The following is a 68,288-nucleotide window of genomic DNA, read 5'->3' as shown; positions in this document are numbered from 1 at the left end:
GACCTGGTCCCTATTTCTGGTGTGGAGTAGCCCTGCACAGGATTTACTAGGGGGGCGATTTTTAGGCTAGAAGTTTGTCCCAGGTGCTCAGGAATGTCCCAGGAGCAGCAGGCAGTGTCTGCCCTGTCCCTGCCCTGTCCTGCCTTGCCTTGTCCCTGCCTTCTCCCCTTTCCAGCCTCAGCTTTTGCAGCCGGGACTTTCCACGCTGCAAACCCTCACCCACGGGCAGGTTTCACTTCGGGGACAGAAGCTGTTGCCCACAGTCGCCTCCCACCACGTCCCATCGCGGGGCACTGAAATCTCCCCTTGCCTTCAGCGGGAATTTTGTCTCAGGGTGGGATTCCTCTCTGGGTGTAGAGCCCCACAAAACCCATGCAGCGCAGGAGCCCTGTCTGCACTAAAGCAGGGCTTTTAGCTTTGCTCACAGGGAGGAAAAAAGCTTCTTCATGTTTTTCTGGAGTATTTTTGTATCTGTTTTTCTGTCCTTAGGGAGAAGGCATCGTGAGTCACAAGTGGATATTTTTGATTTATTGTTACTTCAGTTTTAATTGTCCTGTTTTGAGTTTCTTCCTGCTAGCAGCCAGGGTTTGTGGTGTGGTGGCTGTTTTTCTGGGGACTGGAGGTGGACCGTTCACCTTAAATATTCTTTCCTTCTTTTTTTTTTTCAAAGCCAAACCAAGTCTCTTTTTATCCAACTCACGGCGTGCCTGCCGGGTGCGTGGCACCTCCACCTCGGGGCCCCTCACCCTGGCAGGAACAAGGCAGTCGGTCCCCCAAAAACTCACAGGTGGATTTACTCCCCAGGCTGGGGCAGAGCAGAGCGGGGCACTGGTCGCACCATCCTGGCCCAGCTCAGCCCCAGCGGCAGAGCCCACCGAGATGCTCCCTGGTTTGGGCTCTGGTGTCAATCGTGGTGCCTGCAGAGAGACTGGCCCCAAGGACATGCGCGGGGGGAACCCTTCCGGCCTTCATACGCTTCAAATGCGAAAGGAGAGCATGCACGAAGAAATGCAAAAGCAAGGAGCCTTTTTGAGCAGATGGTCAGTCCTCCACAGGGCACGGAGGACCAGCCTGCGCAGCGCTTACGGCAGAAGGGATGGGCTTGAGCTGTCTCTCATATAAGCAACACTTTCCCTAATTAATTTGCTATTAGTGTTGTTTGGATAACCTAGCCTATGGTGGCTATTAGCAGAGCTGCAGCTGCAATTACAACACTGTTGTGACTCACTTGCTTTCCTTCAGGATTATAACTTAGATCCAGACAGGTTTGCAGAAAGCAGTACAGAAGTAAAACACACACACAAAAAATTATAACCACACTGCTGCCGAACGCTGACCGGGAATTTTGCCATCGTTTTTCTTTCTAGGAAAGTCTGTGAGATAAAGAAGCATCTGAAGAGGCTCAGCAACTGCATCAGCGCCTGCAGCGTGGAGGCAATGGAGTGCCAGGACTGCCTGCAGAGCGTAGGTGCCCGCGCGGGGTCCTGCCCGGGGGTGCAGCTTCACAGCATCTCCCCGCTTCCAGATAATGCTGCTGCTCCCCTCTCCCAGCACCCACCGTGTGCATGAGCGTGTGTCTTAAGTAGGGAAACCCTGGAGCATTTTTAAACAACTTGCTGCAGTTCTTTGGGGGTGATCCCCAAGTTGGTTTCCCCCACTGTGTGAGCAAGGAATGGGTAAAACTTTGGCAGCGGCACCCCTGGTCTGGAGGACTGCCTGGCACATGGGAATCTGTACCCAATAAACAGGAATTGCAGTGGTAGAAAAATGATGCTTCACCTCCAGCTTTCACAATGGACTACCTGCCAAGCTGCGGCACAGCCATCCAGTAGATGCCCTAGTCCTTTGGTTATTTTATTTCGTTTGAACTGGCGAACTGGATGTGCTGTGTGACTATGTAGGCATCATTTCCCCAAAGTGTTTTGTCCTGGGGTGGGCACACCGCACTCGCAGGGCTGCAGGGAGAAAGAGCCCAGGCACTGCAGCACCGGGGATCAGACCACCGCCAACAGCCCCGCTGCCTGCCCGGGGCTGCCAAGTCTCTCCATCTCTGCAGGCTCTGGACAGGTTTCTCCAGACGGAGAAACGGAGTTTGGCCCCGGTTCCTCCCGCGCCTTCACCCTTCCATCTGAGCCAGGCACGCCAGGAGATGGCTTTTCGGTGAGTCTTTTGGAAGAGGGTTTTGCGGACAGCCCAGCTCCCCCGGGAAGAAGCGGGACCTCCCGCTGCGCATCCTCTGCACCAGCAACCGGGCGAGTGTTGGGGCGAGGGCTCGGCGTCTGCAGGGCTGGGACAGTCTGCGTTAAAAGCCCTTCACCGCCGCGCACACCGCGGCCCTGCCAGGTGCCATCCCCGCTCGGCGACCCGTGGGTCATCATCCCTGCTGGCTCAGCCAGCCCTTCTGCTGAGCAGCACGGGGGTAAGGGGCTGGTTGTGTCCCCGGCAGGATGCAGGAGCTCCTGGAGCAGATGAGGTCAGTAACTTGTGATCTCCAGTTCAACAACAGCATCATCGAGCGGTGAGTAAGAGCGACCGGAGAGGCTGCTCCGAGCAGCGATTCCTGCCCCTAACACCAGGACGTGGCCCCTGGGAAGGGGCGGTGGGTCTGGGTGGGCTCCCTGGGAGTCTGCGAATGAGCTCCGGCGTGGGGAGCCGTGCCCGGTGCCGAGCACAACCACAGCTACTCATGGGGTGGTTCACATGGGGGTTTCAATGGCACCAAGTTTACATCGTGATCTGGCAGCAGAAGAGAGTTTCTCTCTCTTGGAAGTTTAAGCATGATCTTCTGCAAATGCTGTGTCATGTCTACACCCTCTTTCCAGCCTTTTTTCCTGGGCTGCTCAGCAGTGTCAGCTGCTGACTGCGATGGAGAAGTGGATGCTTTCTGTTTCTGAATGAAACTCTGTGCAAAACCCAGCATCCTACTGCTGACAACCCTCCCTGGGATTTTTCCTCGGCAACCTTTTTTTGAGGATCTAAATGCAAATCAACAATATGGATATGCATATCAAAATGTCAAAGGGTTTCAGATCAGATTTTAAAAGAAAAAAAGAAATCGGTGATTCACCCCAGCCCTGTTTTTATAGGACCAACTGTGTTGTTGCAGCATGTCCACTGTGAATAAGGGGATAAGCAAGGTCTGGTATGCTTTTGATATGAAGAGCTTACCCCAAGAGACACAGGAACGAGCCCAAAGACTAGTGCCTAGCCCAAATTCTAGTTTGGGACTGCATGAGCCCAGGCGATTCCTCTCTAGCCTAAAGCCTTTGGTTTTGTTCCTGCAGGTTAAGTGGGGCTGCCCCCACTCCTGGTATTTGAGAGATGTGGTGAATTTGCAGCTCCTGAAGCAAACCGCTTTCCACAGCAGGGAACACTTACAGCACTTTGGGTCCAGAGCATTGGAGACATTTGACATTCGTGTTTGAGGAGCTCTCTGTGTCCTACCTCTCCGCTCCAGCACTTTTGCACAGTTCACCAGCATTAGCTTTGAGTGGCTTGCAAACCTTGAGCCTCTGAAAATTTTACCAGAAAATTGTTGGGTTTTTTTTTTCCTTTTAAAAAGTGCTTGAAGGACTTCACGTATTTCTAGCTTCCCTGCATCACCATGTCAGATGATGAAGAGGAAGAGGCTAGACAGATAAATTATCTTTTGCCATCTTACTCGTTCAGGGACTACTCCCACTTTTAACGTATTTCTGCTCCCTGGGCCTTCATGGAGCAGGGCAGGAGCCCAAGGCAGGAGGGATGCTGTACCTGATGGACGAGAGAGCAGATCCAGCCCAGGACGGCTCCAGTGCTCTGCCCAGGAGGCAAGAAGAGCACGGGGAAGGTGGAACCCGCAGACGTCTGCCCGCAGTCTCCCCTCCTGCTTCAGGGCTTCACCTCCAGCCCAGCCCTGTGTTTGGGCTGCTGAGGGGCATGGGAGTGGGAGGCCGAGGGAGGATTCTCTTTTTTTGGTACTTTTCTATAAATGTAACTGTGTTCTGTGTTTATGCACGTGGGGGTGTGTGCCTTCTCCAAACAACCCTGTACTGAAACTGTGGCTCCAGCCACTGAACCTGGGGGTGCTACTGAATGCCAAGGCAAAATCTCAGACAAAAGGGCTCCCGCAAACCCTCTCCAGACACATCTCCACAAGAGAAAGCAAGGATATTTCTTTTTCTTTTAGGTGAAAGATGAAAAGAAATCCTAAGCCACCACCCCTGCTGTTAACACGCAGGGTGAAAGGATGCATTCATCTGTGGAGGTGACAGCAGCCGGGATGGCAGAGCTGGGACGGGGACAGGGGGGGCCCGAGCAGGTTCTCTGTGGGGCTGGCTGTGAGCGTTTGGAGCTGCCCCGGGAAGGGCATGCACAACACTTCGCTCCTGTTACGCTCCAGAGAAATAGGATGGAGGGGAAACACGTTACCCCCCACCTCATTGCCCCCCAGGAAGCACACAGAGAGCTGCAGAAGGACCCCAATGCTCCACGCCGGGGCTGCACCCAGCCCTTTGTGAGGGGTAGTTATTATGCTCTGATTTTCCTACTGTTTTTTTGACCTTGGGTTTTACAAGGAGCCGTAATCCTCTGGTTATCGGCTGAGTCAGCTGCTCACCAGCAGCAGCGTGCGGAGCAGCGATACGGGAAGCCTGGGGTCTCGGGAGCGTGAGCGTTAGATGGTATCAAGGAGCTCTTTGTGGGAAGAGTCAGACACGCCGCCCCTCCGTCCACCTCTTCCCGCCTGTCCCCAGCGTGATTTATGGGTTGTCACCCTGATCCCACAACCCACATTCCGTAGTGCAGCAGAGGGGACCAACATCCCCAGGCTGCAGCCAAAGCCGGGCAGGGTGACAAATCCCATCCAGCCGGGCTCAGACATGAGTATTTACACCTGGGAGGCTCCTGGCAGACCGATGGGCAGAATTGCCTCGGCTCTTCCCGCTGCTCCCTGGCACACACGAGTGCAAAAACATATAAATCTCTGCCCTGCCCTCCGAACCCTCCCCAGGGAAGGGGACCGCGCTACTGAGGCTCACGGTGGCAGCAAAATGCTGGTGGGAAGCGCTGGTCCCCCACGGTCCTGCAGGGTGGGAGGCTGCCTTGGTAGGAGAAATTAATGCTTGGATTCGTTCCTGTTCCCTGCACAAAGCCCTTCCCTCTGTGTTTGCCCGGTTCCTACCAGTGTGTAAACTGTGACTGGCTGCTGGGGTTAAAGGACAGCACTGGCACCAGCAAAGTCCAAGGGTGAGGGACTTGCTGCACCTCCCAGGGACTGATTGTGCATCTGGAAGGAGAGGTTGAGCCATCATCTGGGCAAGCAAACGCGTCTGACTCAACAGCAGCAGGGATGCTCAGAGTGCTTGCCTGGACCCGTCCCTCCATAGAAAACAAACCACCCGACTCTGCCCTTCACCTTTCCCTCAGTTTCCTCTCCAGCCTCTTTTCTGGAGGGGACACACGTTAGCTAAACCAAAAGCCTTCAGCCAAGTCTGGGCCTGCCGTGGCTGTTGTGGCTGCCCGGAGGCCATCCCCAGCCCCTGAGAGCCGGGACTCTCATTACCTGATGGTGCTCAGCAGCAGAGCTGCAGCAAGGATAGAGCAAGGGGTGGCCGGCCACGGATGCTCCTTGGATTGACCGTAGCAGCAGATATTTCTAACCTCTGCTGGGAGACGTATGGGGACGTAAGGCAAAATAGTGCATCCCTGGAGCTGAACATCTTGCTGCAGCGCTGCCCCGAGTCTCAGCAAGGGAGCAAAATGAGGAAGGAGTGGCAGCTCTGGGGCTGTGCCCGGCTTTGCTTTCTTGTAAGAACAGGCAAAGCGCGCCCAGGAGCTCCCCCCGCCAGGAAAACTTCCTGAGTGGAATTTGGCATCAAACTTTGCCATTCATTTTAATTGTAAAAACCAACATCCTGACTGTCAAACCCAACTACTTACCGTAGAAGAGCTGGAACTAAGCAATCACTTAAAAGCTTTTCTCCCACAAATTATTTTCTAGGATTCTCCTAGTTTTATAATGAACATTATTTCTAATCCAGCTCAAATTCACTGACATCCCCTGTAGGAGCAGGGCAGGGAGCCCAGGCAGAGTCTCCTGCCGCACTTCCTCGGATTCAGTGGAGCTGCACTGATTCGTACCAGCTGAGCGTTTGACCTGGAACATGTTTGGCTTCAACAAAAAGGGATTTATTTCTTGGCAAAAAGAAAAAAGAGTTTTTGCTAATAGCCCTTGTCATGCTTAAACTGCCATAACACAGCAGCTGCAAAGGGGACTCCCGGAATCCAAATGAAACAGGAATTTTCCTGCCAATGTTAATTAGGGTTTTTTTCCCCAAATATTTTAACCCTTGGCCTAAAAGAGCTTCCTAGGCTGTCAGACCTGAATACCTGCAGAGACAGCTGAGAAGGGTAACAACTCTGCCACATCTCTCATGCAGGTATGAGCCAAAGCTTCCTATGTCGACAGAAAATACTACATTATTTGTTCTAGGAGCTGGGGTCTGCAGCTTCCCCGGCCAGCCCTGGCACAGCCACGTCAGCTGCCAGCAAGAAGGGGCCAATGCCTGCGACCCGTGGGCAGAGGGTCCTCTGGCATCGGGGAGGACATTCCCCGAGGATGTCAGCCTCCGCTGGAGCAGCTCCTGCGGGAAGTTGGCTGCAAGCTGCAGTCAGGCTGTGCATGCACTCCCGCTGCGGCCGCTCGGCTCCCAGGCACCGGGGATTTCCTCGGGGGCAAGGGAAACCAAAGTCCTTCACCATCAGCTGGGGATCCCCTCCTGCCTCCTCCACCCTGACGCCGCAAAACTGAGACTGAAATTGTGCCTCAGGATGGCACTGGAAAAGCAAACATCCAGAATGGTTTTAACAGGTTCCCAGCCAGGTGCCAGGTAGATCTTTACCCTCAGAAAGGTCATCTGCTTTCTTGCAGGTGATTCCTTATACTATCAATGGTCTGGGAAGAACACAGGATAAAACACCAAGTTTGGGGGAAACAATTTACCCAGGGATAAATCTGCTGCTGTTCTCAAGCAGAAGCAGAGGACTCATGAAAGTGAATCAGGATCCTGAATAGGGAAGAAAAAGACCTTCCAAAAATTAATCTTGCTACTTAGCACAGAACAAAACTAGAATTTTTCAAGCTGCATTATTGCTCCATTAGTTTGAAGCTCTTATTAGTGACTGCTTATGGCACTAGTCTTTTGTAACTCAGAGCCAGTGTTTTAATCCATCCTTCAAATTAAAATCCTTGAAAAGGATTTAGATATCCTTGGCTTATCCTGTCCTCAAGAATTCATGAGACATCAAATTCAGCTCCCCGCGAGCGCAGAAGCCAGGATTCACACAGCCCAGCACCGTACTCACTGCAGCTGCCTCTTTACCTGGCTGCTCTCACGCAAACCAAAGAAGTTCAGGGGCAATTCTCTCCGAGATTTCAAACCAGTACGACCATGGGGGAAAAGAGCAGCAGCTCCTGCCTCTTCCAGCCAGTGGGGAAGACATTACGGTGACAGGGGACCTTCGCATCGTGTGCGGTATCCAGCCCTTGTGTTCAAAGGAGGAGAGAGTCACTTAGCAATCAGGCTGGCGGAGGGGCAGAGGACCATGCCGTACCTGGTCCAGCCACCCCCATTCGTGCACCCCCAAAACCTCCTTGGCCCAGGGGAGGGATTTGCAAGCTAGCTAGGCAGGCACGGGCGTCCTCGGAGCTGGAGCCTGCTTGGAGCCACTTCAAAATTTGGCCATAATATTTTCCTTTTCGCATTTCCCACAACCACAAGAGCCTCATCTGGGAGAGATAATTACTTCGGCTCACCGCCCTGAGAGTCGCTCCGGAGCCCTGCTGTCATTGCAGTGGGGAAAGGTAAATTTCTTCCAGCTGTCCTCACAGCCTGGTCCACGCACCCACCTTGTGCCAGGGGAAGGTTTGAAGGTTTGAAGGTTTGCACCAGCCTGTTTCAGTTTCATCCGACAGCTCCCGGGGGGGCAAAGCCCCGGCCACGGGGTGAGATGCGGCTGCGCTCAAGGAGAAAGCCCCCGGCTCCGCTTTGTGCTGCATCCCCCCCCCCGCGGGACCCGGACCTTGGAGGGGGGTGTACGAGCTCCCCCAGGCAGCCCAGGTCCCGTGGAGGGGGGAGGCGGGGTGGGGGAATTCCCACGGGGGACATCCCACGGGGAGCAGAGTTTCCACGAGGAAGGAACGCCCGGGGTACGGGGGGGGGGGCGGACACCCAGGGGTCGGTCCTCCGGGGAGTGTCCACGGGAGGGGTCCCCCGTAGGGCCGGTCCCGGTCCCCCCCCCCCGCGACCGTGTCTCCTCCCACCCACGCCCCCCCCCGGCCGGGTCCAAGGCGCCTGCGCTGCCCCACACCCGCCCGGCTCCCGCAGCCCATGGCGTCGCCGGTGTTGGGGCCGTGCCCCCCCCGCCCGCTGCCACCCTCCGTGCCCGCTTCCATGCGGCGCCGCCGACCACCGCCCGGTCCCCCCGTTCCCCCCGAAGCGACGACCGGTCGTTCCCCGCAGAGCCCCGGCGGGGTCAGGGCGGTGAAGCTGCTGCTGCGGCGGCGGCGGCGCGGCGGAACCCCGCGGCTGCTGCCCGACGTGCGGAGCATCTTCACGGTACCGGGAGAAACGGCGGGGGGCGGCCGCGGTCACCGCTTCGTCCTCCGTCCCCCGCCCCGCGGCTGGTGCGACCTGTGCGGTGAAGCGGTGCGGGAGCGGGCCCTGCGCTGCGACTGTGAGTCCTGCCAGCACCCTACCCGCACCCTGCCAGCACCCTGCCAGCACCCTGCCTGCACCCTGCCTGCGCCCTGCCTGCGCCCTGCCTGCGCCCTACCAGCGCCCTGCCTGCGCCCTGCCAGCGCCCTGCCTGCGCCCTGCCAGCACCCTGCCTGCGCCCTGCCTGCCCCCTGCCTGCCCATCGCTGCCCCGCAGCCCTCCCCGCATCGCTGCCCGGCCGCTTCATCCCGCACTGCAGCCCCGCCTGCCGCTCTGCCCGACCCTACCGGCCCGCAGCCTGCGCCTTTGCCCGGGTTCTTCTCCCCCCCCCCGGCCCCTCTCCCTCCCTTTCGCCCCCTGTCACCCCCCCCCGGGGATACCGCGGGGACCTGTCGGGCTTCCCTGGGGCGGAGGGGGGGTCCCCGGTGCCCCGCGGTGCTGCGCTCCGGGAGTTGGATGGAGGAAGGGACCTGGATTTGGGAAATGAAGCTTTTCCGGGAAAGAGGAGGTGATCAGCTAATCGGCGGGGTTGTGAAGGGGTTGGTATCAGCGCTGAGCAGCAGCTCTCAGTGAGCAGGAAGGATTCGTGTTTGTAAAGCTTTACGGTGAGGTGTAAATTCCTCTAGAAAAAGTACATTTGTCAGACACGCCTTGCTTTGCCTAAACTCGGGTAAGAGGGCTCATGCCGGTGAGATTCCCTGAGATGCGTATTCCTCACGTCAGACACGTGCTGTATCCATGCTTGTGTTCTGCAGGAGAGATTAACCTTTCCATCGTGTGGGAGGGGACACAGAGGGGCCAAACGAGGTGACTCCGCTGGGGCCACGCAGCGGCACATGTGTCCCATGTCCCTGGGGTGCTGCTCTGGGGCCACGGGGTCTTTGTGTGGTCCTCGGAAAGACGTGACCCGTATTGGTTGTGGTGACTGTGGTGGTGCGGGTGGGGAAATGAGGCGGCTGTGGGGTGCCAGGGCAGAGGAGGTTTGAGCGAACCAGTGTCACAGGTAACTTGGTACTGGGTGCTGTGCTTGCTGCTGGCAGCGAAACTGCTCCTTTCCAGCTGGGTCCACCAGCACATCTCCTGCTGCAGGCTTCCAGGGTGGAAACTTGTCTTTTCCGATGCAGCTGAAGTGCTGCACTCGGGCTTGAACGACTCGAAGATTTGCTAGTCAGGGTCAGTTGAGCCTATTGATTTTTGGCCGAAGCGGTTAATGCCAACGCCATTCACCCCAGGCTTGTGCCCACAAGACCGCCCGGACCCTCAGTGTCGGTGTGGAGGGCAGGGAGTTGGTGCTGGTTGTTATTTGGGGCAAGGGAATGAGCTGCATCCCACCCTGGGCTCTGGGCCGGCTGCCCAGCTGGCGGCTCTGGAGGAGGCTTCGTTGCTCGTTTGCTGGTTCGTTTGGGGGGTTATGCCAGACACGTGCTGTAACGCCAGCCTCGCTGGGGCAATTAGTCCCTCGCTCAGCCCGTTCTGGTTCTTACGCTTGGCTTTCCTTAGATTATGAATCAATTAAATGTTTCTAGCAGTGATTTGCATAGCACGGTGTGAGCAGGACTCTTACACATGCCTCCTGGTGCCGTTTGGAAATGAAGGGCGATTGGGAGAGACAGTCGCACCATATGGCCCTGCTGCATCGCATTAAGGTTTTAGCACTGACTGCTGTTAATTAAATGTAACCCAGCCATCACCACGCAACCAGCGCAACGTGACACAGGAATATGCCGGGGCTGGTGAACTTGCTGCATGGTGTGTTGTCTGAAAGATGGTGATGTAAATATGTTTTCTGGGGTGTACCTTTGCTTTTTGCCTGCTCTTCCTGGTTAAGTCCCTCCAAACCTGGTAAGGGCCAGTGTATTCCCTGGGGCTGGCAGCTCTGCTGTGCCTGGCACACCAGACCAAATGTGTGAATGAACGTGCTTAAAGAAATAGTGTGGGTTTCTTTGAAGCACAACAAACTTCGTTGGGGCTCTTGTCTTTCACCAGACACGCTGCAAAGCTGTCACAAGGCTCATGCGCGAGGTGAGGTACTGGGCTGTGTGTTTCGAAATCCTCATCTAAAGTCATAATTCACAGAATTTTGTGGTGTTGCAAATACTATAAATAGTTGTTTTGAGGGACTTCTCCTCTGGCAGGATTTTTTCCAGAGTTATATTGAAACAAATCTTAAATAACTCTATTTCCCTTTTCATTTCAGAGGAGAATTATTCAGACCGTGGGAGTAGTTCTGCCTCTAAAATTCCCCAACCAACCAGGCTGGGGGGGGGTGGGGAGTGGAAATTACAGTGGAGATGCTCATAATATCATCTGCATTCCCTGTCATCCCAATAGTGTATCCTTTTAAAAATGCCCAACAGCTGCAGACGGGGTGTGCTATCCTCCCTTGGTGAATATTTCGTTTTCTTCTGATGCAGAGTCGCTGCTTGTTTGCTTTTGACTTGCAGCCTGAGGATATTCGGGTTTTTGTTTGTGTACTTCTGGCCTATTTTTATTTACATCAAATGTGGTTGTCTTTAGTAAAACAGGAAAGTGGTATTTCTTCCTCCGCCCTCCCCAAACGGTCTGTGTCCCTTCCTGTCCACGCCGTGGGCACAGTGTCCCGGGTGGCTGCAGGTGGGACGGTGCCTGGCTCTAGCAAGAGGGGAAACAGGGAAAAGGGAAGGGGCAGCGGGAGCCAGCCCCGCTGCTGAGCGAGGAGGGGGTTTTGGCCGCGTGGTTTTTGTGCCAACCAGCGATGCACCGAAATCCCCTCGGGTCTGTTTCCCCTTTCTCGAGTGGCGTGGAGCCGTCTTTCCAAGACTAACGTGGGATGCTTGCTCTGTGGTTCCTCTTCCAGCCGGGGTCTGGGTGGAAGGGGTAGGGGCAGAGACCTGGCAGGTCCCAGAGTCAGGACGATGATCCCCTTGGGTGGCTTTCCTTGGGCATCTGGTGGGTTTAGGCTGTCCTGGATCAGTTTTGTGGCTCTGGAGGTGGCGGACAGGCTCTTACTGAGGTTTTAGCTCAAGTCCTACCCACGGGTGCTGCATCTGGGGCTGATGCAGATGTTGTCTGAGACATGGGGAGCCTTCTCACTGCCTTTATTGGGAGCCTCTAGGTCGGTCCTGTGTGTGACAGACATCAAGCACGCTGCTCCCATTGGCATCAAGGTGAAGGGAGGGGGAGGTGGGAGCTTGGGAGCGACTGACTCCAGGTTGTCCTGCTGGCGTTAGTTAAAAATACTTCTTTTCAGTCTCCAAGTGAATGCAATTGGGCAGGAGGAGTAGCTGTGGCATTATATGCTGTGTCTTGAATATCTCCTATCTAACGTATGTGGCTTTGTGCTGCTGGCACCTTTCAAAGCCTGAATGAATATTAAAAAAAAATAATCTCCCTGTAGGAGTGTAAATGTGTCCTGCTGCCAGCAGCTTTTCCCGACACAAGAGGCTGCTGTAGCTGGGGAGAAGGGGGCTGGACGGGCAGGTTGCAGAGGTGCGTCTTTGCTGTGGGGTTTTTTGGTGTTTGTTCTGGTGGGGTGCAGTGCAGTCATTTGAATGCAGTGGTGACTAATGCAGCTTCAAAGCCTTCAGCGTGTTTTATTTTGCTCTTTGCAGGTTTTTTTTTTCCTGGCAGCATCACACTGGTGACTCAGGGTCCCTCTGCACTGCGTGGGGTGGGCTGGTCACTGGCAACTGGGCATCTTGTAGCTTAAGGCAGAAAAATTATGTGAGAGCCTGACCTGTGCATGGGTCGGCTGCTTTGCTCCCTTTCCATCCTGGTTCACCCTGAGATGGACTGGTTCTTCCCAGGGGACTTTCTCATACTTGCTCTACCCGTGATGCAGGTGCTGATAGGAAATTCCTGTTTCTGGTACTGCAGCCGATAGCAAAACCGGCAGCAAGACCCGTCCCAGCGATTGCTCAGCAGTGCACCCGCTCCTTCGCCTTGCTCCATCCTCTGGTTTGGCCGGGGTGCTTACCCCAGGCGTGTGCCAGCCCCGTGTCTGTGCTGGCAGGGCTCCCTCGTGGCCGTGGCCTCTCTTGTCCTGGCAGCTGGGGACGTGATTTACCGCCCACGTATTTCCTGGGTCATGTTGATGGAGTGCTGTGGAGTTGTTTCTTTGGCCCAGGTGAATTAAGCCGGATGCATCTATTGCACGTGGAGTGGCCATAAACAGTTCGTGTTTGGTCGGCGGCGGGAGCTGTGGTCTCCCTGGCAGAGCCGCTGGCAGCTGGAATTGGACGCCCGCCCCGATGGGCCACGGTCTGATGGCCACGGTGTGACCAGACGGGGACTTTGTTGGCTGACGTGCTACTTTGCCAGAAAATCACTCCCAGCTCTCTGTGCTTCCCTGCCGGGAAGGTGATTGTGAGGCACTGCCTTGGGAAAACCTCGGAGCAGGTCCGGCGCCTGAGGATCTCGGTGGCAAATGCAGTTGTACCTGAAGTCAGGTTTTGATCTGTAGGTCTTGCGACATGGACCTGGTTCAGTAAAGCGCTTCAGAGCGCGTCTGGGTTTATGCCTCTGGTCTGAAGCCACCCTTATCTCTCAGAGCAGTTAATTCTGTGGTCAGGTACTGTGCTGAATCAGGACCTATTTCCTTAAGGAGTAAGTTGGTTAAACGCACACCACTTCTCTTTCTAGTTTATAGAGCAAACTACAGTTCTAATATTACCGGTTCTCAAGTAGACGTTTGCTTAAGATAATGAATTCTTTAGCAGGTGTGGAGGCTCTTAAAAGGCACAGCCCAGCCTCGCCGGGATGAGGCTCTGCTCGCACCACCATCACTCTCCGTGACGTGGTGGTTTTTTACGTTCTCTTCTTCCAAGACGCTCTGTCGCGTCTCCGGTCTTGCCGCTGTAAAGCATAATTGCTAACAGTTCGTAGGACGCGCGGTGCTTTGCTTTTCTGTCCTATTAGCTGGGTCAGACAGGCTCCCGAGGCTTCTCCTGCGCCCGGGTGACTCGGGCGGGTTGGGATGGCTCTTGCCGGGCGGGCGCTGCTGAGGTCGGACGAGGACGGGGTGGGGTGCTGGGCTGCATCCTGCCCGCTGAGGCTCCCCGAGGCAGGGCGTTCGCTTACCCCGGGGGAGATGGAGGTGTGGGGAGGGACGGTGACCTGCCCAGAGCTGTGTGGCAGGCTGCCGGGGCTCCGGGAGCAGCTCAGGTCTTCAGGGACATGTTTCTTGCTGCAATCCGGTCCGGTGCCTTGGGAAGGATTTATGGAGAGCAATACCAGACAAGGCTCCAGGTCTTACTTTGCAGGTTGGTTTTTGGGCTGTCCCTTTTCTTTTCTCTCTTTGTCCCTGGTCCTGTAAGTTTAGTTGAGTTTGCTGGCCACGGTGTGGGAAGTGGGGATATGTGTCGCTGAAGCGATGCTGTCTAGGTGTCGGGGCAGCGGGGGGTGAATAAGAAAGTCCCTTGTTTTGTTTAACTCCTTATGCTGCTTGGTGTGATTTTTAAGATTAGTTCAATTTCATCTTTGTTACTCCCTGTATAAAAGCAAGAATGTGTTGTGCAGGGTGCTGGAAACCTGGTCTGTTTGTGAGAGGAGCCCTGAGCAGAGAGGGGCCAGTCCTGATGTAGAGGGTACAAAGTGGCAGATTTCAAGCATGCTGTTAAACTGATGTTTATGTCCCACCCCATCATTCGACACCTGGTATAGTTGTAACTGATAGGTGCTGTGAAAGGACTGTAGTATTGATCTAAAAACCTAGCTAACTATGTGCAGCTTTTAAATCAATATTATAAATATAGTTAATCTCAGTGTATTCCTTTAATTTAACCTTTGATTAAACATTGGGGACTTTTTTTTCCTTAAACTGTAGATGACCGTAGGGGAAAAGCAACAAAGTGAAGAGGGGATATTGGAAAGAGCCCTTCCAGCGTATGGCTGGGTCCTGTGCTTTCTCTCTCTAATCTCTTCCGTTGGGTTGTTTTATCTTATCAAGCAAAAAGCCCCAGAAATAGAAAGTTTTCCATGGCGAACAGGACAAGCCCAGAGATGCACAAGCTCTGAGCTGCGTGTTGCCTCATTGCTAAAACAAACAAAAAAAAAAAAAAAAAAATCCATCAAATGGCAGCAGATTGTAAATGGACAATGTCAACGTTTTATCTCCGTGGGAGGAAAAGCCTCTCGTGGAAGCAGACGTAACTTGCACCGGTGCATGCTGCATCTCGGCAGCGTTCGGCGTTGAAGAGCTGCCCGCTTGGCTCCTCGTGCCCGGGAAGCTATTGATCTCCTCTCTCAAGGATGACAGACGGGAAAGCAGGGGCAGCTGCATGCTTTGGGCTTGTAACAAAGAGAATTCGCAAAATATTCAGGCATTTTCCCAAGTCAAAGACTTGGTCTGAGGGACTCCGGCTGCTGAGGACACCGAGCAGGGAGGTCTCGCTGGTTAGAGGTAGGTGGTGGTGTAAATCGGTGCGTTTGGACGTGTTTGCTGGCGGCCGCTGCGCGCAGGCTTTCTGCTGCTAATTAGGCGTTGGGGGATTCCTGCGGTGCTGCCCTGCCTGCGCTGCAGAGCACGGTGGGCGATGGAGGGCCGGGTGGGATCCTGCCTGGCAGGTAGCGGGGCTGGCACGGGGCTGGCACGCTGTCCTGCCACCGTGCCGGCGACGCTGGCCGGCTTCAACTTCTGCTCCGGCTCCTTCTGCAGCCCCGTTCTCGCGGGAGCGCGGCAGCAGAGCGTGGCTCGGGGCATCGGTGCTGCCCCACTTGCCACTCAAAAATTTGCCTTTTAGTATAAGTAATGGCTCTAGAGCATCTGCCTGGCAGCTGGGATTACATCCCGGACCCCGCAATGGTGCAGGTACCTCTCAGAGGGGTTGTTGTCACCAGGGGGGGTCTTGTTTGCTCTGAACAAACAGAAAGCCACCCTTGGGTTTCATCTATGCTTGCAAAGGAAACCCAAACCATCTGGTTTAGACCTAAAACTGCTGAGAGCTCCAGTGATGGAGCTGCAGACTTGAGGCAGAGACGGGGCTGGATCATTGCCATGGGGGATGTCGGAAAGCGCTTCGCAGGAGAACTTAAGACCCTTCCCCACATTTGCCGTGTGAATGCTGGAGCTGGTGGCGATGCTGCAGGTCCTGCCCTGTCCCCTCCCGGCAGCCGGAGACTCCTGCCAGCTCTTGCGATGTCGCAGGGCCACATCCTGAGGTTATCCCGAGTGACGTCAGGCATCTCCTCTGAGTGAGGGCAGAGGCACCCAGCCCTCAATCTTAAGCAGCACAGCTTGCAAAATCAAACCTCAGCCTGAATTTAGAGGTGTGTGAGAGCTGGCTGAAGGATTCCAGAGTTGGAAGGCGAAGGGAAGAAATCGCCGGTCTTCAACATCGTCCACTTCAGTGCTCAAACACCTGCGGAGTCTCAGACCGCTTTCAAAATTCATGGAGTTTCATTTTTCTTTCTTTGGTGGCTCTGAGCCTTCCCATGGCAGCTGGGTCATGCTTCAAAGGTTTTCCTTAACTTTGCTAATATTGGGAGAGTTTCTGATTTGCGTTTTTTTTTGTTTGTTTGTTTTTGAAATGAATGGCAGGATCCTTAACAATCCAGGAACTGGAGCCTTAACGTAACTCCCGCAATTTCATGATTCATTTTTAACACCACGCAAGAGTTTTTTCTGTAGCTTGTTTGAAGCGTGCCCTCTCAACAACCCTGTGCTACAGTCCTGTGTGTGCCGGGGCTGGCAGCCCTGCCATGGGGGGGCAGCCAGGGGGGACACATTTTCACCAGGGCAGAGCAGTTGCCCAGCACTGCTGCAGGAACCGCAAACTTTGGCCAGAAATCGGAGTTTAAGAGCATCCCAGAGGAGGTGTTGGGACACTTCAGACCCTTTCCATTCTAATTTTGGGGGCAATCATATCTGGTCTCCAATGCGGTGTTGCTTTGGGGTTGCAGGAGGTTTTTCTGTAGGTGAAAGCCTGGCTGGGGTCAGGTTCTTGGAGCTTCTGTCACCGCTGGGGCCAGGATCTGGCCGCTCTGCCACAGACCCGCGCCTTCTCCTTTGTCTCCCTAACCTACGGATCTGGGCCTCGCACGTGGGCTGGATCGAAAGATGCCTCGTAGCATCTGCGGTATTTGGGAGGTGGGAGTGGGAGGATGGGGGCGGGCAGGATGACTGCAGTCCTATATTTAGGCATCTGGATGGGCATCTGTATTGGACTGTTCTACTCTATCCAGCTTTATCCCCCTGAGAACTTTATCTATGGAGAAAGGGAAATTCCCTTCAGCCACCAAAGTTTTTCACAGTGTCATGATCTGACTCATTATTTTATTTTTTTAAAGAAACTACATTTCCAAGTGTTGCTTTGACTTGAATGGAAATTATCTTCAAGCCTAAGTGGAGGCATCCTGCTCCTCTTGGCAAACCTGTCACGTGGCTGCTTCCTAAAGCTGTGCTGCGTTTCTAAAATTAGTGTTCCCTGCCGGATACGGAGCGATTAGGTCTGTTAATAGGTGACGGTGACTAAGGAGGTGTCATACTTTAATCCTGTAAAGAAATGCCTGGCCGTACTGGGCCTGATCCGGAGGTGTGCTTGAAAGCTGTAATTTCTGTGGTCCGTGTTATGTATTTCAGACCTCTTACTATGTGCCTCCTTCAGTCCAAGGGAGCAGGAGGCAGCTGCCCAAATCTGAAAATTCTGGACCAAATAGGCAGAAGGGACTTTCTGCTGGCGCCAGATGCTCAGGTGAACCTGCAGCCAGAGCATCCTCATATTGGCACCTCCAGCAAAGACTTGGCAAATGTCCCCCATTAAAAGGCTGTTCCAGTTGCTCAAAAGGTCATGCATTAAATTACCATGTAACTGTGCAGCTTATCTCTAATTAAAAAAAAAAAAAAAAGTGCAAGTCTCCTTGCTTTCCCCCAGGCTTACTTGAGACAACTGACTTGGAATAGGAGAATGATAGACAGCTCATGCCAGATGAATGTTAAATGATAAATGATTTCCCTGTTTCCCCTGGAGATTGATGTTTTCCCCCCTCAGGCACCAGCTCCCAGCAGTGGTTCAGCTCCTCTCATTCATTCTCAGGCATTCCCCCATGTGAGCATTCAGCAGAGCTGAGCAGAAATCGCTGTTTCCAGAGCAAACATGGGATATTCCTTTGCTTTCCTGCAAGCCTGAGATATTCAAAACCAATGACCCAAATGCTAAAGAAAAAAAGGAACAGAAAAAAAGAAAAGAAAAAAGAAGGGTATTTAAAATACAAGCTCGCCAGCTTGGAGTGGGGTGGCAGGGCTGGTGCAGGGACGGGCACTCAGTCCTGTTTCCTTCTGTGGAGTGAACTCTCTTGCCTTGGTTTTAGGATATTATTTTTTTCAGGTTGGTGACCGCTGTGGAATTTTGGGTAGTGTAAAAAGTAAATTTAATGCTGTTTGTACGACAGTTAAAAATTAAAAGGATCAGAAGGGCCATTAAAGTGGAAGGAGGTTGTTAGCTGCAGTCAGGAGGGTACGGAGAAGTCGAGGCTTTGAGGGAAAGGGCTGGGGGGGGCAAGAGCCACGAATATATGATAACTGTTGTGTCTGGTAGATGGAGTTGGCTGTCCCGAATGCTGCCTTTCAGCAGCCGTGGGCTGTGGGCGAGCGGGACCCTGTGCCTAAAGAGGTTAAACTTGGGCTCCGCAGAGTTGTCTGTGCAATTCCTACCTTGAACTAGTTAATGACTTACAGGATGGGTCAGCATCCAAAGAAAACACGCTATGTAAATGCCTTACTGTACCTGGGCAGCGTGTGTGTGCTGGGGACGGGAGGTCACAGCCTTTGCGGGAGCCCGGGATGTGTCCCTACCCTCCCCAGGGGTGGCTTTTTGGCAGTTTGATGGTAGATCCATGCCTCGGTCACTGTAACTGTTCCTATTTAGTGACCTTAAATAGTTTGACTTCTGTCTAACACAAAAATGTTTCTTCCCTCCTGATGTTGGAAGATGAAGTATCCTTTCCTCGTGAAGTGGCCAACCTTGTGCTGCAGGCACCGTGCAGGTGACATCTCCGAGGAGCATAGCCGGGGAGCGGTGCGCTCCGTGGTTTTGGTGGGACTTGAGCATATTCTTTACTTTGTATATTAGCGTGCCAGTAGGTCAGGGGAAAGGCAGCAACTCTGCCCATGCCGCAGCACTGCAGCAAGAAACACAGGTTTCCCTGGGGAGAAGGCAAAGGAGCAATTTTTTCTCTGGACGAGGTATTCTGGTACCTCTCCCCATCTGCAGAAATGTACCCGAATGGGGACGTGTCCCTGGCTGGCAGTTCTGACCGTGCCCGTGCCCACGAGCATCGGTCTGCCCTCCGGCAGGAGTCCGGTCCCTTCCCGGGGTTCCCGGCAGGCTGTGGGTCTCGGGTGCCTGACTTTCTCGTTTCTCCCCCCGTGCAGATTGCAGATACACGTGCCACCAGGAATGCCGCAGCCTTATCCAGCTGGACTGCCGCCGGCCGGGCCAGTGCCAGAGCCAGCTCTCGCCCGAGAGCACCCTCCTGCCGCCCTGCACCCAGGTACGCCGGGGAGGGGGCTCCGCGGGGGGATCGACAGCCTCATGGTGACCGACCGCATCTCCTTCAGAGACCTGATTTCTTGCTCCCGAAGGGTTTTACATGAGGAAGGGCTCGGCAGAGAGGCCAGCCCATCGGTCCTGCAGACCCAGGCAGGGCTCAATAATGAGTTGCCTGCGTAGTGGGTACGGCTTGCCTGGGTGGGTGCGATCTGGCGCGATGGAGGTTGCACCCGTGGGCATCCCCCTTGCCGTAAATGCACGTGTGGAGCTGTGTCGTGTTTAAAACACTGCCGTGGGCCAGGCTGCCTGGAGCAGAGGGGGAGAGAGGAGCCGTGCCCTGCGGGGACGCTGCCGTGCCCGGTGGGGACGTTGGCCCCAGTGCTGCAGCCCGGCCGCGTCCAGGCGCCTGCGAGGGAGGGTCAGCACCGGCGTTAAATTGTGTCCCAGCACCGGGTGTAAAGTGCTTGAAAAGAAGCAGCAAAGGTGCATTTCTCCTGCATCTTGGCAGAGTTTGCAAGGAGCTCTGGCTTAATAACCTTGTTTTAAGAGTTTCAGTAGTCCTGGGGGATTGAGACTCTTCAATCTGTATTAGGGATGTGCAGTAATCCCCAGGGCTGCTCCGGAAGGCTTAGCTGTTCGCTTAATCCCCCCGAGGGTCCCGTGGTGTCTGTGATGCCAGCAGTGGCTTGCGAGCCGGTGTGGGTGGGTGTCTGCTGGAACAGGCTGCCGCACGTGTGACAGGGTGCAGTGAGACCGTACGATGCCACGCAAGCTGAGATGTAAGATACTTAATGCTGAAAGCTTAAAACATTGCTTAGAAACCTGCCTAAAGTGGATTTGACTTGCACAGAGCCTTTTCAATCTCTATATGCTTTTTTAAAACTGTATTCTCTCCTTTGTTATAACCGTGCATTTATATTCCTCTTTTCGGAGGACCTTGATGCACTTGTGCAAAACTAGAAATGGAAATGTGCACTTTTGCAAAGAAGATGTGGGGTTTCTCTTGGGCGTGTGAGGAGCCAGCGGTGAAGTTTGCTTGTCGTCTGCGCTTTGCTGTGAGAGGTTTGCAGAGCTTTGCCTTGTCGGCATGTGGCTGGGCGATTGCTGCTCAGAAGAAAATGGTCAGGAGGGAACTTGGAGTTAGATGAGTTTTATCTTATGCGTTACAAAGGGACTCTGAGTGGATTCTCCACTGAGCCTTGAGGTATCTTTGTAAGGGCGTGAAACGAGATTTGTGTGTGTTTACATCTCCTTTGGATGTCATTGGGCTTCCCTCAGCAGCATGAGAAAAGCTTGATTTTTAGAAAAACTAGAAAGGCTTGTTTCTTTTTCAGGGTGATAACACCAGCCAAGGGTTATTGATGGTCCTAATAATAAACACGGAGCCTGCGCTTCGTGGCAATTCATCACTCTGACGTGTCTCTGGTGCAATCCCGGGAAGGGAGGAGGCATTTTGTGCCAAGGAAACAAAAGTCTCTCCAATTACAGCAACAAACACAAATCCATAAACCCATCCCGAGGTCCTGGTCTGGGATTGCACCTCTGAACCCTCTGTGCAGCAAAGTGCTGTCTGCAGTCTTGTTACCTGTGCTGGGAAAGGCTGGGGGGGCTGGGAGGTGTGCGGACTGGTGTGAGGGTGACTGAGGGTAAATCACTGCAATAAAGCTCTGTTCTCGTTTGTGGATAATGGATAATCAGGGAAAAATCACCTTCAAGTTTACTTGATCTGAGCCCATAAAGCTGAGTACACAGCCATGTTCCTGGTGTTTCTGTTGGCCAGGCAGGTTTTGCTGCTCGAAAGAAGGAGGATGGAGGGAAAACAGTGTCAGTATTCCAGAAAGAGCCAAGGGGGTGCCTGAATACACTGGGGGTGAGGGGAAGGGGTTTGCACGCTGAAAACACAAGAAACTTTACTTAATAGCTGGCATAGTTGGAAGTCATTAAATAGTATTATCAACTGTAAGCAAACTAGAAGCATCATAGAAATAACTACTTTAATATCACATAGTTAAGTACTGTTACCATGTAATACCAGGTATTAATAATTTGGGCTTTGATCCAGCAAAGTACTTAAGAGTGCATTACATTTGGGTCCCAGATTAGCCTCCCTGGGTGAAATCCGCTGAAGCTGATGAAAGCCTTGGCTAGTCTCAACAGCACCAGGAGTTTGGCCCCTGGTTTTGGCAGAGCTGGTCATGCGCTTCCCACCTGCGAGCTGGTGCAGGTCATTGCTGGGTGGGTTTTCTGGGGGCTGTTGTGTGGGTAAGCTATTAACTGGAGCCGCTGCTGAACCAACAGGTCAAAATTTCTTGGGTTTTTTTTGCTTGGTTGTTTTTTTATGGAGCTGATCTCCCAAGCAGGTGGACCACAATGGAAAAGCAAGGGCTCCTTGGAGAAGCCCATGGAGCAAACCAGTGGGAGCGCATGCAGCTTTGCATGGGGCACTGCAAAGCTGGCTGCACCCTGTTCCCACTGTGAAACACCCAGGGCTGAGGCTTCCATGAAGGTCAGACGCCTGTGCCATTCATCGGCCCAACGCTCACTTTCTGCTCATGTTATACATGCTCAATTTAAGCCTCTTTCTCTTCTAAATATAGCCTTGTGAAGCTGAGGAGGTTTGTGCCACTGCAGAAGTACGCGTGCTGCTAAGAGGATAGCTTATTTATCTGCAGTGTTACAAGTTGCTTTGTAAATATGCCGTTTGGATTCTTGCCCTCCCCTTTGAGATGCAGATGTTGCGTCCTCCCGCTAGGCTTTACATTGACATCCTGGTTTGTATTCACGGGATGCTGCTGGCTGTGGGGTACAGAGCTATCAAAGGCTTGTAGCAATTTAAGTCCTTCAGCTGACAGATACAGATGGAAGGGTATGAAACACCATCTGCAACCTATCAAGAGGGGAAGAGGGGTTTGTGCATGGATGGTGGCTTGTGCGAAGACCTTGGAGCCCTTTTGGACCAGTCAAAGGGGCCCTGTGAGCTGAAGGAGCGAGTGATAACTCCAGTCTTCGGGAGGGCTTTGCTGATGGTCCTACTGCAGATAGAACCAAGGCTGCTGCCTGCCAGCTCCCCCCGCTCGCTGGCCTGGCGTAAAAATAGCACTTAGCGACGGTGAGAGTTGTGCCTGGAAAAGGACACGAAGGAATTAATGTAAGAACAGCCATCTGGGCACAGCGGTGTCTTCTCTCTGCTCGGCTGGTGGATGTTGAAGGAGAGACTCTGAAGGTGTGCTGCCGCTGTGGCCGCCCTGCGAGCAGTCTCGTGGGCTTCCCTCGGGGTTGCGTCTGGACCGTCATTTTTAGTAGCTGTCAGTGAGCTCTTTCTGATGAGTCTGACTGTGCACATCCACCACCAGAACACCTAGTGATGAGTTCTGCAAATCTGATAGTGCGTGGCCTGGAAAAGCACTCCTCCTTTTGGTGTTAAACTTAACCGCGCTCTTTGTGTAAACATCTCCTGCCATTTTGTAGCTCTCCATCACATCTATGTTCTTTCTAGTCCTTCTTTTCCAGATGCAGGCTGGCCCCAGGCATGGAAACCTTACTGTACCTCTAGCCTGCCCTGCCCTTTGTGGTACCTCTTATAATTTATTCTTTCTTGGATGGGCTGGCCAGGTCTTGTGTGAAGTATCCGAAGTGTGGGCATAGGATGGCATGATACTCTCAGGCTTTGTTGCCTCTTCCTTTTCTGAAGTATGCTGGAGAATTGTTAGGATGTATGTTAATATGGCATTACCTAAGTGGAGTCCTTTTTAAGACGGTGTGTCAGGCTTTTTCTTAGTCCCCTCAACCTGCTCTTGAACACACGCTGGGTTTCGAGTGGGTGGGGAGAACCCGTGCAGGGATGTGCTGCATCCCTATGGATGCACGGTCCCTCACGCGGAGGATGATCGCCTGTGGGGAGCGGAGCCTTTCCCCTGCCAGGGTCTCCAGAAATACCTGTGATCCTCACCAAGGAGAGAGGTCACCGCTGCCTTAAAAGCTGCTGGGTAAAACACAGGGTATTAGTGGGATGGTGGTGGCTCTGGAGGGGACGGAGGAGAGTGGGACGGAGGTGGCAGCTCAGGGGATGCGTCTGTGCCGGGCTGGGTTTCTGCAGGACTGTGGGGGGAGAGGGGAGCGGGGATGATGCTGTCGCTCTGAGGCTCTTTCCAAGGCCAACACAGCATTTTAATCAGTCTGGAGCGAGTGCTTCTTGCAAACGGGACCGGAGAGCTGAATGGCTTTTTTCTGGGCTGCAACTGAAGCTGCCTCAGCCGGGTGCCGGCGCTGCTGAAATCGCTCCTGCTGCTCTAAAATTAGCCGCAGAGCGGAGAGGCACCCGCTGTCTCCTGGAGTTTGGTGGCCGGGGGCTCCTGGCCACGTCCTCGCCAGCCTCCCCCCATCCCCACCACCTTTCGGCAGCGCGGCCAGGCTCGGTCCAGCCTGGGCTTGCTTCCCCAAGGCAGCCGATGCAACGCAGCTCTCGAGGACGTGCGAACGGGGAGAGGAGCGAGGAGCCAGCCTGCCGTGGCGATGTATTTTTGGGTAGCAAAGGAGGTGCCGGGGGTAACCGGGGACTGGGCAGTGCCCAGGGCCAAACCCAACGCCTCTGCCCCCCGGCGCGCAGCAGGGTGAGAAATTTTGCAAGAGGAAGTGGCGGAGGGCTGCGCGGTGCGAGGCGAGCGCAGGAAGGGGAGGCGATGCTGCACGGGAACCCGGGGGACCAGACGACGGGTGGTGAGCGAAGCCGGGCACCGAGAGCGGGAGCAAATTTTGCAGCTCTGCCCCTTCCATGCTACCCCAGCGCTGCTGCGCAGGGAGGCGGGTGGAGGAGGAGAGGGAAGGGTTACCCGGCACGGCTGCCTGTTAAAGAGAAATAGCTCCGCTGGCTCTGGAGGATGAGCAGAAGGAGCTATTGCAGATAAGCGCCGGCGAGCCGAGGATGTGAGAGCGGGCTCGCTGCTGGTGCGGGAGCCGGAGCGGGGACCGCCGATGGTGGCCGGTCCCCCGGCGAGCCCTCTGCGCGCTCGGCCTCTCGCCTCTGCTGGGCTTCGATGACCATCGGCAGCAGCATGAGCAGCGGGTACTGTAGCTTGGATGAAGACCTCGAGGATTGCTTTTTCACGGCAAAAACCTCTTTCTTCCGGAGCACGCCGAACAAGGTCCCTGCCAAGGTAACAGCTTAAAAACTAGTGGGAAGGGCTGTGCTGGGTGGGAGGTGGGGGGGTTTTGCCGGCGAGGGGAGATGTCGGTGTTCCTGCACGTCTGGCTGCAGGTGCTGCCAAAATTAGCTTGCAGCTGGAGTCAGGGCAGAGCTGCTGGTGGGGAGGAGGGCTCGATCTGCCTCTTGCAGGCTCCCCGCTCCTGTGCAGGGGGTCTGCGCTGCTGCAGATTTTTCTCAGCCACGTCTCGACCTTTTGCGTGCCGGGTTGGCCCCTTCCTGGGGGATCCACGGTGGAGGAGCCGACTCTAAATGTGGTTTTTTTCAGCTTTAGGGGGGGCAGGCAGCAGCCCTGCCAGCTGCCATCCACGGGTCAGGCTCCCGGCCAGGGACATGTGGTTTGGCCTTGTGAAATATGCATCGTTGGTGAAAATTGTGCCTTTGAGGTGGATAGGGAGATGGGAAAGTTACAGGACTAAATTAATCTGCGAACTTATTAACACAGTGATGAATCTGGTCCTTTTCTGGGCGCTTGGGTGCATGTGTACCTGCCTTGGAGCAGGACGAGATTTCTGTATCGGTAATGCTGACAAAGCTGCTTCATGTTTAAGTGTTTATTTAAAAAAAACAAACACAAGAACATCGCCATCATAAACTTTGGGGCCCCAACCAGAACTGAGCACAAAAGGAGAAGGCGAGAAGGCGCTGCTGCGGAAGTGAGGGTTTCGCTCAGGAACAAGAGCCCTGCGGCGCTGCGAGATGAGATCTGACCCGGGGAGCAGCTTTTTCACTTAGAAATTCCCCTGCAAAACATCAGCACCAACGCGCTTCTGTTCGGGCTCTGCTATATTTGCACGCCCGAGGTTGCTGAGCTGCAATCCTCAGCAGGTGATTTGGGGTTCGGCTTTCTGCAGCGCGGGGTCTGGAGGGCTCTGCCGGCGACCTGGGCTGTTCTCCTTGGTGGGGGGGGGGGTTGCTCTGGGGGAAGAGTTTCAATCAACTGGCAGTTTTGGTTTAATTTCTTTGAAGAAATGCTCCCTTGGGTTTAACACGGGATATTCCCTGTTAGCCAGCAGCTCCCTCTCGCTATGATTAACCGACACGTACTGCTGGTTTTTAAATGTCATTTGATGATTCATTTGTGTAGGAGATGTAAAAGATGACGGTGTTAGTGCAATAGGCGCTGCACCCCACACTGGTTTAATGCTGTTCTTTTTGAGCCAGGGCACTGCAGATCCCCAGCTACCTTTCCAAATCAGCCTGATCCCGTTCGTGCTGGGGAGCTCTCCCTCGCAGAGGGGTTGGGGGCTGTGGCAGCCCCTTTAGCCCGGCTCCTCGCCTGGATGTGGCCGGCGTAGGTGACAGACCTCGCGGCTGCTGGAGAAGATGGAGCCTTTTGGGCGTTTGGTGTTACGGGGAGGAAATGGTTCCTGTGCATGAAAAAAAAAAAAAAAAAAACCCACACAAAATTTGCTGCTCAAGCAAATCATGTTGCATAATGGGTCTGTGTGCAGAGGTGGGTCCTCGCATTTCTCCGGCAGGAGGTGGAAACCATCCTCAGGCCTTGGTGGAAGGAGGTTTTGGGGGGTTCGTGGCATGCTGGGGTGTCGGTGGTGGTGCAGGTCTTGCAGGAGCATGAGGCTGGACCTCAGCTCTGGATGGAGCTAGCCCTGGAGCACGGTGGGGAGGAGGAGGAGGAGGAGGAGGAGGAAGAGGAGGTGGTGGTGGTCCAGTGAGGCTGGGCTGGACAGCGGGTGGAGGGCAGCAAGGAGAGCATGTGCCTGGGAAGCAGCCAGCAAAGCAGAGGGACAGGCTCAGCCCCAAGGTGGACATCTCCTTTGGGTTTTGCTTCACTCCCTGTCCCCCCTTTTTTACTTGGTCTCTCACTGCTCTTGAGTGATGGTACTGAATGTGGAACATTTCCACCGCTGCAAGAGCTGCTTGTGGCAACAGCATTGCTTTTCACCACCAGGTATGCTACCTGCTCCTGCCTGTGGGCAGAAAACATCAGCTTGGACCCAAAAGTGAGCTAACCTGCTGGGTGTGTTTGGGAACAGCAACGTTTGTCCGTCCTTAGATGCCCAGGAAGGATTCCCGAGCCCAGAATGCACAGTGTGGTCAGCGCTGCAGCAACGGCAGCCACCAGCCCGTGGGCATGCTCTGCGCTGGGCAGGAATAAGCTAAATATGGATAACTTAGGGAAGCATGTCTTACAAGACCTAGGAAACAATCTCTGTAGAGGAAATGCATTGTAGGTGGGGTAGGAGGGGACATAGAGACCTCCCACCATTTAAAAAAATACAGACTGGAATTTGATCACTATAATTAGAGAAATGATTTTTCTGATTGAAATAACTGTATTAAACTGAAGAGCCTCTTTCTAGGAATTTTGTAATTCCTTTTTTATTTTTTAGAACCATCAGTGCAATCACTCTTCATTAGCAAAGAACCGTTTTAGATCTCTGATGTGACCTCATCCCTGGAGATCTATTACTTGGCATTTTCGTGACTCTTCAGCTGAATGGCTTCAGTGGCTTCTGCCTGAAGCGTGATTGCTTAAAACTCTGCAGAATTGCTCTTTGAGTCCTGCATCAGTGGCTGCCGGGAGAGCTAGCTTAGAGGAGAAAGGGGCAAGTTTCGCCGTGCAGTTTCACCTGGGGCGGGATCCAGGGGTGGAATCCAGGGATGGGGATGATGGGAGCAGCTCCTGGCTTAGGGGTCCCTGAACAACATGAGCTGGGGTAACCCAGCAGGCAAAAGTCTTCTCCGCTGAAGAAGAGGGAAGCTGTGACATGGTGGAGGTGTTTGCGGTGGGATGCACGGGGGGTGTTGCTCTGCTACCAGGTGCTCAGAGCAGAGACCACCGCGGGGGGTGCCCTGTGTGGGAGGGGGCGGCCAGCGGGGAGTTACGTGAGCTCGGGCAAGGGGAGTCAGAGGACACCGCAGTGCTGGTTTTGGCTCCGTGTCTGTTTTCTCCCTCTCTTCAGGCCCTCCACGGTGGCAGCATGTGGTGGTGCCAGCGATGGGGGCTACATCCCTGGAGATGCTCGAAACCCAAGCAAGGGCTGGAGGTGATCTCCAAGATCCCGTCCAGCCTTGGAGAAACCCCGTAGTCCCCAGATTGGCTGCTTGTCAGGTGCAGCACCTGCACCAGTTTGTGGGTGGCAGGTAACCAGCAGGAATTTGTGTCGCCTGTGGTGGGTGGGCAAAGGGGGCATCGCTCTGCCTGGTGCAATGCAGAAGGAGCCAGAGGTGAGGGACCAGCACAGGGTCCTGTCCTTGGCCCGTTGTCTCTGTCTTCCAAAGGACCGTCAGAGCACGGAGTGATTTCCAGAGGGGAGGCAGGTCTGCAGGGGGTCTGGAGCAGCCTGGAGCGCAGGAGCGGCCCTGGGGCACCTCTCCTGGGGGGGAAGGGGCTTTTCCTGGCCCTGCAAGGCTGTGATCAGTTCCCAAATGTCTGCTCCTAAGGATCAGGAGATCCCTCTGATCCACCCAGCCTCCCTGATCCAGGCCGGGGTCTCGGCGGGCTGATCTCCGTGCACACAGACAGTGGCGTGGGTGTGCGCCCGTGGGGTCCTGTCCAGCCCAGACCCCCCTGAGATGGAGCTCCCTGGGAGGACCTGCTCAGCTCTCTCTGCTGAGCAGCGATGTGGCAGGAAAAACGGTTTCTAAGTGAAATCTCCATGGCAATCAAAACACCGAGCCCATCTCCACTTGCCTCTAACCTCTCTAAAATGCAGCAACGATCCTTCTCCCCTACACTAGAGATGCACTGCTCTCCTATCTTTTGCCTTTTCCTCTGAACCCCAAAGTAAACCGCAGCATCTCGTTTGAATTTCTCAAAGGGAGTGAAATATGTTGGGGGTTTTGGTTTTGTTTTGTTTGTTCAAATCTGTTGTATGATTCTTCCCTCCCTCACCTGTCCACGCTTGAGCGGTCGATCCTTTCCCCGAATTGTGCTGTGTATCGTGGGAGTGTGCGGTGAAGGGGGAGGTGTTGGGCAGTGATGGAGAGCTGTGCAAAAGCAGAGATGTCCCAGCTCTCTGGTGGCTGTGATGGGGCTGGGTGGTCCTGCCCCAGCCCCACTGCACCCCAGCTGCCACTGCTCCCTGCTGCAGCTGGATTTACAGTCCTGAGCTGCTGGTTCTCATGTTTCTGGCTCCAATTTGAAGCGTTCACGTTTCTTTCCAGTCCTTCGTGCTGTGGTGTGATAGTGGTGATCACAGGGTGTGAGCTGGTGATGCTCCTCGGAATGGCTCCCCGGCCAGCTGCACTCGGACGCACTTCTCCAGGCTTTGTTTTCTGATGTTTTAAGACAGATCTTTCCTTAATAAGGAGAAGAATTGAGGATTGATGCCCTGAGGCATAAAATCGCTTCGGAAGAGGTCTTCTAAATACTCTTGCAATCTGAACATAGGAGCCAAAGGGAGAGCTTGGGCTGTGTTTTTGGGAATGCAAGTTGTCACAGTGATGCTGATGTAAATGGTGATGGACCTGTGCCCGAGCACACCAGGGAGGACTTGGCCACTCCTGCCTCTAGATAAGACAGTCTTTGCCAAGAATGTGGTGATGTCGTGCCAAGTCCTTCTCCACCGTTCTGCTGTTCAAATTCATTAACTAAATAGCTGGTGAGGAAAATTGGCTGGGAGCGAGGGGGCAGGGGTAGTGTCTCTGAGGCTGGTTTGTGGCTGCGGGGAGGCAGCCCTTGCTCCAAGGAGAGTCCCATGGAAGTGCACGCTCAGCCTTTCTACCTATGGGCCCTTTCTGTGTCTGGTTTTCTGGCTAGCAAAGCCACGGTTCATGAGCTGCCGGTCTTCCACCTCCTGAGCTGTGCATCCAAGCTGTAACCACACACCGGCTCCTTGGTGCTGACTGGGGCTGCGGTGGGACTGGGAGCTGGGGGGAGAGGGCACCATCCTCTCTGCACTGCTGCAGCGGTGTCGGAAAGCTCCCGGGTCCCACCTAGAGCTGTTATTCCCAGCAGAGAGGTCTGGTGTGGTGCAGAGCTGCTGCCTTTGCTTGCTTTAAAAAGGTTTTTAAGCTGGGGGTTGACTTCTGCAAGGTGAGAGGCTGTAGGAAGGATGCTCTTTGGCTGGATGTGGAGCGTGTCTCTCCTGGCATCCTTGCAAACAGATAAATAGAAAAATCTGTCACGGAGGCTTCGTTGTTGCCTTTCTTGGATTCGAATCACTCTTCTGAGAGTATGTCACCATAATCATTATGGCCCATGGGTTTTTTACCTCCTCCGTAATAGCCTGTCACAAGCTCACGGCTCATTAGATGAGTGGTGGATTGCAAAGAGGAGGCTGGTGTGGGTCACTCCCTGGGACCACGGCTGCCCGAGCCCCGGGCGATGGGCATTGTGCATCGCAGCTGCCTGCCTCTTCTCGGGGCGCTTGTTCTGGGCAGCCTTTATCCTGCCGAGCATTAGCCCAAGTGCCAGATGAGGCTCGAGTCTTTTCTTACAATTGATGTTTCTTACAATTGAGAAATAATGTAGGTTATGGGAGGGAAGCCCGTTTGCAGCAGGCTGTGATGGGCAAGGGGAGAACACAGGCACGTTTCCTTCTCTGTGCTGCTGCGGGTGCCCCGGGCCATCGTGGTTGCATGGCTGAGCTTGGTCCTGTGCAGCCCATGGGTGCCTCTGTCTCACTGCAGACTACAACTGTCTGCACGTTATTTTATGGCAGTTTCATAGGGGATGGTAAACGCCTCCCCTGCTGAATTTAAGTGATGCCAGCAAGCTGGCAGTGGTGGTTAAACTCTGGCATCCATTGCCATGCAATGTTCTACATCAGGTTTTTAACAGGGCAGGAGTGGAAGCATCCTGGCAGCTCCAGTCTCGCTATCACTTTCCTTCCAGTTGCAGGTGAGGGTGGCACCATGGAGGCAGTGGGAATGTGCTGGTTTTGCAGGCTGGCACACAGACATCATGGTGTGCTGCCACGTGGCCAGGCCATCCCCGAGGGTGGCTAATGTCATTCTTTCCCAGTTTCCAGCTAGGAGAGCCACAGGTCCAGCAGTGACTGCCAGGATTTAGGCGCAGGCAGAATTACCAAGCTGTTGTTTTGTTAACAGCTTGCTTCATCCTGTCCCAGTACAACAGGAAATGTGGCAACGGTTTATGGTTAATAGCTTCTGTTTTTCTTCCTTCAGTCAGAATTGCGTATTCTGCACCAGAAGCTTTGCAAAACCAGAGGTCCGGATAGATTCGCGAAGAGCAAGAAGGAGCTGATTTAATCGTACATGACGGAAGGAGCAGCACTTCTCTTCCTGGGCCATGGCTGCCCTTCCCAGGGCTTCCCCTGCCGCGGTGCTGGTGCTGCTGGGCCGGTTTGGGTCCTGCTTGCAGGCGGGTTTTGATCTGAAAAACAGAAAATCAGAGTCTCCAGCCGCGGGGTGTGCAGGGGGTTGGCGATGGATGGTGTGGTCACTGCTGGAGGCTTGTGGCATAGCCGTGCCCGAGAATTGCTACCATGAACGGCAAGAAGGGGTGAGCCCTTGGAGCCCCAGTGCCCCTTATGGTCCCACAGGGCTCCCCCGGCCCTAAATAGCTGCCGGAGCCGGGACGGCACTGCACTGGGTCCCACGGGACAGCCGGCTCGGGTGTGCGTTAGCTCTGCTCCAGTGGCCTCACCGCTCGGCCCCGGGTGGAGCATGTCCCTCGGGTTTTGTCCCAGCGCTGTCGTGAGCACTGTGCTCGTCAACCCCGTGGTGGGATTGCTGCATAGAAAGAGATTATTAAACTAACTTTCCCTTGAGTCCGAAGGTGTAGGAAGCTGGTGTGGTAGGATTGCTCCCATGCTGTCCCTGGGGTGGAATTGAAGAGCTCTTCTGCAATGCTGGCAGTGTTTTGTTGCAGCATTGGTCCAGCTGATTCTCGTAACACATGGCAGTTTTCCTTTTAAAATCCAAGCGGTTGTAAGAACTGGCCTGGCTACGTGTCAAGCCCACTTAGACGTTAGCAGTGTGGAAGCGGCAACTTCTGGTTTGGTTTTTGCACTACAGCTGATGTGTAAGGGACGAGGGGCTTGGGAGTCCCACGCTGCTTTATGCCATATACACAACCTGTTGTTCCAGAGATGCATCTTTAAAGCCATCGCCAGGTCGCAGCTGCTGGCAGAGCCAGGAGCCCTGTGCAAAGTTGCTGGTTTTGTTTTCCAGTGTGGGTTGGTTGCTCTCTGCACACCTTAAATTGTGCTGCAGTGGAAACAGTTAAACCATCTGTCACTGACACTGGGAGCTTAATAAAAGCAAATTAATTCCACACCGGGTGGAAAATGACTTATAAAATGACCCTAAGAGAACATAATATGTCCGTTTAAAACCTGTATTTGTCAAATTGTCATAATGCAGGGTTTCTTTTTCAATTAGAGTTGCACATGGAAGGGGAGAGAACAACCTGTTACCGTAGCTGTGGCCGCACAGTCATGTAAATTGTCGGAGCTGTGATGGCCAAGGGTTGGAATTCCATTTCCTTGGGGCAATCCTGACATCAGGGTGTTCACTCTTCCAGCCGCAGATGAATGCTCGGCATGGCAGGGGTGCTGTGCTGCTCTCGGGGTTTGGCCACGCTGGCTGAGCAGCGGGTGCAGGTGCCGGTACGTTCCTGTGTGCAGTGGGATCCTGGGGGCTGTGGATGCTTTGGCTTATGTTTGGGTTAGTCAAAACAAATAGATGTGGTAAATAAATAAATTACGAGCGGTGTTTCTTTCCTAATACATTTTCCCAGACGAGAGTCTGAGCATCAAGAAGCTGCGGGATGGGCAGAGGAAGGTGGTGATTTGGAAAAACCTTCACGCAGGTGGGAAATGAGCTTCCTCCTGCCTACCCCAGCGCTGCCAGGGCAGGAGCAGCAGCCGAGAGGGGCCAAATTACCCTCCTGCCCAAGCAGCATATCCCAGCTGCCGGCCGATCCCAGCTCCTGGGAGCAAAATTCAATCTCCACCAGCAGCAGGAGGGCAGCTTTGGGTGCCTCAGCAGGGTCCTGCTGCTGTGGGAGCGCTGGGGAGGGAAGGCTGCTCAGCAGAGCTCTGCAGCATAGTTGACCTGTGCCAGACTGGAGGGGTTACGAGTGTTTTGCCAGGATCGGGGTGCGCTGGGGGAGTCGGGGGGGCTGAGCAAGCCCAGAGACCAGCAGGTACGTCTGATCTGCCAAAATGCACGCGTGGGGAAGGCAGGGCGCCGGAGGCTGGGCAGTAGTTTCTTGATGGAGTTGTGCGGGGACGTGGTGCAAGACCTGTGACGTGGTGCCACCAGCGCTGTGTTCCTGAGCCAGGTTTCCTGCTCCTCCTTCTGCCAGTGATTTGGGTTCCCTGGAGCATGAAGCAATTAGCATCTGCCTTGTGCCTGCTGTGAAACCCTGGGGACCGGCACCGCTCCAGGCTCCTGCTGTCCTGGGTGCATCGTGCGTCCTCCATGGAAACCGGGTGGCATCAGCGCACGTGCTGCTCCAAAAGCTCTTAATTGCCGGCATGTGCTATTTTCCTCAGCTGGAAACATCACAAGAGGGGAGGGCCTTGCCCTGCTGGGGAGAAGCAAATTGCAGTGACAAGAACGGACCGAGCCGCTCTGTTTGCTTTTGCCGTGCGTGTCTGGATGGATGCTGGTCTGCACCGGCTCGTGTTTGTGCCACAGATGAAGTGTAGCGTACGTGCGCAGCATGCCTTACCGCTGCAGCTGTGCCGTGCGGCTACAAGTCTCTCTGCATGCGGGAGGGGATGGTCCGGGGGGGTCTCCGAGCACTTGCTCGCTGTGCGATTGGGGTGGGGGCCAGCCCTGGTGGGTGGCAGCACGGCCGTGCTTGTCTCCAGTGCTGTGAAATGGGTGACATGAGGAAGTGGAGGGTTTCCGAGTGCACAGCTTCTGTTAACTTAAAGGGAAGTTTTTTGTCATTTTTCATTGTTTTTTCTTTTCCCCAGCGCTACTTTTGAAAATCTCTACCCTTGGCATTATTTTTAAAGACTCCCATGCCAGCCCGGCACCTGTGTGTGGCCATGTAAGACCTATTGGAGTCAACAGACTGCACTGAAGCATGTGCCTAAGGACTTTGACAAATTGGGGAGTTGAAATTGCCATTATGATAAGTGGATGTTTATCTGCAATTCTTAAATACCCCAGGAAAGCTTTGCTTTTATTTCCTTAAGGCACTGAACAAGGAGACTCTAATACAATGCCAGTGTTCCTCCATTGGGTTCCTGCTCCAAATCGGTGTTTTGAGGGGTCTCGTACTGTTTGCTAGTCTCAAGCAGAAATTGTGAAATCTCACTTGGGAATCACCTGAATGAATTCAGGGCTCTCGAGTCCCAGGACTGTAGCAGTCTTGCCAGATTGCAACCAGGATTTCAGTTTGTCCTGTGCTTGATTCTCCTTCTAAAAGAAATATCATGGGTAGCCTGGGGCGACACTGGCTTATTTACAGCTTGCTGCATCCTGGTGTCATGTGCTGTGGGGCTGCCTGGGAATAGATGGGCTTTGCTCCCAAAGTTGCTTTTTCCCCTTTTTTTTTCCATCTTAGAGGTTACAGTTTTCATTCTGAGCCTTACCGGCCTTGATGGCACATCCTTTCACACTTTCTGCTCTCCGCTAATGCTAACTTCTGAGCAAGCCCACATAAAATATGGGAGCGCTGCTCGCAGTTTCAGGCAGCGCTGGTGAAATGTATTCACAGCCTGTCTCCGGGGAAGGTGGTGAATTATGGAAAGGCAACAGAGCATTGCGCTGGGAAATCCAGCCCACTGAGCATAGTCCAAGAGGCACGCAGGCTTGTTTGCAGCAGGTCTGGATTTGGGGATGCCGAAGGCTGTGCTTCAAAGGAGACCTGCTCTCCTGGCTGGATGGAAGGCCCCTCCACTGAAGGGCTTTGGGTAACCTGGGCTAAAGCGGCATCAAAGCTTGAAGCACAAGATGAGCCTCACGTAGGGAGTTTCCAATGGTCTTGCAGCGATAAAGTCATCAAGGCTTCTTGAATGCCACTGTCGGACCAGCATCCTACTGTCGGACCGGCATCCTGCTGCCGGCAAGGCAGTGGTTGAAGAAACTGGTGAAAAGCTCCAGCCATCGTGCAAAGAGATGAACAGCGTGTGTTGCTGCAGGCTGCAATTCTTGCCGCTGGTTTGCGTCTGACACCGTGGTTTGACGTGATCGGTGTCCCTGGGCTGGAGACGTGCTTAGGGCAGGAGTTCAGCTGCGGTACGTCACAGGGAACGCTGCTCAGCCGGCTGTCCTCGCAGGCTGCCCACAGAGACCCGCGGTGCAGTCGGTGCAGTCCTGTCCTTGCAGCAGGTTATTTCCCACGAGGAGACCCAAAGGGGGCTGCTGGGCTTTACCATGCAGCTGGGGAACTCCTGGGTTAGTTTAGCTCCCTGTGTTTAATTTCTATTAATAGATTTTCTTAGCCCACTTGTGAATTTGAATTTACTTCAGGGTCACATGAGTCCTTGCTTCCATCTCATGATTACAGGAGCATTTAACTCTGCAGCAGACTGGTCCAGATGGATGCTGAAGGCGAGCAGGTGCTTTTGTCCCGAGTGCCTGCTTTGGGCTTGTTGACACAGTCCCCAGGGGACGGGGATGGGATGCAGGGGGGTTTCCCCAGAAGCACTTGCTGCCTGTCTGCTGGGAGCATGGCTGTGGCTCAGTAGCTTTAGCTTTGTGCTCTGGGTTTCCCTCCCCTCCTTGCCCCCCCTGCATGGTGCCTGCAAAGTATAGGCACCTGGGGATGGCCCTGGGAGCATCGAGGGGCTCTGCCAAGGCTGCACTTGAACTCGTAGGGTGGGAACACACAAAATCCCTGCCCTTAAGTGCTGGCACATCCTTTCTTGCCTTCCAGCAGGTTTTTGGAAAAGAGCTCGCCAGTTCTTGTGTTCCTGCAGCGCCTGAGCATGCCTGGGCTCTGCTGTCACGCTGGGCACGATGGTGGAGGATCGCATCCTGACATTTTGTTTCCAGGGTGCCTGTGCGCCTTTGCAGCCTGTGCCACGGTACTTGGGCAGATGGGAGGTGGGAGCGTGGCTCAGGCTCTCGCTCGAGGCTGCTACAAACCTTCTCTGCAGAAAACCGTCCGTAACTGCATGTTCCCGCTGCCTTGTCAGAGCCTCCCTCCCGGCTCCCCCGACACTGTTCCTGCTCTCTTCCTGTCTCGCGTGTCCCCAGAGGAAGGTGGCTGGCGTCCCAAAAGACTTGCTGCGAGCCAAACATGTCGCCTGCCTTTGAGGCTGGGAGCAGGGAGTTGGGTGGCCGGAGACATCTCCCTGGGGCCGGGCAGGAGCAGTGGGACGCAGGGGCAGGCAGGGCTTGGCGGTGGCTTGCATGCTTTCTTCCAGCGTACCCCAGAGATGCATGTTCTGGCCCTCTTCTGCAGAAAGCACCTTACTTTTCCCCTTTTAGATGGCCTGTAATGGGCATCTTGGTCCTGCTCCCTTCTAGCACAGGTCTTGCAGCCGCTCTGACCCCACGGCAGCATCCTCCTGGCCTGGACTCTTCCCCCTGTCCCGAGTCAGCTCAGCCCATGCTGCTGGCAGTGCTGGGCTCTGCTCCGGCATTTTATGCAAACCCATTCATTGTCTTTCTGCTTAAAAGCTCTAAACCCTGGGTTGCATTTGGGAAGCTCCCATGAGCTGCCTCTTGGTGACAGGATTGTGTTTTCCCATTATTCATTAGCGACATTTCTATGTGTGACCTGCAAGTAAAGCCCACCTACATGCCGAATCTGTCACTTTGCCTCCCAAAAGGAAATCCCCCAAAACCTGAGCGAGAAGCAGCAGCCATCGTCCTCCCAGCGAGCCCACGCGCAGGCAGACACTGAATGGTTTCTGACATGGGCTGGGATGCCTTGACTGGTTTTGCAGTGACTGATTTATTAGTCATGCAGCCGGCTTGCTGCTTGTGTGATTTTGCTGCCCTGAGCTATAATTTCCAAAGGTTTGGACAAGAGCAGTGAGGAGTAATCCAGCAGAGATTTAACTTCAGGTTCTGCCTGGGTGAACCTGCTGGAAGCTTGTTGAGGAGCACCCTGGGTTTTTAAGGGGGTGCCTGGCTTGGGTAGGCAGAGCCACGAATACTAGAAATAGGATGTGATTTTTTTTTTTTTCCAACTGCATTGCAAGAAGCAAAGAAACACTTGGGACGTTCAAGTGGCTTTTTTTTTTTTTTTTTTTTGAAAGCGGGTTTTAGAGGCTGGATTCTTTGCCCTGGTTTGTATTGGGATGTTTCTACTGCTCTGTGCGTCAGTGTCCCACTAACTGGTGGGTTTTGTGTTACCCTCCACTGCCAGTTACTGGTGTATAGAGGTGGTTTGGGGCAGGGACGTGGCATCCTGCACATTTTGCCTCTTGGCTGTCGGGACCATCTCCACCTACGCCATTGCTGCTTAGCGTGAGCTCAGGATCTGCGCAGCCTCTTTGTTCCTGCGTTTCCCAAGAAAAAGTAGAGCTGAACAGATGCAGTGTTACCCAATACGTAAAACAGCTAAAGCCTGTCTCTTCTGATTTCAGAATGTAACACAAACAGTAGAAGAAGAAAAACCTGAGCCTCCGACCATCCAGGAGATCAAACAGAAAATTGAAAAATACAATGCAAAAGTTACCAACTGCCTGTTGATGAAGCTGGTATGTATGGGACTCTATTTACCTAATATGCAGAAAGGCTGATGCTGATTCCTCTGGGCTGCGAACTGAGCCAGCCTGTAGGAAGGTGTCTCCAAGGCAAGAGGGTTTGTGGCTGTTGAGATGTTCTTATCTTCCTTAGCTGATCTGCTTTTTCTCCTGCTCTGTCCTGCTTGGGTTTCCTTAGTGTTAGTCACCGACACTTGAGGTAACCCTTCCCTGCCTCCATCCCATCTCGACTGGGAACGCTGGCACAGTAATTTCTGGCTAGTGTGTGCTACAAATGACTTGCCACAAATAGATGAGCCCATGTTGTTCTAGCGGGGATGAGTCATGGTAAAAACTCAGGCTGCAACACTGCAGTTCAGCAGCTGTCGCAAAGTGGATTTAGAAACACAAAGTGTATTTAGAAACACAAAGCCTTTCTCAAAAGAGATGCTTTCCTCCTCTCCACTGCCAGGCTTGCTTAAGTAGAGGTCTAAGAACCACAGTGGGTGCCTTATATTTTGAAGCTTTGATTGCAGACTTGCTTATCACCACCTGTAAGTAAAGCCTTGATGATATGTGGTGAGAAGACAAGGAAATAACCTCTTTTACAAACTGGAGTACTGCAAAGGTACAAACTTCACAGGATCTTACAGAGAGGGGGGTTGGGAAAGCTTCTTAAAGAGTGAAATAATTAAATTGCAGAACTTCCAAGAACAGCAGCGATGTAACTCCCTGGTGCTTGCTAACATATGAAAATAAACTGAAATTTATTTAAAATAGTAGATCTTAGAACCATTTCCTTTGTGAAGGCTGAACAGTAACTGCAGCTGGAATGTCTTGCCCATTGATTTTTATCAGCCCTTGGCTTATAGGAGTCATTTGGGACCCAAATAGTTACTCTTGAGTTACTTTGCTTGAAGCTTAGGAAAAATACAGTCTCGGAACTCGATACAGTCCTGGGACTCAACGGGGCTCAGCCGCTGGTGGTGGCCCTTTGGTGGGACCACAGGCCAGTGCTCCCGGCACCTGAGGTGGATCCCTTGGCTTGTTCCTGCCTGGCACCCACAGATGGACTGTACAGAGCCAGGCTTTTCTCTTTGATTTCTGCATTTTTGCAGAGCTGAGGGTAGGGTAAGGGACCTGTTGTGAGACAGGCTGATCTTGAATGATGATTTATTACTTGATGTGAGAATCCCCTAAGTGGGGAATAAAATGTGAGGAATATGGTTGGGAGATCCTGCTGAACATGAGGGTAGAGACCTTCCCAGAGGTTTCAAATCCTCACTTAAGTGCAACTACAAATTACATGTAATGGTTTCCATAGCTGACTAGTAGCAGTGTCGGTTTTAAATAAGACAAGATTGCATAGACAGGAGGAACAGATGAGTCATTACCAAGTGGAAGGAACAGGAGAAAATCAATAGTGACTAACCTGAAATTACTGGTTACTTTTAATGTGATTAATAACAAACCCTCAAACTCCTAGCAGTACCGAGGGGTGGAAAGTCCTGCAGTCACCCCGCAGGCTGCAGCACTGTAGACCAGAAAGCCCCTTGTAGTGGGGGGGGAGAACTGGAAAGGTTCCCTGGAGCCTGACCCCCTCTCCTTTGCTTTAGAACGACAATGGGACGTACACAGGTTTCATTAAAGTGCATTTGAAACTGCGCCGCCCCGTGACGGTACCGGCAGGGATCCGGCCGCAGTCCATCTACGATGCCCTCAAGGAGGTGAACCTGGCCGACATGACGGACAAGAGAACCTCCTTCTACTTGCCGCTGGATGCCATCAAGCAGCTCCACATCAGCAGCACGACCACGGTGAGCGAGGTGATCCAGGGGCTCCTGAAGAAATTCATGGTGGTGGATAATCCTCAGAAGTTTGCACTTTTCAAGGAGATGCGGAAAGATGGGCAAGGTGAGTTCTTACCCTCAGACCCGCCAGCTTTCCTGCGGCTGATGGGGTTTGCTTACTGTTTTGTGTTGCAGAAACGAACCCAAAGAATTCTTCTAGGACTCAGTGGTGTGGCAGGTAGGAAGTGTCTAAATTTCAGATGAATAAATGGCTGGACCTCCACAGGAGGTGAAGCTGCTTAAGTTAACAGGGAATTACTAGTTTTCAGAAGGGGGCTGAAGCCACCTAAGACTTAACAGAGATCATTGCAGATCTGCGTTAGAGACTCAGCTACTTCCACTATGATCCTGAGCAGCATGAACCACTTTTATATGCTCCAGTTGACCTGCTGAGCTTTCATCTGCCCTGGCAGCCAAGATCTCACTGTGGATGTCTGCTGTCCCCTTTTAGTGCTCTTCCAGAAGCTCCCTCTCACCGAGTACCCCCTGTACCTCCGGCTGCTGGCAGGTCCCGACACAGATGTGCTCAGTTTTGTGCTGAAGGAAAATGAAACAGGGGAAGTTGAGGTATGTCGGCGACTCTCTTGGTTTTTACATGAACGTTAAGAGCGTTGTGGAGCGTGTGGCAGCATTGCGGAGCTGGGAGATGTATGGCAGAGGCAGCACGGGTGAAGTGGTGCCACGCAAGCAAGGCTGTTTCCCTCTAATGGGTTTGCCTTCTAAAATACTGAGTGTGATACCAGCTTTTCTCCAAACTTAAATTACCAGCTGAATGGACTGGTTGTACCTTACTTAAAAAAAAAAAAAAAAAGTTTGGTCATTTATTGCTCCTAAATTATGTTACCTTTAAAAAAATTAAACTTGAGCTGTGAAAATGCTGAGGCCAGTTTTGATGGCCAACCTGTAATCTGTTTACAGAACCAAGCAATGCCACCCCAGAGTTAATCCTCAATAATTAGATTAGCTAAACACTGTTGTAAGTAATCCACTAATTTAAGTAGAAGCCAGGGACACTCAGGTAATAAATTCGCAAGCAGTTTTTGGTTGCAATAATGCTCCCCACCACAATGAAGGCAAATGTTGGGAGCTTCTGCATCCTGTGGGATTCTGCCTCCCATGCCGGGAGCGGCTCCATGCCGCGGGGTGGTTCAGGACGTGCCGTGCTGCCAGAGGAGCGGGGCTGCAGTTGGTAAGGATGCCGCAGGAATGCCGGCTTCCCGCGGCAGTGCTGAGCAGACATAAAGCAGTATTTATTAAGTGATTGCAGTCACCAGCCTGTGGCCTGCCTGTTCCTTGCTGTCAGCCCAACGCTTTTGTAGGTGACAGCCGGAGCAGCCTGTCTGCTGGCACCCTATGCCATGAGCTTTACTGAAGCTCAAACAGTTTTGATAATTTTACAATAAAATAAAGAGAATTGGCTCCTGCTGGCTAGCATTGCCTGCTGGGACCTTGCTCCCCCTTCGTGACAAGAAGTGCAGGTGAATGTTGTTACATCAGTTACTCCCATATATTTTTCAATTCCTTAGGTAGCTGTGTCATTCCTTGCAGGGGGAGCTTTAATTCACCTGAGTAAAGATGATTTCTATTAAATCTACAGTCTGAGGGGCTCAGGACTGAGATGGTCCTTTATGGTGTAGCCCATTATCCTGTTCCTCTCACATGAGGCTGTGAGATTAAGCTATATGGAGATCAGATCCATGTTTAAATGCCTTTTATTGTTCCTCTTCGCAGATTCAGGCAAAAACCCCCACAAAAGCAGTAAAGTGAATGGTGTGTGCTTACTTGCCCTCTGTTTCTGCTCTTTTTGCAGTGGGACGCATTCTCCATCCCAGAGCTACAGAACTTCTTGATGATACTGGACAAAGAAGAAAAGGAAAAAATCCAGCAAGTGCAAAGGAAGTACGAGAAGTTTAAACAGAGACTGCAACAGACCTTGAAAGAAGCCAGAGGCAAGCCTGGATAACCCTTCAGGAGGCACTGGGCATCAGACTAAGCTAGATATTATTTTTAAAATGAAAAGACACTTCTCAGGACACCTTATAGTAGTCACTCTCCCTCTTCATCCTTTCATTAAGGACTGGCTCACAGCACCCATAAAATGAGCATATTGCATTTTCTTCTTCTGAAACCTTTTATCCCAGGACCAGAGCCAGTCAAAGAACAGGAAGCCTGTTTTAAAACTGTGCCCGTCAACAAACCAAACACAGCTGCTGGTTTGCTTTTCAGCTGTACCATCAGATGGAGAAGCTTCATGGAAAATGCTTGGTGTTAAGCCCAACAGGAACATCTACTGGCTAATGTTTTGAGCAGGGTAACACTTGCTGTTCACACTCCTCCCAGCAACTTGCTTGTTCTTGTTCGGAGGTGCTGCAGCTCATTGCGTGTGCCCACGTGGCCGAGTTCTCATTTCATAAGTAGAGCACAGGAAGCAGCAGATAAAGTGGAGGAGGTTGTTGCACCAAACCACGTGGGTGTTGCAGCTGTAAGCAATGCTGGACGGACTTGTTCAGGGCTAAGATAGCCAGGGCAATGTCAAGTTATGACACCAAGGCAGCTGCAACACCCAGTCTGTTAGTAAGTATTACTGAAACTTGGTAATATTAATTCCAGGAGAAGTCATCCATTTTGATTCTATTTAACTTCCAATTTTGAAAACAGGTATCAGTTAAAGCAAATACCCCTGATGCTTAGCTGAGCCAGTGTTTTACCACTTTTCTGCTCTGTAGGAATTGGGACCTATGTTTTAAGAAATTCTGTTTGAAAATTGTAAAGATGATGGTTGGGGCACAGGCCAATGGTTCGATATTGAACGTTTAGCAATACATATCCAACAGATGAACGCAGGAAAACTCAAAATCCCTTTCACAAATCAAACTGATTTTGAGCTATGAATGGGTCTGGCACTGAGGGAGAGGAGCTCCAACCAGGGCCAGGGTGTGGAGGTGGCACCACAGGCTGCCTGTGTGGGAAAGCCTTAGCACCAGGAAGAGTAAGATAACTATTAGCCTCAGATGCTTTCCGCCCACCACTCTCTCATGCTGTGCTTCCTCCTGCTAACCCTCCTTGCACTGCTTTCCTACCGCTCCTGTCCACGACACACCATTCTCTCCTGCCCTGCGCCACTCTGTACATGTCATGTTCTCCTTCCCTCCCTCCCCACTCGCAATCGGTGCTCTGCCTGCTTGTCCAGGATGGTCACCAGGTTTTGCTCTCTACATGGAGCTAGGAGAGGACAGAAGTCTCTCTCCCTCTCTCAGGGCTCCCACGTCTCCAATGCATGCACTGTGCATCCTTCATAAAAATCCTTGAGCTGGAGCCTCGGTTACTGCCATAACTCTAACCAGAGACCCTGATCTTGTTGATGCCATGCAGTGATCACTGAAGGCTCCAGGGATGCCAGTCTGAGAGAGGATGGTCCCCATGTTTACTCTCAGTGCTTTGTACCGAGCACGCTGCACACAGCCAGGTTCAGTCTTCCCTCTGTTTACACAGGACACCACAACAAAGCGTAAAGAGAAAACGGAACATTAATACTAGCTAGATTCAGATGGAGCATGTGAAAGGGTTTCATATGGACTTGATGAACAAGTGGCCCTTTGAGCTCGCTGTAGACTGCTGTGATCCCACCTGCGTGAAGTGGGAAGGGAGGCAACAGGTTATTGGGTAACAGTTACCACAGAGACAATGTGGAAGAGTCTAAAATTTACCTCAGTGCCTTTTTTTTTTCCTTAGGTGTGAAAACTTTGCATTTTGGGCTAAGGAGGAAGTTGGAAGGGGCTTTTGTCGAGAGGCCTTGTCAGTCCTGTCCCCCTAGTTACCTAAAGTACTGTTGTGATGAGGCTGCTTTTGTCCATAGAGGGACAAGGAACTGTTTTGTTTCTTTCTTGAAGGTGACTGCTTGGGATTTTTTTTTTTTTTTCAGATTTGTACTTGAGTATGTTTGTTTATAAACTGTAAGAGAGTAAGAGCATCACTTAAAGCCCCTTGGTTTGTATAAATGCCACTTTCTGCAAGCTTAGTTCCAGCTCATGTTTTAGTCAGTAGTATAAAAGGGTTTGCTAACAGGGCTATGGCCTCTGGCACGCGGTGCAGGACAGGCCTCCCAGCTGTACTGTACTCTACACCCAGATGACCTTTAACAATGTGGTGGCAGCCCAAATAGAGCAACAATTTTCATGCTCTGGGGCTGTTTGTCCATTTACAAGAATACTTATTACTTCACCATGCACTTGTGAAGTAATTTAAATAACATTTATCTAGTGCTTTGAGTCTTGAAAGCACTGTATAAATACTTCTGTTCAGTCAAGAGGAAGAACACTGTAAAAACTGCCATTGGTTCTGAGAAGTAAGATCCAGATGCTTGTTTTTAAATCCCTTATCTTTCTGGCTAAAAGTTGTAAAGATTTCTTTTTTCTTGTTGTTTTCTACTAGAGTTTTGGTGACTGTCTCCCTCTCCCTTCCTGGAACCCAGCATGTCTTTGACATTTTGTAGAAGGCATGGCTTCTTATGCAATTACCGTGAATGCTGCTGAAAACCTCCTGCAAAGAGGAGGGCTGTTTCTTTTGTTTTGACAAGATATGGGGCATTTGAAGAATTGGTAGATCTTGAAACTCAAATTCTCAATGGTCAGTTGAGCTGTGGCTAGGATAGAAGTATTGGCCCCTTCCTTAAGCGCAAAATACTGTTGGCAGTGCCTTTGGTTAGTATATTGTCTTGCCTAGTTTGTGTGAATTTATTTTTCATGTCTATTGTAAAACATGTAAAATAATGTGTATAGAATGGAATAGTAAAGCTTCTATGGCAAAGTGAAATGCATTTTTGCAATGCTGTAATTTATTTTTACTACTCCCTAGTAATTCTATGGCATTTTTAAAAAATGTCTCACTTCCAGCTTTTTTGAAGGTTCTGAAACTACTTGTTCATATGCAGACAATGTAAAAGACAATGATAATAAAACTGTCAGTAAAGAAATCTCTTTAACTTCCTTTTCTGGCGCCCTCCTATGGAACTTTCATGTATTAAGTCTAAAGGGAAAATACAAGAATCCTTCCTAGAAGTTAATTTAAATTTCTTAACCCTACCATAAAGTGTTTAAGCTTCAGCTAAAGAAAGAGGTACGGAACATCTACCCCTGTGAAACCTGACCAAAGTGTTCCATAATCATCTCTTAATATTTTAGCTGAATTTGACAGAACTGCTACCCATGTCTACCTGTGATAAATTACAGTTAATGTCATACATTAAAATGTATTCATTATATATAAAAGTAATATAAACCATAAAAAACCAGCTAACAGAATTCATTCTCAGTGCTGGAATGTCTGATACTAATCCCTGGAAATGTTTAAAAGGATAAAATCTAAAACCAAATGGGTTTTACTTCTGACATACACAACCTATGGCAGAACATGCTGGACTGTTCTAGAACAATGTGTTGGAATATACTTGCTTACATTTCAGTGGAGGTTCTACTACCATGCCTCTTGCTTTGCATCTTTTAGCAAAATATTAAACTAGCCAAAAGCCACTGTAGCCAGAAAACCAGTGCACCATTAGGAAGTTCTAGAAAATACATGGAAGAGGATAATGCTAGGGGTTTTATTCAGCTTTTTATTTTTATGAAAAATGGACAGCTGGAGCAATATTATTATTTGGGTGAATCCTAGACCTTGTAAACATCCAGGACTCATTTTTGAATGAATAGGGCCTGTACATTATCCTTGATTTGTTGGCAGAACACTTCTATAAATAATGAGATCTGAGTAATTCTTACAGTAGATTTTTCTCTTACTTCCTCCGGCCAAGCTTTGGAGCCTTCTCAAGGCCTTGAATATATTTCCGAGGTAGCTGGTATTCTTCTGCAACATAACCAAGAGTTCAGTTCAGGTAAATATTCAGAGCTCAAGAATTAAAATCTGTTATCTTGCTGTAACTAGTCCCAGCCCAGTTCCAGAATTGACTTACCTAGCAGCATCTTGGCCAGATGATGGATTTGGTTGCCTTGGATCTGGACCTGAACTCTGTCTTTTGTTCCTGGTACTGGGGTGATGGTGGCACTGGCTTGTACTTTCTGTTGCAGAATGTTGGCCACACACTGTGGGTCTAGACCATACAGCTCAAGGTTCTTGATAATTGTCACCTACAGGTTTTAATAATTATTGCAAACATCACTGCTGTAGGTATTAGCAAGTCATGTCTCATTCATCCCAGAAAAATGAGCTGCCAAAGCTGCTCTCAGAATCTGGGCTTCTGCTCAAACCCCATAATGTTAGTTTTCTTTTTACCTTTTTATTTGATGATCTCTGTGCTATGGTTATGTCGATGGCCTCAATATTTCCTTTCCTCACAATAGGTTCTTGTCCAAAAAATGTTACCTGGTGTAAGGGCTGCAGTCGTTCAAGACACCTGAACAAAGTTTATACATCCAATTAGTCTATACAGTACTGCAAGGCTGATGTTAACTCTGCTTTTCCACTGCAGCCTCTCACAGGTTTTTGAGACTACATGAAAGCCAAGATTCTACATGTGAGAAAAATTTGTATCTTAAGAAGATAATGCATGATGATCTCATGCAAAGATTTGCATCCTAGCTATTATTTAAAGAAAGGGACCGACTAAAAAGAAAGCTAGTCTGACTTGCAAAAATTATAGCTTAGACTGTTACTGGTAAAATTTTATAAATTCGGTCTTGTAGAGGAAAACCTTCCTTAATTTTGTCTTTAAGCTATTGTTCAGTTGTATTGTTCACAGATAGGTGAAGCAACTTCAGTTTAAATTTCAGCATAAACTGTGTTACTGTCTCATGAGCAAACTTGGCTTCAGAAATAAAGGAAGCTGCTGGAGGTGCTGTGGAAGCACTGTGTGAGGAAGAAGCTCAAGGCAAGAAACACATTGGGGATATTTAGGCAAAGTTTTTCAGTATATGGAAGCAATGGTCTTGTGTCAGATACTCAGGCCTCTTGGATCTAGAAGGTGGGTTTAGGTTGTAAATGCAGAAGTTGTCCTGCACATAAAGAGCAGGATGATGAGCATGGCCTAAAAAGGGCGTGTTCAGCTATCTATTGAAAAGGATAGCTTTATAAATATGTACATATAGATTATACACAAAACCAGGCACTTTTTCTTTGGGACGCTTTCCCTAGTAAGTAAGTGGTTAGCAGGTAAACGAAAAAACCCTAATGACAACAGTTAATGCTAGGTGCTTGTTAAGTGGTGGAGAATGAGAGATCCTTCAAGTGAAGGTCTCTGGATATTTTTTGTTGGATTACCAGTAGGAAGTTACAACTTGGGTAGCTCCAATAACATGTGGCTTTGAGTTGCATGCTATATATCTGTGTAATACTGAAATGCTACATTGGGAAAAGTCACCTGCTCAAGAGGTCATCCCATTTAAGTTTTGAGATTTCATCTTGTTCTGATTTATCTAACAGGCAGTCGCACAGAATGGCATTCACTTTTACAAAGCTACAAAACAAAAACACGCGTTAGTTAGAAGCAAACAAGTTCACTTTTTTCCTCTAACTTCAGCATCTCCTGCGGAAGCAGGGTAGGACAACTTCCATGTCTACTTACTTTTTGTTTGTTTCATCAACCAACTCATTAGTCTTCACATAGTTAATGATGATGTTTCTCACCTCGCTACTTGAGAGGATGCTGCCTTTTCTAAAGAGAAGGAAAACTTTTTCACTTACTTACTACTTTAAGTTGTTAGGTGTTGAGTTCTGTCGCTAAGACAGAAGACACCAACTACCCTGACAACATTTGGTAGCAACAGCTCAATATTGAAACACATCTGCTAGGGAGTGATTTCTTATTACACCTCAGCTGCTGTATACCAGATAAAAGGCTCACAGCAGTAATTACAGAGACTCTAAAACTCTTGGTTCTGGGAACCTAGTTTGGGAGGATGACCCTAATGGCACCCCTAACTTCAGGGGACAGTGGATAATGTACAAAAGTGCTCAGCTGGAGAAAGGCTGCCACCGAGTGCTATCTAAACTACATCAAAACAGACAAGATTAGGGCACAAGGAGGCAAGTGAGTTCTTTAAATTATCTGAGCATCCTCTTTTCAGTAAACCATACTGTAGGTGGGCAGAATATGCCTTACCCAATGGCAAATTAAGACAATCCAAGTAAAATATATCAATTTTGACACTTGAGCTATCACCTCCTTAGCTGTGGGAGAAGTGATGTGAGTACTTGCTGAATGCAGTTGTCACAGCCTCTTCTCTTTCTTCCCTTTGTGAAGCAATGAATGTATTCTTGATTCCCATCACCCTTCCTGACAGCATTGCAGGGCCCTCTGATAAGGGCTAACAAAATGGTAGCAGTATAGGTTTGTTAGTCTCTCTCTTTGCGTAACAATGGGGTTTTTTGTACTTTTCTAGTGCTTACCTGTGTCCAGATTCCTGAAAGAGTGGGATCATTTTTGTTGAGACCCCATAAAGCGGAATGATTTCAGGAGCATGGTACACTTTTTCTCTGTCTTCACTCTTGCTGTCTTGGGCAGCAGAGGCTGAAGAAAATCCTTCGGGTACTGCAAATGCTTTAATGCTGAAACGAGAATTATTTGGCATGAGTGAAAGGGATTGAAACTTAGCACTTCCATTTCACTGAGAAACTAAAACCTAGCAGAGTTGCACAAAAAGCTTTCTGGTCTGTTGTATAGTATGTCAGTTCCTCCAAATGCATTCCATTGCAGTGGGGGGCCTGTGTCTCTGGATTAAAGAACATGGTGAAAGAACAGTATTTTGAAGCATTAACTACAATTACTAAATTTGTCCTTGTACACATTTCAAAGAAGATACACATAAATAAGCACCTTAACTCAGCTGATATTAAACACTTTTCACTCTGAGTAAAGCTCTATATGATGGGAAAAAGTTAATATCTCCACCTATTCTAGGCATATTTGATTCTCGTAATTAAAGACAACTGCCATAATTCAAAGGATGCTGCCCCATTCCATTGAATTGCTAGAATTAAATTAAAAAAACCCAACTGTACTCTCCACAAATGTACAATGATTCTTTAGTGGCCACTGAAAAAAGGCAATTCTGGAAAAGAGTGGTAGGAACTGTATCACTGCAGGAGCTGGAGTCTCATTTCATTGACCAGAGCTGCAGATTCTATGCTCGCAGGCAAGAGAATTGACAAACTGAGTTTGAGTATGCCTGTCTCCTAATGATAAGGCCAAGTTTAATGAGAGAAAAGTTAATGCAAAAAGTCAAAGTAATTCTGCTTCTTTCCAAATGCAGAAGATATGCTTCTATCTACAGAAATATTCTCCACTCCATTAGTTGCCAAGGAGACGTTACAGAAGAGGAAGCCTCAGGCGTGCTGGGAAATTTCAAGAGAGAGCTAACGTGCCAATAAGCAGAAGGAACAAGTAGGATGTTCTTGATGTGAGCTATCTGCTAAACCTTAGAAAGATAATAGAAACACCAATAAAGGAATTGGGTAATAAGTAACTGAAAGGGTAAGAGTATTTCTGCAAATCAATATGTGTAATGGAAAACAGGAATTATTTTTTTTTTCAGATTATAACTTTGGCTTCTGATTTTGCAAAGTGCTTGATTTGATCCTGTATGACATTCTGAGACTGTAGTTTCATGAGCATTTATTCAGCAGCAGTCATCTTTTTACTGGAGTTATTGTTTAGACAGGTAAGTTCACTTCAAAGCTGAACAATGAGTTATCCCAGCACATAGATGGAATGGAGAGGGGGAGACCTGCTTAAACTTGGAGGGCATAAAACAGTCATACCATTATAGTCACTGTTAAATAGATGGAAAACTGCCTGGTGGGTTTCAAAGCTTCTCGCCTCCCTTTCCCAACAACAACAAACTCACGCAAACTATCAAGACACTGTCAAAGGAATGTACGTTTTAGTGACTGCTAACAGGCTTGATACTGTAACTCTTTTATTAGTATCCAAACTGGATGCCAGAAATTGTCATTCTAACACTGCAACAAATTTGCAATGAATCGAATCCTCCTTAACATTTTCAAAGCCATTTCTATGGAAAATCTGTACACCCGCTACAAGGATCAAGAGCCATGTGCAACTTTCAGATCATTTAACAGTACTTTTTGATCTTAAGTTCTATGGATGAATGCACAACTGACAAGAAAGGCAAGGCGGAGATCACGACACTGTCATTAGACTTTAAGCATGCTCAGTGCCACTGAGTAAAGAAGGAAGAATATAGTTTACCTGGAAGAACTTCACAAGAGCAGGAAACATAAGCAATGTTGTACAGAAGCAGGGTATAAAACCCCTCCATAGCACATTAAGATTAGGAAACGAGGGCTGCTACAGCTATTCAGAACAGGAATTCAAGCAGAGTATAGGTAATAGAGCTTGAAGTAGCAGATTCCACTCCCTTCTTTCAGAGACTACCAGCTCTTTTAAAGACTACAATATTCTACATACTCTGGATGTTTCCAGTCCACTTCCACGATGCTCTCCACACCTTTGTTCAGCTCCTTCACTTGTAAGATCTTCTGGTGCTGCATACATTGCAGGAATTTAGAGAACTGAAGGAAGCAACAATCAGAAATGTGGAGTCAAGCATTTAAAATTCCTGTTCATGTGTTTCTGACTGCCCTAAAGTTACTTGCTAAATCAGAAAAACCTCTTTAAAAAAAAAACCAAAACCAAAACAACCCCCCACCACCACCTTTGCTTCTCTAAACACAGCAATTGCTAAGGAGCAGTGAGTACCTCTGTCTGGCTCTAAAACAGAGTAAAAGCAAGCGTTCCTTTTGTAGGTCTGCCATCTGTTTGTTCTGCGACTTTCTTAGCCAAATCACAGTACATCTCACGTGAATTACTGGGAGATCTTCGGCAATGCACTTTGTCTTTCCTTGTCATCTACACAACAGGGACAATATTGTCTCCTTTCTTTTCATTTTTGTTCATTAACAGCTTTAGAAAAGGAATGGCCTCTTCTTGCAATTGCACTGTCCAACAAGATCAGAACCCTTTAATAGCTATCGCAGTATATAGTGGCAGATAGCATCAGCTGCATTCAAAGCAGATCAATGCTCATGTTTTCTGGACAATGACTTTTCTCCCTGGATCCCACAGGAGAAGAGAGTTGAGAAAAAGAACTTGGCTTTTAATAACAGCTTCTAGGCTTTTTGTTTATGTTTGTTTTACTAACACTTGAACAATTACAAGTTCAAACTTTTTCTCTCCTTCCATACCTTATTTAAATTAATGCAAAAAAATGACAGAAAAATCTCACCTTCTTGTAGCTTGATTTCTTTATGTCCAATTGTTGTCCAGCAGGGCTATAAATGGATTTTTTAAAAGTTCTTTAGTTATAAGTCACCCTTCATTTCTTCTTAAATCTTGCTACTTATGCTAGAAGTTTCTTAACAGCAGAAATACAAACCATACAGAGGAAGAATTACTTCAAACAAGCTAACAAATAGAATATGATGGTGAAACTAGTGTTAATGTTCCTATGGATAGGCAAACAGCCATTTAAGTGACTAAATGATCTTGAAACAAACGTCAGCCAACTCAAGTTAGCTACCAAGTGCATATCCTGCTCTGGACAATCCTCACATCAAAGCATTTGATGTAAGAAGTGAGCATAATCTCAGGTAACCTTAGATAAGGACTGAATTTTATTTTTGAGTCAAAAACTTCATCCTAAATATCACACTTGATCTCCACAGTTTTAAAGACAAAAACCCAGCATGCAAATCCAAAGACAATCTTTTTGCCACATACCAGCATGAGAACATATGGCTGCGTAGAAATGTGCTGGTGAGCAGAGGGAGATCCGACTTCTTTACTTTGCATTTTAAGGCATGAAAAAAACACTGATTAAATAATGCATCCATTTGCTCTGCAGGGAAAAAAAAGGACAAGCCGTGAGTAGTCTGTCTTTCAGAACACAGCATGCAGTTCCTTCAGACCACACAGAACTGTCTCTACCTCATTCTCACAGTAAGCTGTCTAGAATGCACGGTAATCTAGGTTGTGGGTACGGGCTTCAGCAAACCAAAGGGACATAGTTTGGTTTCATTTGTATGCAAAAATACCTTGTGGAGTCCTACTGCCTTCAGCTTCCTGCTGAACCTCTGTGTTGGCGTCTTCAGCTGTTTCTGCAGCTCTGTTCTCATCGAGTTCCTCCTTTCCCAACAGTATTGTACAACTGTCTCGCCCCTTCAGGCTCAAATCACCAATGTCCACATGCTGCAATGGGTCAGTGGAGAAGCTGATGACAGGCTCTTTCCCCTCCATCTCTTCCTCATCTTCAGCACTCTCCTTTTCAGCAGAATCTGTTACCAAGGGAGCTAAAGTAGGAGGATAAGATTTGTCACCATATTCCCTAGAAAAGGAAGAAAAAGCATAACATAGCTTTCTGTTTACTGCTTTGAAACCCACAGGACAATGAACAAATGTCACCACGATAAAAGGCACTGGCAGCTGCATGGATCTTTTTTCACATTCTCAAAACCCTAAAATTTATTTTTAACTCATCTTTCTCCATAAACTCCATGTTCCCCCCATGAATCTTAAGTTAAAACTGAGCAGACTAGTTGAACCCAAATGCAGAGCAACTCATTTATTTGGTTGAGACTGGCACAGTTGACCGTTTTTAAGCAAAAGTCATTCAAAGTTCACTTTTGATAGAACAAGATTTTCTAAAATCAGAGTAACAGGGATGTTCTAGCTTCATTTCTATAATAATTACACTCAGGTTGAAGGAACTGAATCAAATGAGTAATTTTATCTATCTATTTCCGATATGTGTATAATGGATAGATGTCAGGACAGACACCTGCTTCTGTCAGAAAAATGTAGCCATCAAAACCACGTAGCCGAAACCTTAATGATGGTCTTATCTAAACTGTACCCAAATAACTCAATATGTTGAACTAACACATTAAACTTACTGGGGCACAGATGTTGGTTTTAGTAAACACATGAGACTTGTTACACATTTTACCAAATGCCTGGCAATATACCCACCAGAGGTGATCCATGTATGTGTGCAACACAGCAAAGCCCTTCCCTTTCATTCCAGCAGCCAGCATCTCCGCAGTGGACATAGTGGCAACTGCAACTGCTACTGGAGCTCTGGGAAAAGAAGGGAGTCTTACAGCACACATACACTGTACTACTTAGACAAAGACAGACTGAGCCATTGTGATATACCGAATTTCTCTTGCAATGTCCTTGTTCTTTACCACCTGCATTTTTTAAAGCACCTAGGTATTTTCTGGTTTTGTCCCATCTTTCTGGTATGTAAAGTCTTCCAAAGAATCCCAAGGATATGTGCAGCTATGATACTGAAGTGAAGGTTGTGCAGTGATGCATTCTTTGCTTTAATAAACTACAAGAAGCACATGCACTGCCAAAAGAGACTAGCAGTGGGGAAAAAAAACAACAGCTTTAGCACTGCTCCCTCAATCTGAATTTCCACATGGGCAAAAAGACAACTGCGTAGAATACAATCTTTTATTAAAAAAATCACTCTTTCAAAACAAATCTACCAGTTGTGCCCCCGCAGGTCCAAAAGAACCAATTTGCAAAGCTGTCCGCCCAAGCTCAAATATATCCTAACTCAGAAACTTCAGTGGATTTTTTTTTCTGCTGTATTTTCCATTGTTTAGGCCCACAGCGCATCAAATGCACGAGAACAATTCTGCTTTTATTTCCTCAAAACCCCCAGAGTCTTCCTGTAAAAAATAGCTTAATTTCATTTTTAGTTTCTAAGAAAAGGTATGAATAAAGAATCCTCTGTACCTGTTTCCCAAGAGGGTGACAGCACAGAGCGTCCCCCGCTCTACTTGAGGAAAGCCAGAAGATGGCACTACAACTCCTGGCAGCATCAGATCTGAAGAAAAGAATAAAGCACATCCATTTCTCAATGAAAGACTCAGCCACTACCTCCTCCACCCCCATCCCTCCTGTTACTCAGCAAAAACACAAGCCTGTTAATAGCTGAGCACATGCCAGATAAAACATGATTCTCTGTTTCTCCTAGTAAGGCAGCACATCTTGCTACCACCCTGTGGAGTAAGGGATCCAGTTCACAAGGGTGCTGGGCACATCCCAAAAAATTGCAGAGGAGCTAAGCATGCTCAGCCCCCTGCATTGTCAGGCCCGAAGGGAGTACTGTTTTTAACAGAAAGGTATGAGCTCCCAGCCTAGACAGCACTACTCTTCATTAATGACATGGAAAAAGAAAGGAACAAGGAGATGCGTCTGGAATGACCCTTCACTCTTGCTGTCCCAGGGGCAGGTTATCCCAGTAGCTCTCTCCCTGAAGAGAGAATCGCCTAAAATTTGCCACTGCCGACCCAACCCTCCTGATCTGACACAATAGCTGCTTGCACTCAGCTGTAAACTCTCCTTAGCATGAGGAAGCAGCCTTAACCATGTCCTTGCTAATCTGGACAGAAACAGTACAACTTGTTGTGTGCTTCCTTCTGCTTTCCATACCTGGGATAAATAGACCAGCATGTGAGTAAAGAACAGTCTTACATGCCGCATGTATGGCACCACGTCATCACCAAATTACTTAAAGAGCATCTGCTCCCCTTATAGCAGCTGTAATTGTCTAGAACTTGCAGTCTCACGGACTGACCTGTGTTCCATGGTTTGGTTTTGAAGGCATCTCACTTTTTTCTCAGCATCATAGATTTAATGTATATGCTGAAGAAGCCAACAATATTTTTCCTCCCATTCACTGTCACAACTACTTTCAGCAAATCTAGAATGAACTCTGCAATTGCAATCAAGGCTCCACATCTCTGAGGACAGAAATCACATAAAGACCTTAACGTGACAAGGTAAGTAGCATGTGTATATTATGTAAATAACCAGGGCAGACAGTAAATATTTGAATTCACGGATAGCACTACTTTGATGCTCCTCTTTGTAACTGAATGGTCCCTAAATCTGCTCCCTCCCTCCACGTCTACAGCACTGGATAGTCTCATGCCTTTCCTCTTCTTTCTGAGATGTGGCTCTACCTCTCCTCTCTGCCTTTGTTGGCCATTGTCTCCATGGCCAGCTTCTTATCTTTGGATCGTACCCAGAGGTAGCCTGGTTGCCATGGGAGATGAATGACCCGCAGCCCTCTTTCATCAATTAGCCCTCTTCCCCCATTAGCAAGACTTTTTCTTCCCAGAAACTAGGTCACTACAAGCCAGCAGCAAGGCTTGCTCAGATGTCTATCAAAGCTACACATTCAAGCCCTTTATTTCCCCAAAAGCAAACAAAGTAAACAGAGAGACTTGAGTTCTACTTTAGATACTGCGTAATGGAAAAAAGACATCTCTTCCTACACATACACTTCCATTTACAGACTAAGGCCGCAGTGGCTGCAATTTAATCTTTTTCTGGTTGAGCAGTTCAGCAATTTAAAGTTTATAAAGACCTGATTCTCATGAGTCTGAACTGTGTCCAAAGCAGGTTCCAGAAAATAGAATCCTTTCTTTTTTAGTCTTGATCCATAATTAGGTGGTAGAGCCAGTAATCCAGGAATTCAAATCCAACCTCACCTGCACAATTCACCATTTACCTGACAGCGATTACAACTGTAGGTTCCAATATAAACTCACTTCTTATCCATAGGATAAGCTAGTTCACCTCTGAATTGACAGGAAGCAGGGTGGCAGCAAAGAAACTCAGCTGCTCAAGGAAAGTTACAGAAAAGACAGACCAATGACACAGGCAGTTCTGTGTCCCAATTCAGAGTTGCTTATCACCCTGAGAAGACATTTCCAAGTCTGAGACTCCCACATTGAACAGGTTACTGCATTTAAACAGCTTGACCTGCTTTGTTTCATTCACAGACTTTTTTACAGCTAATTTATTTTCCTTTTTAGGACATCACCATGAATTACTTTTGAGTACTTATTCTTTATACTTTTTTGTTTCAGGTACATTTTTGCCACTGGGCAAGATAACATCAAAGAAGCCCTGAAGGCAACTCCTTTTTGCAATGGAATGTGACAAAGTTCTAGTCCTCTTACCTGCTCCTCCTGCTAGTTTCTGTAGCACAGGGGGCCATGTTGAAAAAGCAGGGAGAAGATCTGGGTAGACCCACAGAGCGTACACTGTCCCAAAACAGAACCAAATTTAAAGATACATCATTAAAAACTTCTCTAGCTGTTGCTTCTTCCCATCTTTAAGACTAAGCAGTACAATACTAACCACAACTAAGCACTCCCCTGTTACTCAGGTAATCAAGAAATCTGAAGTCAGAACAACCCTACAATAATTAGTAGATGTGACGGAGAAAAATAAACTGCTAGTTAATTCAAGCCCCTGTGAATTATTATAAAGAATATAGATAAATGTTTGCATTATTTTCCTTAAATCAAGGACACTTGGCACTAAAATGCTACTCCAACAGGGGGGAATTGCTGGGTATGGGAAAAATAAAAGCATAGAATATCAGACCAATTCATTGCCTAATTCCAGGTCTGCCTCAAAGTGGACATCAAGCTTCTTGGAATTACACCTTGCAGTGGACAAAAGAGAGAAAAGGGGCTAAGATGCTAAACTATGACTTAGAAACCAGGAAACAAGTCTTTTAACCTCTGAGCACATCAGTTGCCTTTTTACAGAAAGAATCCAGAAATGCCACCGATGTCGCAAAGGTGCTGGCAGAATAAATGCGCTAAAGATTATGAAATATACTGATACAATAGTGATAGGTACTTAAGACAGAGACAAGGAAATCTTCTGGGGAAAGGCTGGTGCCCAGTAAGTACAGAGGGAGGATTATTCTAGTCCACTGCCCATACCTGTTGGATACAGAGCTTTCTCAATTTCAAACAGTATTGGGTTCCTGTTATTCATGTAAACAGTGATGGCCTCCCCTTTGTGAGAGTATATTTTGATGACATTAAGCTCTTCCTTGTTTGGAATAAACTCAGTCAATTGTTCAGCACTAAGGTTAGGAAAAGCTGCCGCAACATCGGTTCGTAGTTTTCTCCTGTAATGATAAAGTTGTAAGCGTGTTACAAAGCTGTCTAGACTATGCCTCAAAATAATTCCTAGATCAGTAATTACTATTTTGTTGGCTGTTCACGCGATTCCCACTTTTTCACAGAAGATAATCTGAAGCATTTTTGTCTGGTTTTACAAATGAGATAGTTGCATGCTGGAAGAATACCGAGAAAAGTCCAAATATGCTGGCCCTGCTTGTATTCTTCCTTAAACACCCGCTTACAGCTTCTGTTGCTGTCTTCGCCCCCATTTCGCACTGTGGTTTCACTACTGCTCTGAGCTCCTGAGCGCAGATCTGGGGGCGTCAGGCTCGCTCGGCCCAGCCTGCTGCCTACAGCCTCCCGCAGCTCCAGCACGGAGGAGCAGGGGTGCAGCCAGATTTCCCTTTCTCCCCATTTTTAATTGACATTTAAGACACGGTGACCGGCACAAGGCGGGTTTGCGTGGCCATTCACGGATCGGCAAGCCGGCCTAGCACGGCTACGCGAGAACATAAAAGTAAAGAAGGATCAGCTAGGCCTGGATGAAACCGTTCATTTAAGCCTAGTTTAAGGAGGGCAGCACCTTCAAGCGTTCGAGTTTACCACACGAACCAGGCGAAAGCAGCCGCAGCTCCCCGCCTGCCCCGGGCCGCCCCTCCGCCTCTCCGCGGGGACAGAGCCGCTGCCCTCGCCCGAGACCGACACCGGACGGCGACTGCAGGCCGGCACCGCCGCGCCGAGGGCCGGCCCGGCAGCGGGATCGAGCCGTTCCCCTCAGCCGAGCCCCCGGCCTCCCGCCTGCGGGCCTCCCCGTCCTCGACGCGGCGGGGGGTGCTCCGGCCCAGCACTCACCGGTCGGACCCTTTGATGGCGGTGTTGGATCTCACCCGGAACGCCCTGGAGAACATGGCGGGCCCGCGCGCCCCCTCAGACGCCGCCTCGTTCCCCCTCAGGCCGCGGCGGCCGCCATGGCCGCCGTCCCGCGGTACAAAAGCGTCCGGCTGGAAACCGCCTCCCCGCCAACCTCGCTCAGACCGCCCGGCTCGCTCCCACCGCCCCGGGGCCTGTGCGGGTTGGGGCTCCGCACGGGGGAAAGGCGATCGCCGTGAGCCGCCTCGCCGGCGTTGCGAGTTTTCTGCCCGACGGAGCCTTTTCGTCTCCCCAAACGCTTTGTCCTGCGAGGGGGCCCCTGGGGCGGTGGGGGATACGGGGAGACTGAGAGAGGCGAGAAACGGGCAATGAAACCCCAACGTTTCGCATGCGGATTTTAAACTGTAAGGGCTTTTATTTTTATTTTTTATTTGGTGAGGAGAGTGCTCTGCCGGTTACCGGGGGGAGGCCTACGGGCGGTGAAACCCCCCCCCCCGTTCCCCTGGCCCGCTCCCTCCGAGCCGCCGCCACTACTGCGCAGGCGCCGCCCGACGGCGGGTGGGCGGGACGGACGACGTTACCGTGGCAACGGCCGGGCCAGTGGCGGGCGGGCGGGCGGCCGCAGCCTGAGGGGAGTCTTCGCCGCCCGCCGCGGCAGCGCTGGACGGCGGAACGCGGGCGGGAGGCGGCGGCGGACGGCGGTGCGGAGCCCGGCGGGGGATGGGGGCCGTCCCCCCCCCGCCACGATGCTGCTGGGCAGGAAGCCGGAGGCGCCCCTGGGGGCAGGTGAGGGGGCCGGGGCGGGAGAGAGAGAGAGAGAGAGAGGGCTGAGGCGGCCGCCGGGGCCCTCCCCGGTACGACCCGGCGACAGCCGCGGGGGTCCCGCGGGGAGCGGTGCTGAGGCCTCGGGGAGGGCCCGCGGGCGGGGGGGAAGCTCTCCCCCCCCCGGCCCCTTCCCGGTTTCTGGCGTTCGCAAACCGGCCGAGCTCCCGGTGCGGCGTCGGTCGCGTTACACGTTGCAGTTCTCGGTTCTTTAACGGTGTTTGCCAACAGTTACGGTGCGAACCGACATTTCCCCCCCCCCCCCCTTTTCCCCCCCTTTGCAGCAAATCTGCTAACGGTAATTCCCACGTATCATTTTTAAAGGATAACCTACTTTAAAGGATAGTCCTATCAAGTATTTAAGTGTATGCTCGTTTTCTGTTGTTCTCAGTGAGGCTAGTTCGGGATTATCCTACTTAAGGGAAAACGGGGAGTGTGTTGGTTAATGTTTCTGAAGGATATATTTGCAGGGCAGAAGTTGATTAAAAAAAGAGAAGCTCTAAATTAAAAGGAAAACATCACAAACTAAGATTTCCCCAGAGCTTCGCACTTTGTTGTGGTACTCAAATTTAGTTAGATTCTAAAGATCACTTAATAAATGAACGAGAACTGATGATCTTGCAGACTAAAATGTGCAAAATGAGATACGTTGCAGCGTTTGTCTGTCTGTATCAACGTGAAATGTTGTGACTAACTGGTTTGCATATGGGATGTTTCCAGCCAGGTTTGGAGATGGATTATATGACTCCTATATGAGGATAGATCAGATTAGGTACCAAGAGTCTACAAATGAAGAACACAGCCCCTCAGGACTTCCTTCCCTTGGAAGATCTAATGTGAGTATTTTAAAGTCTTCTGGGTCCTCACCTTATGTTGTGTGGCAGTGGGAACTACCAAGGAGTTGGACATCTCCCTACAAAGAATAAATTAAAAAAGTGGGACATTGCAGCTTTGTAGTAACTTATTAACATTATTGCTTTTACTAAGCATAAAAATGATGTGGTATTCTGTTCAGTGTAGAACTTGCTAGGCAGCCTCAGAAATCCTATCTTAGTATCCTCAGCTCATGTTTTAATCAAGAAAGTTATTTTACAAAAGCTTGAAGTGTTCTGTCATGTCACCTCGTATGTCAATAAGTATGTAAATCCACACATGCTTTGCTTTACCTCTTGCACGTTTCCATTTTAGTTTCCCTCATGAAAATTCCGAGAGATAAGTACTTACGAACAGCAGAAGGAGCAGTGTGGGTTTGCGTGGCTGCCAAGCATCTTACAAAAGTATCTTTCTCCTCTGAAAACTTTGGCATTATCTGCCACTTCCTTTGCTAGCAAAATAGCTCTTTATGGACTGAAGGTGTTAATGTGCTTCTTCATAAGGGCTGTGTTTCCTCAGCAGGTGTGAAGTTATGAGATCTTCCCTTAAGTTGATTCAACTGAGCAGTAGTGGTCATGTTTAGCTGTACAGTGATCTGACCATTATATGGTTTTTAAATGTGTTTTGGCTCTTGTTGAATTCTGGCAGAAGTGAAGGAGCTTGAGCTTAAAAAAACCCACTCTCTGAAAAGTGAAAATAGGTATTTCACTGAGTAAGATCCATTTGAAAATCATCACCTCGTGGGAATTTATTGTAACAGATATTAGTAATTAATTTGGTCTGTGCCATTCACTGAGCAAACTCAGTAGCGTGGGTCTGTGTTTTCCCTTTTTGGCAATATTGAGGGAGAGTAGAAGAAAGTTAGAGATTTGTTGAGTTTGAAGAGTAGTGGCTTGGATTTTTTTGCCTGGACGTGGGAACTTTTAAACTGCAGTGTTTATGTCATAGCATAACTTCAGTTGTTCATAACTGAACAGAAATCAGAAGAATGGAACTATCCAGTTAAATACAAAAATAACTTTATGAATATTTTGTTTCACTGGTGTATCTTATTCTTCGTCTGTGTTTTGTCCATCAAGACTGTTAACTTCTTAAGGCAAGATTAAGGATTATGAAATGCCTGTTTTGCCATGATGACACATCAAAAAATACAACTTCAGTGGTATCTTGCAAGCAGGAACTGAGATGAAGCATGCAAGGATGAAAATAGTGATGCTCAATTTTAATGGAATTAAGTGATATTTGGTTTCCTTCTTGCAAGATTTTTGTATTATGGTGTAAAGTTACATGAGAATTGAAGAGTTCTGATGTCTGCAGCTGTCCGTTCTTTTCATCTTAGCTATAAGAGAACATAAGTATCTCTGCTTTGAGAATACTTGCGTTTAATTCAGTTTGTTTAATGCAGTATTCAGAAAATAACTGACGTGCTTTTGCAAAACCAATTGTGTAGGAACTGTGTTAACTGTTTCCTTCTCAATTAGAATGAAGTTTTGTAAGGAAGTGAAAATCTTCAACAGGGTGCCACTTGTGTTGTCAGTCTAATTTCTTGGCTGCTAATAGCATTTTATCAATAAAACAAAACCTGTGCAGCCTGTGATTTGTGAAAGCAAGCTGTTGAAAGAAAGCTGATGATACCCAGAAGTCATCTGACTTTAAGCATAACTCTTCTGAGTTCAAGTTAAGATTGATCTATATTTGTGTCTCATCATCATGTGGCAAATGATTTTGGTAGTCCTCTAAGAATGAAAATGTAGTCCTTTACTACTGAATGGCTGTTGAGTCGCGTTTGAGATCCAAAGCCATAGTTTCTTCATTAAGAAATAGTTCCAGGATAAATGGAATAATGAATTCCTTGTTTATTTGGGGATTCAAAGGTACAAAATGTTGCTACAAACAGCAGCGCTAGCAGAGATTGCTATTGCTCCTGAATAGAGAATATTTAGATTTAGCTCTGTTTGCAAGGCTTTCACACTTCATCATGTTGCTACAATTGATGACATTCAGACTGTTAACACTGTTTTTTGGAAATCAAATACTTGAAAGAAATTGATGTAATAAGTAGCATTTCTGCAATACAGTAGCAGGTTTTGAAGTCTTGGTCCTGTAATTCATTCATCCAGCTAGAGAAGGCTGCTCCGCAGAGCCCTGCTAATACAAACTGCCACGGCAGTGTTCTGTGTCAGGGTGGCTGGCTGCAGAGGTGCAGTTGTGTCTGTTCTGAATCACAGTGATAAAAAGCTGCTTCTGTTGCGCATACAATTGAAACCCATGCAGGAACAATATCAAGTTTTGATTACAAAGGTGAAAATAAGACTTTTACTGTAGAAGGACAGGCTTGTTTTGTTTTGGTTTTCCCCCTCTCTCCTGCCCCCCCCCCCCCTTCCCCGGAAAACTTCAGAAAACAAACAAGTGTGAACCTTGTTCGGTGCATAATGTTCTCTATTTATTTGTAAACTTACTGTTTGAGTCTGTTGGACTGAATAGTCTTTTAGCCAGTTCTGAAAATATGCTATTCTTATCTCAGAGGTTCAGCCAGACTCCAAGAAAAAGGCGTTTCTTCTAAGTTACCAGGGTTGGGCTTTGTATTTTTATTTAAGACTTTCTGGAAAGGCGTGTCTCTTACAGTACACTGTATTTTGGGGTTGATAGGGTGCAGAGTAGCGGAACTTAGTAGGATATATCCGATGGCCCCTAGTCACCACTGATAAGGACTGGCTTCTGCAGGAAATGCCCATTTTTGGGGGCTTGTGAGCAAGAGCTAACATTTCAAGGCAGCACCAACAGACTCTTAAAAGAGATGTGTGTAGTTGTTTTTGGCAAGAACATTCACTTCCCTTCTTTACGGACTGTGCCGAGATGTTGGATTGTATGTAACTAAAAAGGAATTTAGTTGTATTGCTGTGGATCTGCAGGTTTATTTCTATTTTTTGTTTGATTCCTGTGTAGTTATTTTGGTTTTCAGGGATTTGGTTTGGCATGTGTCTCAAATCTTTATTTTTAGATTAAAGGACAAAATGGAAAACAGATGTTGCTACTCTAGTCGTGGCTTCTTCAGTGTTGCACAGGATAAGGCAACACCTCTCTGCTGTCTATCAGCATGGAGCGTCAGTGAGTAGAAAAGGGGAATAGCTGCTGTTCTAGTAAGGAACTGAACTGAACTCCAGGGAGTTCAGTGTTTACTAAATTGTAAAAACGACAAGCTTGAAAAATTTCACAGTGCTTTTCTCACCTGCTATGCATTCATTTCAGATGTAAATATTTTAACATAAGGCAGTAAGAGGCAGTGGTTAGAGACTACTGTCAACTAAGTTGGAGTAAGAGATATTCTCGATTATTCAGAGCTTCCAAGTCTGTCTTAAGATAGTTGTGCAGCTATCATGATTTCAAAGGGAGTTGTGGCTATGGTGGTATTTTCCCCTTCAAAGAAAAAACATTATTTTTTTTTTTAAAGTATGGTTTCTCTTGTCTTGCTCTGTCATCCTTTTGCTCCTCGTTCAGCTTGGTTACACCAGCCTTATGTCACCTGCTGTTGTTTCTTTGTCTTCCTTTGGCACACTTGTCTTTGCAATATTCCTGACACTTCTCTGCACATTCATGTGATGTTGCATGTTTTAGACAGGTGCAAGTTGCATCTGTCGTTGGTTGTGTTTGCTGCACCCACGTTTAAAGCTAAACATAGCTGTTCCCCTGGCTGTTTGCTGACTATGTGCATACTAGTAGAGATAGGTATTGTGTCCTTGTTTGAGTGTTTAACTCTCTCAGGTTTACCCTTTATGGACTTAAAAGTACACTACGTTTGTGCAAGTGCTTGTTTCAGTAAGTTGCATTCTCTTTGTGTACCCTTCTATAACTGCCCTTGTAACTTGAGTTAGTTTAGGTCCAGCATTTTATATTTGTTCCTAATAGAAATGCAAAACCTGTTGATGTTACTGTTTTTGTTTAACGTGGTATAGATTTTCTTCGCAGTCTGTGCTTTAAAAGATAAAGTAAAGCTTTTTTTTTTTTTTTTCTTTTTTCTTCTCCCCCTCCATCTGTAGGTTTCTGGCAACAAACTTGGAATGAAGGATCACCCTCTGACTGGAAGTCAGGTCAAGGTGGAGCAATTATTTGAAGACTGTGGCAACAGAAGGAGTAGCACTCTTCAGTCTGCAGGAATTACTGGTTCAGAAAGATCTCTTCCTTCCCTGACAAAAGATAAAAGTATAGAGAGCATAAGCACTTCTAAAGGTGGTGGTAGTTCCTCAAAAGCACATAAAGCCATTTCCCAAGCTCCAGAGCAAGCTGTCAAACAGTACAAACATCAGTTATCTGCTTATGAGCAGCAAGAGATATTTAATTTTTCTGAAATTTACTTTGTGGGTCCAGCTGCAAAAAAGAGGCAAGGAGTAATTGGTGGTCCCAACAATGGAGGTTATGATGATGACCAAGGCAGCTACATTCACGTGCCCCATGACCATCTTGCTTACCGGTATGAAGTACTCAAAATCATTGGCAAGGGCAGTTTTGGACAAGTTGCTAAAGTCTATGATCACAAACTCCACCAACACTTAGCCTTAAAGATGGTTCGCAATGAAAAGAGGTTCCATCGCCAAGCAGCAGAAGAAATCCGGATTCTGGAGCACCTGAAGAAGCAGGACAAAACGGGCAGTATGAATGTTATTCACATGCTGGAAAGCTTCACCTTTCGGAACCACATCTGTATGACCTTTGAACTCTTGAGTATGAACCTATATGAGCTGATTAAAAGAAATAAGTTTCAGGGCTTCAGTATCCAACTGGTACGCAAGTTTGCTCACTCTATTCTGCAGTGTTTGGATGCTCTTTATAGAAACAAAATCATACACTGTGACTTGAAGCCAGAAAATATCCTCCTAAAACAGCAAGGGAGGAGTGGAATCAAGGTTATAGATTTTGGGTCCAGCTGTTTTGAGCACCAAAGAGTCTACACATATATTCAGTCTCGATTTTATCGGGCGCCAGAGGTAATTCTGGGAAGTCGCTATGGGATGCCCATAGACATGTGGAGTTTTGGCTGTATTCTGGTGGAGCTATTGACTGGATACCCTCTTTTTCCTGGGGAGGATGAGGGAGACCAACTGGCTTGTATGATGGAACTTCTTGGAATGCCACCTCAGAAGCTTTTGGATCAATCCAAGCGAGCCAAGAACTTCATCAACTCTAAGGGTCATCCTCGCTACTGCACTGTAACTACACATGCAGATGGAAGAGTGACCCTTAATGGCAGTCGATCGCGCCGGGGTAAAATACGAGGCGCTCCAGGGAACAAAGACTGGGTGACGGCACTGAAAGGCTGTGACGATCCCTTGTTTATAGAGTTCTTAAAAGAATGTCTCAGCTGGGATCCTTCCGCACGCATGACTCCGAGTCAAGCTTTAAGGCACCCTTGGATTTGTAAACGAACGCCCAAACCACCCAGCACTGATAAAACCTCCAATAAACGGATTTCTAGCTATACAAGTTCTTTCACAGGAATAGGTTCCAAGTTGCCTCCTGTAGTTGGAGTAGCGAACAAGCTGAGGGCTAATTTAACATCTGACTCCAATGGCAGTATACCTCTATGTACTGTGCTACCCAAGCTGGTCAGCTAATAGAGAATTATGTATTTCCAGAATACATACCTTGTATTTTAATTGTTTGTTAATAATGTGTAAGGAAGTTAAATGCAGAGGTTTTTAATGGATTTACTTTTTATTAGAGGCTAAATCTTGAATATAAAAAGTTCAGTCAAAATGTACACATTTAAAGGGCTAACTTTTATCTAATTATTTCACTCACAATGTGGTGCATATTACATTACTGGGTAGGTCAGCTCAGCTGTTGAGTAAAATGACAGTTTGGCAGACGTGCTATTTAATAATGCTGTTTTAGAAATCAAACTGTTTCTTATCAGGACGGTTTAACACATTCTTTTGCTTAAGACAGCAAGGGAAATGGATTTAAAATACATATTTTCAGTTAACCTCCAACTGAACTCTTTTTATTCTGGGGAGAAATTTTACATCTATTGTCAAAAGCACAAATGTGTTAATGTAATGCATTAGGAACTTACTTGCAAATTGCTAACTTATGTTTGAAGAATTCTGCTTCTCTGCACTGCTTTTCCCTTATCTATCCCGACTGAGGTTTTTAAAAATACCATGGGATGTAGACACCAGAGGAATTTGGTGTTGAAATTTTATCATCTGAATAGTTGGGGTTTTTTTCCCAAAGGAGCACAGAAATGCCACGAAACACAGGATATATCTAAATAGAACTACTAACTTCTGTACACTTTCTATTTCCCTTAAAAGTCTATGGAAAGCTGGTAGGGGAATTCAGGATCATGACTGGTCCATCGCAAGTGTGCGCCAGTTTGTTCAGGGCTAATGAATCAATTATATGTTTCTTTGGAGCTCATTTAAAACATCAGTTCTGCCAGGTGTGTGTGTGTTTGTTTTCCCGTGTTGTTTCCAAAACAAAAATATTGAACTTAAAGAGCTGTTTTATATGTGTCTGAGATTCTGGTCATTTTAAATATTTCTTTTTTTGTGTGTAGAGTGAATTCCATTGATTGCATGGAGCTCTTTAATAAAAAGCAAACATGCCACCCCTATCAGACAAGTCAAAGTTTTTGAGGTCCAGGACTGTAACTAGAAAATGGGGGCAGGGAGGGCACGCTTAGTAATTGGAAGCATGTTCTGAGATCTAAGCATGATCTGTGAACTATCAGAAGAGACTGATAAGGTGCAAGAACTGGTGGATCCAAATCAAAATACGTTACGGGAAGAATTGCTTTATTTCTAATCGTATTCCTTCAGGTCTTTGAGAGAGAGAGAGATGCCTACGTTTTCTCATTCTTGAAACATATGAGCTTGTATTTCCTCTTTCTTTATCTTCCAAGAACATGAAAAGGTGGTGTGACCTGTAATGACAACAGCACAACTCGTTTGGGTTGTTACTTCTTGCAGCCGCATGGCCTGAGTCCATTTACAAAAACATCTGATCTCTTGCCAGGTGCCTGAACACAGTTTTAAATACAATTTAGAGCTTTTATGAACAGAAGGGTTTAAATAAAATGAGTTTCTCTGTAGCAGGTTTTTAATGTTAAAAGGAGGCGGCTCTCAGTATACAGACAAAGGAATGACCGGGGTGAATTTTAAGATAAGGTGACCACATGTTCAATACAAGACCCTCCCTCTGAGAAGATGGGGCTGCATTTTCTCTTCTGCTCTATTTAATTACAGCACTGGTGGAATGCTGGGTGGAGGCCTGTATAAAAAGTCAAAAAAGACAGAGCCAAAGCTCCAGACTTTCCAGGACTGTTGTTTAAACTGAGGTTCTCGTGTATGTAGCTTTTCTGAGTACTTTTGTTTTATAAGTGTAAATTCAATAAGCTTAGTTATAACATTAAAATAACAGTCTAGCCTTTATCCATTCAGCTACAAATAATACCAGCGTGTATGGTATGTTCATAGTTCACTTCATAATGATGCATGACTGGTATTTTTTTTTATTTTGCTTGGCTGAGTGGAGTTTTATTTGAATGGAGAATCAGGGAAGTGGATTTTGGGGGTAAGTGGCAGAAGACACCATTGATTTTTGTAGAATCTCTAATAGATGTGGCACATTTTCAGAAGCCAGAAACATTCTTCTTCCTCCTCTGCTCTTTATGCATTTTTTTGCAAAATACACCTGGTGAGCAAGGAGAAAGGAACCTTTCAGGAGCAATAGGTTGTTAGGGAAAGATGCATAGAAAAGCACTTTATAGAGAGACCGTAAAGTGATGGTAGTGTCTGGAGCCTGGCAGAAGACAGTGGAGTGTTGGTGTGCTAGGAGCTGTACAAACAGGTTTTCTCATAGGAACACAGAGCAGTATCTTGGTTCTAAACCACTTTCATCTATAAACTGCCAAATGTAGAATAATCATTCTCCTGTGACTTCTGGGAACTGGTTACTATGAGGTAACTTCTAATGTAACAGCCTCTGGTGTACAGACAGTAATCTCACTTAAGGCTTGTGCTGTAAAACTGCAGATAAAGTAATTAGCTGGCAAGAACATTGCTTTTTATCTAGAAAATGTGTTCAGCGTGACCTGACTGCACAAGGTGCCTGTTATAAGTTCTGTATGTTTAAGATTGGATCTTATTTACTTGGGACTACTACATTTTAAAATGAAGTGCACAGTTAACTGTCTTGCTAATTTGGGGCTCTTGTCCATACAGCCATAATAGGTGAGATGGAAAAGGAAGCAGCCTCAGCAGATTTTTGCTATATTGAAAAGGACTTCTTTGTAACCCAGGGAATGCAGCTGAGAATCTTTTGGTCTTGTTTGCAATTACTAAGCCCTATTTTCTTTTTTATAAAATGTTTGCTTTCAGCGAATAGTGTGACATGGTATTCCCAAACTGGGAGAGCCCTCCAAGTGAGCTAATAAATATAATATCTGGGAGAGAGCTGAGGAATTGTCCCTGTAAGCACTTAAGTTGTTGAGTTCCCTGTGAATTAGCATAGGAGTTGCCCACAGCCATGTGTGGAGGGTTGGACCACGGGCTGCGTCCTTGGACAATGTCATCTATAACGGGTGGTCGTGGTCACAGTGGCTATGTTCAGCGAGATGCAGTCAAATCCCAAAGTCACACTTCGTTTTTTGGAAAGCTAAACACTAGCGAGGTCTGAAATCTCCACAAGTCCATCATTTTCATTAGTTGTGATACTGGTTAGTAGTATAAAACTAAACTTAACTTGTCTAAATAGATTAACAGAACAGCTTTTATTTTTGCAGTAACTCTTTGCTTTGCAAGTTTGTTAATCTGCCAGCACTAGTGAGGTTCCACTGAACTTCAATCACATTCTTCTAGGAAGGTGGCACAAAACAAATGCAAATTACTTGGGTTTACAGCAAAACAGACATCGTATTTATAAAAGTCACGCAAACTTGTTTTAAAATGTTTCTTATAACATTCCTTCTGTTTTACCACACTGCTAGTCTCTGTATTGTAAATAACATGCTCTGTTTATTGTCTGCATTTTTAGCTGCTTGGTTTAGCAATATTTTTATATAAACGAATGACAAGGCATGAGCATCACATCTGACAGATACACCTTGCTTTTACACTGGGGTCCAAATGTTATCTGCCTGTCCAAGTTGCAGGGAGAAACTTGTTCTTATTTGACTCAGTGGGACAGTGAAATATTCTTCTTCCCGGCAGAACATGGTACCACAGGCAAACACCCACCCAGGCTGCCTTTAGTTTTTTGCTGGTTTGGTCTTACTAATGCCAGCTGCTGAATGGGAAGCTTGTTTCACAACAGTGACCTGATTCTAGAGATCTTCTGCGTACAACAGATACTCTTCACTAGAGTTTTTTGTCCTTCCCATACAGCTTGAATAGGAACTCTAGTTGTCTGGGGACCTAAGAATTCACAGCGGACTAACCGGAAAGCTTTAAGGTGACTTTTGTGGAAGAGTGAGTGTGTTGCTCCATCTGAAATTGCTTACAATCGTTGTGACCTGTTAGGGCTTTCATGCAGTTGAAAACTTTTAAGCAGCAATTTATCAGTAGAGGTTCTTTGCAATGGCCATCCTCTTTAAAACTACCTCCAAAATAAACCTAGGGTCCTTTTTAAAGGGATATTCACTGCAGACTACAGCTCTTCTGTTTTTCTCTTGTTTAACACTAATAGCTGTTTTGGCTGTGAAACATATACATGATGATCTCAGCAATGTCTTACTAATCCTAGCCATACAAGCAAAAGGCTGATTCTGCACCCAGAGATCTCTGCTGAAATGATTGATACAAATCCCCTGCTTGCCAAAGTTTAATACTGTTGTGGAAGTAGAGAGCCCAAATAATATGGAAAGATCTGCGGTACTTCTCTGCAGTACCCAGCTGAGATTCAAAACAAACTGTGCTGAAAGACTTCAATGAAAAAACCTGTAGCTTTTGCATGTGTTGAGCACTTGGAGCTGTGGGTACTTGACAGTTTTGAAAATTGGACATAAT

General features: G+C 48.8%; 4 protein-coding genes across 10 annotated transcripts in view; 3 read left to right on the top strand and 1 right to left on the bottom strand.

Moving 5' to 3' along the window:
• The window catches only part of IKBKE (inhibitor of nuclear factor kappa B kinase subunit epsilon), a 14,166-nt gene extending 10,180 nt beyond the window's left edge, over window positions 1-3,986 (top strand). For both annotated transcript variants that reach the window (XM_075055366.1, XM_075055365.1), the window contains exons 18-21: window positions 1,368-1,464; window positions 2,057-2,160; window positions 2,447-2,518; window positions 3,285-3,986. In XM_075055366.1, the coding sequence (XP_074911467.1) occupies window positions 1,368-1,464; window positions 2,057-2,160; window positions 2,447-2,518; window positions 3,285-3,318 (307 nt within the window). In that variant the 3' untranslated portion in view covers window positions 3,319-3,986. The remainder of the gene's footprint in view (window positions 1-1,367; window positions 1,465-2,056; window positions 2,161-2,446; window positions 2,519-3,284) is intronic.
• Window positions 3,987-13,767: 9,781 nt separating this feature from the next.
• On the top strand, window positions 13,768-44,163 carry RASSF5 (Ras association domain family member 5). 3 transcript variants are annotated; one of them, XM_075055751.1, is made up of 6 exons: window positions 13,768-13,936; window positions 19,045-19,163; window positions 36,797-36,910; window positions 38,512-38,809; window positions 39,197-39,312; window positions 40,556-44,162. In XM_075055751.1, the coding sequence occupies exons 1-6, from the start codon at window positions 13,894-13,896 to the stop codon at window positions 40,706-40,708; spliced, it is 843 nt and encodes a 280-aa protein (XP_074911852.1). In that variant the 5' UTR covers window positions 13,768-13,893; the 3' UTR covers window positions 40,709-44,162. The 3 variants fall into 3 exon arrangements, with proteins under 3 accessions (XP_074911852.1, XP_074911851.1, XP_074911853.1); XM_075055750.1 differs by lacking the exon at window positions 13,768-13,936 and adding an exon at window positions 14,742-15,075 and having other exon boundaries at window positions 40,556-44,163; XM_075055752.1 differs by lacking the exons at window positions 13,768-13,936; window positions 19,045-19,163 and adding an exon at window positions 23,865-24,315.
• Window positions 44,164-44,336: 173 nt separating this feature from the next.
• Window positions 44,337-56,866, bottom strand: EIF2D (eukaryotic translation initiation factor 2D). 3 transcript variants are annotated; one of them, XM_075055744.1, is made up of 15 exons: window positions 56,572-56,866; window positions 55,534-55,724; window positions 54,757-54,840; window positions 52,520-52,610; window positions 51,743-51,850; window positions 50,809-51,098; window positions 50,495-50,612; window positions 50,001-50,046; window positions 49,184-49,287; window positions 47,143-47,301; window positions 46,319-46,408; window positions 46,115-46,210; window positions 45,031-45,151; window positions 44,711-44,885; window positions 44,337-44,604 (listed from the first exon to the last, which is right to left on the bottom strand). In XM_075055744.1, the coding sequence occupies exons 1-15, from the start codon at window positions 56,625-56,627 to the stop codon at window positions 44,534-44,536; spliced, it is 1,800 nt and encodes a 599-aa protein (XP_074911845.1). In that variant the 5' UTR covers window positions 56,628-56,866; the 3' UTR covers window positions 44,337-44,533. The 3 variants fall into 3 exon arrangements, with proteins under 3 accessions (XP_074911845.1, XP_074911846.1, XP_074911847.1); XM_075055745.1 differs by having other exon boundaries at window positions 56,607-56,863; XM_075055746.1 differs by lacking the exons at window positions 55,534-55,724; window positions 56,572-56,866 and adding an exon at window positions 53,364-53,529.
• Window positions 56,867-57,177: 311 nt separating this feature from the next.
• DYRK3 (dual specificity tyrosine phosphorylation regulated kinase 3) lies at window positions 57,178-64,897 on the top strand. 2 transcript variants are annotated; one of them, XM_075055748.1, is made up of 3 exons: window positions 57,178-57,375; window positions 58,132-58,247; window positions 62,322-64,897. In XM_075055748.1, exons 1-3 carry the CDS (start codon window positions 57,336-57,338, stop codon window positions 63,891-63,893), a joined length of 1,728 nt encoding a protein of 575 aa, XP_074911849.1. In that variant the 5' UTR covers window positions 57,178-57,335; the 3' UTR covers window positions 63,894-64,897. The 2 variants fall into 2 exon arrangements, with proteins under 2 accessions (XP_074911849.1, XP_074911850.1); XM_075055749.1 differs by lacking the exons at window positions 57,178-57,375; window positions 58,132-58,247 and adding an exon at window positions 60,920-61,150.
• Window positions 64,898-68,288: the final 3,391 nt, after the last annotated feature.

Source organism: Buteo buteo, chromosome 23, assembly GCF_964188355.1.
Source record: "Buteo buteo chromosome 23, bButBut1.hap1.1, whole genome shotgun sequence".
NCBI classification, from domain to species: Eukaryota; Metazoa; Chordata; class Aves; order Accipitriformes; family Accipitridae; genus Buteo; species Buteo buteo.
The sequence above is the reverse complement of the archived record's forward strand: the minus strand, read 5'-3'. Positions and strand labels throughout refer to the sequence as shown.

Coding starts and splice junctions, on each gene's coding strand:
- EIF2D (XM_075055744.1), bottom strand. CDS start 56,627: ATGTTCTCCAGGGCGTTCCGGGTGAGATCCAACACCGCCATCAAAGGG. Junction 49,288..50,000: donor AGAAATCAAGCTACAAGAAG/GTGAGATTTTTC, acceptor TGCTTCCTTCAG/TTCTCTAAATTCCTGCAATG. Junction 47,302..49,183: donor GTGGACTGGAAACATCCAGA/GTATGTAGAATA, acceptor TTCTCGTTTCAG/CATTAAAGCATTTGCAGTAC.
- RASSF5 (XM_075055750.1), top strand. CDS start 14,925: ATGACAGACGGGAAAGCAGGGGCAGCTGCATGCTTTGGGCTTGTAACA. Junction 15,076..19,044: donor GGAGGTCTCGCTGGTTAGAG/GTAGGTGGTGGT, acceptor CCCCCCGTGCAG/ATTGCAGATACACGTGCCAC. Junction 36,911..38,511: donor ACTGCCTGTTGATGAAGCTG/GTATGTATGGGA, acceptor CCTTTGCTTTAG/AACGACAATGGGACGTACAC.
- DYRK3 (XM_075055748.1), top strand. CDS start 57,336: ATGCTGCTGGGCAGGAAGCCGGAGGCGCCCCTGGGGGCAG. Junction 57,376..58,131: donor GGAGGCGCCCCTGGGGGCAG/GTGAGGGGGCCG, acceptor GGATGTTTCCAG/CCAGGTTTGGAGATGGATTA. Junction 58,248..62,321: donor CTTCCCTTGGAAGATCTAAT/GTGAGTATTTTA, acceptor CTCCATCTGTAG/GTTTCTGGCAACAAACTTGG.